Source organism: Lepus europaeus, chromosome 8 (assembly GCF_033115175.1).
Source record: "Lepus europaeus isolate LE1 chromosome 8, mLepTim1.pri, whole genome shotgun sequence".
Lineage (NCBI taxonomy): Eukaryota > Metazoa > Chordata > Mammalia > Lagomorpha > Leporidae > Lepus > Lepus europaeus.
The window spans coordinates 66,957,210-67,029,298 of NC_084834.1; positions in this window are offsets into that span (position 1 = coordinate 66,957,210).

A 72,089-nucleotide genomic window follows, 5' to 3' on the forward strand; every position below is an offset into this window, starting at 1 on the left:
ATTTTCCTCAGTCTGGTTGGCGAGGTAGGTGATGGTGCAGATCCACCAAGCATCTGTTTACATCTGCAAAGAATTACCTCTTAAAACAAAACTTCGTCATCCTACGAGAAGACAGCGAGGCCCCAGGTGTGGTCTACACCAGTACTCAGTGTCAGGAGAGCAAGACTGTTGAAGACAGCAGTGTCCCTCTCTTAGCTCAGCTGGCCCACCTTGACTTGGCCTGAGCCTGTGGCAGTGTGAGAGAGCCAGCACTCTGAACAGGTAGCATTGATATGGGCAGGCAGATGGGATTAAATTGATTAGATTCATGAGCTGGAAGCCACACCCCTGCTCTTACAGGAGCTCATCTGTGTCCACCCACCTGCCAATCTGACTGCATAACCACTCCCCTTTGGAAGTGAATAAAGGGCATGGAGTGCCCGGGCCCATCTCTTGCTCGTCCCCACGTCCCTTAGCAAGGGCAGCCTTCTAGCCGTCTCTGGTGCCTGCTTGCCCATGCAGCTGCTCTCCTGCCCACCTGCTCTTTCTCCCTTGCAGCCTCTGGTCTCCTCCCTGGAAAAGTCTGGTATGCAACTCTCAATTTAAATTTCTGGCTCCCTTCTCCCTTCTATAAAGCCCTCACTTTCACATGCATGTCTCTCACTCTCTAAATAAATGCTAAACCTTACCATGTCGCCTGTTTTATCCAAGCCACTATTTAGAATTCTGATCTAAATAGATGGCAAGAGCCCTTGAGATATGAATACTAAAATAATTAATAACTTTGAAATAAGGGAAACAATATCAGCATCAACAGAAGACTGTGCCAGGGCGAGCAGCACCGCACCCGCTGGGTGTCCGTGACTGCCTCTGAGGGGTGGCCACAGCACAGCAAGGAATACGACTGGCAGGAGTGGAGAGCCCAATAGCCGTGGCCTTCCAGAGGCCTGGCTGACTCAGGGACGAGAACCACAGGGACAGAGCAGGAAAGTGAGAGGAGGAAATAGGGGGAATTGCCATGTGCGTGGGACACACAGGGCCAATTCCAAGGTATGACTGGAAGATTTTGAAAGGGCCCGAGGGACCCCACACAGTGGGTGGTAGACAGTACACCGTTTGGGCTACAGCAGAGATGGAAGACCACCTGTGTTGAAATCATGCCTCCAGGTTTATCGGCAATGACTGCAACCTGCTCAACCCCTGAGTTCGCTCATTGGCACCCTCTACCTCGAAGGCTATTAAGAGGAGGATGCAACCAAGCCCTTAACTCTGTGTAGGAAACTGCCTTGCAATTCTGCTCCACCAGGAGTATGCTATTACCCACTGCACCTGTGAATTAGAACATGAAATGCCAGTGATAGGTATCTCTTCCTAACTACACAGGTTTTTTCGCTCAAGCTGTTTCACTTAAAACATTTTTTTGTATGTGGGCCAAGAACCTGAGATCTAGCCTCTTAACACATTCGCAAATGTAGGATTCATTACATTTTACTTAAATTTGCTTTTTTTTTAAAAAAATTACTTTATTTATTTGAAAGAATTACAGAGAGAGGTAGAGTCAGAGAGAGAGAGGTCTTCCATTCCGCTGGTTCACTCCCCAAATGACCACAATGGCCAGAGCTGAGCTGATCCGAAGCCGGGAGCCAGGAGCTTCTTCCAGGTCTCCCACGCAGGTGCAGGGGCCCAAGGGCTTGGGCCATCTTCTACTGCTTTCCCAGGCCATAGCAGAGAGCTGGATGGGAAGTAGAGCAGCTGGGACTCGAACCGGTGCCCATATGGGATGCCAGTGCTTCAGGCTGGGGCTTTAACCCACTGTGCCACAGTGCCAGCCCCTTAAATTTACTTTAACTTGACGAAGACTGATATGCTAGATCTAAAATAGCAGCTTTGTTTTCAATAAGTTCTTTTACTTCTTTCTTTCCTCTAGCGTGTTCTCCCTGGTAAGTATGTGAGAGTTATAGTTACTTAAATGTTTACCAATGTCTCGATGCATATCCACATCCACGTTCATTTCCAGATCTGTATCCACGTCCTAACACTTCATGTTGTAAAATATGTTGGCTCCACTTTGACTATGACCTTGTCTAAATAAGATCGGAGCTGGCGAACTCAAGAGGCCTCCATAGCCTTGGAAACTCATGACAAGAGCCTCTGGTGATTACTGACGCCATAAACAAGAGTGTCAATTGTTAAATCAACAGGAGTCACTGTGCACTTACTCCTCATGTAGGATCTCTGTCCTTAATGTGCTGTACTATGTGAAAGAATGGTATAACTAGTACTCAAACAGTACTTTACGCTTTGTGTTTCTGTGTGGGTGCAAACTGTTGAAATCTTTACTTAGTACATACTGAATTGATCTTCTATATATAAAGATAATTGAAAATGAATCTTGATGTGAATGGGATGGGAGAGGGAGCAGGAGATGGGAGGGTTGTGGGTGGGAGGGAGGTTATGGGGGGAAAAAACCACTGTAATCCAAAAGCTGTACTTTGGAAATTTATATTTATTAAATAAAAGTTTAAAAAAAAAAGACATTGGCAAGATGATTTCAACAATCCTCTGGTCCCCGTATGCTTGTCACTTAGCACTGGAACTTTTTGTCCCTGTTTTCATCAGGAGGTAGAGTCCAGTTCCCCATTCTTTTAATCTGGCTGGCTTCATGACTTGCTTTGACTTCTAGAATGAGGCAAAACTGATGTTGTCTGCTCTTAAAGACTATATCCTCCTTCCAAATAAATAAAACAAAGTAAATTTTAAAAAAAGAAAAAAAAAAGGCTAGTTCTTTTTTTTTTTTTTTTTTTTTTTTTGACAGGCAGAGTGGATAGTGAGAGAGACAGAGAGAAAGGTCTTCCTTTGACGTTGGTTCACCCTCCAATGGCCTCTGCGGCCGGCGCATCTCGCTGATCCGAAGCCAGGAGCCAGGTGCTTCTCCTGGTCTCCCATGCGGGTGCAGGGCACAAGGATTTGGGCCATCCTCCACTGCCTTCCCGGGCCATAGCAGAGAGCTGGCCTGGAAGAGGGGCAACTGGGACAGAATCCGGTGCCTCGACCGGGACTAGAACCCGGTGTGCCGGTGCCGCAAGGCGGAGGATTAGCCTGTTAAGCCACGGCGCCGGCCGAGGCTAGTTCTTAAAAGACTGTGCTGAGGGCAGGACTTCCAGAATGGCTGAGAAAGAAGCCTAGCACATTCTCACCCTCAGCAGCAATGATGAAACTGGACAAACATTTTCAAAGACAGTAATTTCAAGACCTTGGAAACTGACCAACTACACATTTGAGAAGCATTTATTCAAGAAAAACTACTGAGCTGCTGTGAGGACAGTGCGAATCTGTGGGGTTCTAGGCAGGAGCTGCTGCTGTCTGTTGTACATTACCCACTCCCACCAGCTGCAAAGCACGGACTTCTGAGGGCGGGGCTTACCAGGGCACAGCTGCCTGGATTTAGAAGGGACTGCTGGAAAACACATGCCCTGGGGCACTGAGGAGTAATAAATTACAGGGGCCAGAGCTGTGGCGAGTGGGCTAAGCCTCCACCTGCAGTGCCAGCAGTCCATATGGGCACCAGTTCGTGTCCAGGCTGCTCCTCTTCTGATCCAGCTCTCTGCTATGGTCTAGGAATGCAGTGGAAGATGGTCTAAGTGCTTGGGCCCCTGCACCCTCATAGGAGACCCGAAAGAAGCTACTGGCTCCTGGCCTCAGATGGGCCCAACTTGGCAGTTGCAGCCATTTGGGGAGTGAACCAGAGGATGGAGGACCTCTCTCTCTCTGTCTCTCCCTTCTCTCTGTCTGTAACTCTACCTCTCAAATAAATAAATAAATAAAATAATACATTACAAATTCCTAAACTAGGAAGGCCAACCATGTAAGGAGCCTTAGACCTCACTTGTTGAAGCAAGGAACAGATCCGCAGATCAGACACTGAATAGTGAGAGCTGGGAAATGAATGAGGCAGCCACTGAGGGCCTTCACAAGCTCCCACGTAGCCCTGGCACTCAGGAAGGATGCTTGCACACACAAGGCACACACGGCCCGTGCAGAGGTTGGAGAGGGCTCCAGCTCTCTCACTGTCATTGGCTGTCAAAGCCTTGTGTATGCAGGGTACACTCCAAGTGGACTCCTAACCTTCCCGAATTGTCAAAGCATTCCCCTGCTGCACATAGAGCCAATGGTAAGGGTACAAAACTTCATTGACGCAAGGTGTTTCACCAAATCCTAGGGCCAATCACAGACTCCTGAGTTGATCCAGGGGAACTCTGAGGAAACCAGGTTTAAAACTAAAAAACTAAGCCGAGAGATCAATGGCTACACACTGCAGAAGACACAGATTTCAACTAATTCCTACAGGAAAGTCACTGAATAGCAGACACTGCTTCCCAGAAGGGCAAATTCAGAACTGAAAGCAGCAAGATGTCCACTTTTCAACAAAATTTATGAAGGAGCAAAATAGCAACAAGAACACAAATTCAGGAAACTGTGAGCCATGCACAGGGAGGGGAAAAAAAAAAAAAACAAGAGGTACTGTTTGGCAGGACACCAGATGCTGACCTCAAAGAGATTATGATAAATATATTAAGAAAACTATGATTAAAGAATTAAAGGATGCAAAAGTAATAAGAAAAGAGGGGGGAGGGGAGAGAGGGAGAGAAAGGGAGCGAGAGGGTAGGGTGGAAGGACGTATCATTGTGTTCTTAAAATTGTATATATGAAATTTGGTCCCTTTATATTAATAAAAAAGCTAAAAATAAAAAAAAGAAGCAAAGGAAGTTAACACTGCTATAGTCTGACTGTTTGTGTTCATCTCAAATTCCTATGCTGAAATCTGATTACTGACATGATGGCAATGGGATATGGGCCTTTGAGGGGTGATAATGTACAAGGGCAGCCCATCACTAATGATATTTGTGCCATATAAAATAGGCCCAGGAGAGACAAGCCTTGTCCCTTTTGCCATATGAGAACACAGCAAACAGCCCAAAAGCTAAAGAGGGCCCTCACCAGAATCTGACTATGCTAGTGCCCTGAGCTTGGGTTTCCCAGCCTCCAGAACAGTGAAAGTAAATTTCTGTGGTTTGTAAGCTGTAATATTTTGTTCAAAACAATCCAAACAGGCTAAGACAGATGCCAAAGACATCTTGTAGAGGAAATCAATACAAGTGTAGAAATTACTTATTAAAAGAACAAAGTTTTAAAATCTAGAATTTAAATAATTGCAGTTAAAAGCAAATTTGAGTTGATAGGAAAAACAAAAACAAAACAAAACAAAAAACCTTGAAGATAGGAAAATAGAGATAATCCAGTCTGAAATAAAGAAGGAAAAAAGCATAAGGGAAATGAACACAGCCCCTGAGACCTATGGAGACATTACACATAGCTGTAATGGGAGTTCTGGAAGGGAGAAGATAATAAAATATTGGAAGAAACAATGGCCAAATATCACTCCAAACTGCTCAAAGAAACTAACTTATACACCCAAGAAGCTCAAAGAATTCTAAGTAGGAGACATAGAAAGAGGCCCACATCTAGAGATTCCACAATCAAACCATTGCAAGTCAAAGGAAGGGAGAAAATCTTGACATTAACAAGAAAAGAACAACTCTCCATGTACAAGGGAACCACACTACATTATCAGCTGATTTCTCACTGGAAACAGTGGAGAATAAAAGGTAATGATACAACACTCAAAATTCTGAAATAAAGAATCTGTCAAAAAAGAATTCTATCTAACAGTCCTGTGTCATGCCATATGAGAGCTTGAGGAAAAGGAAAAATCAGTCATACTGATCCTGACCTGACTTTACATCTTGACATGCTGTTCATGGATTTTCTTGTATCCATTTTGACTTTTTAACTATTGCATTAAATTTTACTTACCTTAATTACTGAGACTTTTGATTTCCTTTAAATTTCATCCTGACTGGCTTTATTCTAGTGCCAGTCTTAACCAAAAAACTAAATTTTAAAAATAAACACATCCTGGGGCTGGGGCTGTGGTTTAGTGGGTAAAGCCACCACTTGGTGCAGGCAACCCATTTGGGCACTGGTTCGAGTCCTGGCTGCTTCACTTCCAATCCAGCTCTCTGCTATGGCCTGGGAAAGCAGTGGAAGATGGCCCAAATCCTTGGGCCCCTGCACCCACGTGGGAGATCCAGAAGAAATTCCTGGCTCCTGGCTTCGGATTGGCACAGCTCCAGCTGTTGCGGCCATCTGGTGAGTGAATTAGCAGATGGAGGACCTCTCCCTCTCTCTCTCTCTCTCTCTCTCTATTCCTCTGCCTCTCTGTAACTGTGCCTTTCAAATAAAAGAAATAAATCTTTAAAAAAAAATCTGACTGGGTTCTCCAAATAAAATACAATAAAAACATTCTGAGATTAACGAAGACTGATCAAATTGGCTGCTGGCAGTTTGTCTTCCAAGAAATAGAAAATATGCTCTTCAGGCTGAAAGGAAATGATACTAGATAGTAGCTTAAATCCATATAAATAAAGGACACTGGTGTTTGTGGAGATTAAGAGTGCAGGGGTTGGCGCTGTAGCGTAGTAGGTAGAGCTGCCACCTGCAGTGCCAGCAACCCATATAGGCACCAGATCCAGTCCCAGCTGCTCCACTTCCGATCCAACTCTCTGTTATGGCCTGGCAGAGCAGTAGGTGGCCCAAGTCCTTGGGCCCCTGCACCTGCCTGTGAGACCCAGAAGAAGTTCCTAGTTTCATATTGGCACAGCTCCAGCCATTGTGGCCATCTGGGGAGTGAAGAAGCAGATGGAAGACCTCTCTCTCTCTCTCTCTCTCTCTCTCCATCTATGTAACTCTGCCTTTCAAATAAATAAATAAATCTGTTAAGAAAAAAAATAAGTGTGTGGACATACATATTTTTTCTGTTCTGATAACTGGTTTCAAAGATAAAAAAATTTTTTTTACAAAAAACAGTAAATATCAAAATGTTTTGCTAGAAGGGCCAGCATTCTGACATAGCAGGTAAAGCTGCTGCCTGTGATGCCAGCATCCCATGTAGGCTATAGTTCACGTCCCACTGCTCCACTTCTGATCCAGCTCACTGCTAGAACACCTGGGAAAGCAGAGGAGGATGGTCCAAGTACTTGGGCCCCTGCCACTCATGTAGGAGATCCAGATGAAACTCCTAGCTCCTGGTTTTAGCTTGGCCAGCCTTGGCCATTGCAGACATCTGGGGGAGTGAACCAGCATATGAAAGATCTCTCTCCTTCTCCCTCTGTAACTCTTTCAAATAAATAAATAAATAATAAATTAAAAAAATATATTGCTATAGTAATGGCACATAATGATAATAGGGGCCAGCACTGTGGTGTAGCAGGTAAAGCCGCCGCCTGTGGTGCTGGCGTCCCATATGGGCACCAATTCAAGACCTGGCTGCTCCACTTCCAATCCAGCTCTCTACTATGGCCTGGAAAAGCAGTGGAAGATGGCCCAAGTCCTTGGACCCCTGCACCCGCATGGGAGACCTGGAAGAATCCCCTGGCTCCTGGCTTCAGACTACCTCAGCTCTAGCCATTGCGTCCAACTAGGGAGTGAACCAGCAAATGGAAGACCTCTCTCTCTCTCTCTCTCTCCCTCCCTGTCTCTACCTCTGCCTCTCTGTAACTCTGCCTTTTAAATAAATAAATAAATCTTTAAGTAAATAATTAATAAAAGATGATAATAATAGCACAAACAGAAGGGTAGAGGTTGGGGCAAAATGGAGCTACACGGGAGCAAGTGAAATGAGACTGCAGCTCAAATCCACAAGCAGAAGTGAACATCAGACATGGAAGATAAGTGGATTAACAGACAAGGTTCTTCCTTCTCTTCATTCCTGTAAAAGACATAATTGTGCAAAGAAATAATTATGACTCTTAAGAGACAAATAGCACCGAAGACGGGCAGAGAATACAGCCGTATCAGAATGAAGTTCACATATTTCCTTTCACTTTCTCAGAACCTGTGACCCTGAAGTAGGACTGATGACATGTTATTTGGAGGGGCTTCTGAGAGACCTCTGTGGGAGAAAGCACCATCAATTTTGATTAGAGAGAGGGGGAGAACAAAATGAAAAAGGGGCCGTTGTCCAACCATTTCTTGAGAGCAGGAAGAAAATCACTCAAGGAAACCACTCAAACACAGGGTTTGTTTTTTTCCCAAAAAATCAAAGATGTCACAGAGAACATACCTGAGAGTTCAAAGGGCAGAGCCAAGAACTGACAAGAACAATGGATCAAGGAATCACTAAATAGTTAGTTTAGCTGGTTACAGGAAATAAGGCCAACATACAAACAAAAAAAGAAGTGTTTCTATGCAATAGCAATAAATATTGAAAAGGAAATAAAAATGTCATTCTCTAGCATTCACATGCATGAGATACATAGAAATAAATTCATTAAAATATGTGGAAAACCTAAACACTGAAAACTACAAAACTGGGGAGCTATACCATGACCATAGATCTGAAAACCTAATATTTTTAAGATATTAGCTTTCCCATACTGATCTTGGGATTAGACTCAATGTAAGTCAAAATTTGAATAGAGTTTTTTGATGGAAATATATAATCCAGGTCAAAATTTAAAGTAAAAAGTACAGAAACCTAGAAAAGCCAAAACAAATTTGAAACCATGCAATAAAGTTTGAGAGAAATTAAGCCTGATTTCAAATCTTACTATTAAGCCCCAGTAACATAAAAGGTGACATACTGGCACAAGTATATAGAACAATGAAACAGAATAAAGAGACTACAGATAAATCCACATTATTTACATTTTTGACAAATAGACCAAAGTATTTAACTTAGAAAGGATAATTATTTCTGTAAGAAAAAAGGGACACAGACCAGGGAAGAGACAGGATAGGAACTCACAGCCAAATGGAATTTAGTCAAAGAAAATAAATAAATTCTCAGAGGTGGGTGACCAACAGCCAGTGTGCACACAGACAGAACACGTGGCAGAGGGTCCAGATCCCAGCAAGCTGGGACTTTTTATATCTTAGGTGGGCTAGGGGTCCAGGGAGGCAGGGCAGTAGGCAGAGGGTCCCGAGAAAAAACATGGAGAAAAATGCAGGGAGTGGAGTGGGGCACAATACAAGATGTGAGACTGAATTGGGATGCAGGGATGAGAGATACACTCCAGACTTCAAACAATGTAGGGATGAGGGATAAATTCCAATTTCATCTATTTGTGGACAATGAGCTAGAATGGCTGAGACTTATGTCTTTGTTCCATCATTTTCCCCTCCCTCCCTTCTTTGCTTCCTTCCTTCCTCTCTCTTTCCAACAGTAATACTAAAATAACTAGATATAAGATACCAGTTGTATGGAAAAAATGGATCTTGAATCATAATTAACTATGCAAAAAAAGTTAACTTGAATTGATCAAAGACCAAAATGAAAAATTAAAACCAAAACTTCCGGAATAAAATATTTAGAACAGGGGCCACTGCTGTGGCACAGCGGGTTAATGCCTTGGGCTGAAGCGCCAGCATTCCATATGGGCACCGGGTTCCAGGTCCAGCTGCTCCTCTTCCAATCCAGCTCTCTGCTATGGCCTGGGATAGCAGTAGAAGATGGCCCAAGGCCTTGGGCCCCTGCACCGACGTGGGAGGCCCAGAAGAAGCTCCTGGCTCCTGGCTTTGGGTCAGTGCCGCTCCGGCTGTTGCGGCCATCTGGGGAGTGAACCATCGAATGGAAGACCTCTCTCTCTCTCTCTCTCTCCTCTTTCTGTGTAACTCTGACTTTCAAACAAATAAATAAATCTTAAAAACAAATATTTGTAACAGGCAAAGTTTCCTTATGATCTACCGAAAGTTACTAGATATAAAATAAACTTCATTAAAAATATACTCTTCAAAATATACTATGGTTAATACAATACTACAAACTATAGTTTAGGAGAAACAAAATTAAAGATAATTTGGTTTTGCTCAGTAGACTTGAGGATTTGCATGTCCTATGGCACAGCAATTCCTTTCTTAGGAGTATAGAGAGAAACACTTACATGCTCCAGGCCTATAAAGGGGTTGGGGATTTGGGATGGGTTAAAAAGTGACTTTGCCAGATGTAACCAACAGGCAAAGACAAATTCAGCTAAGCTAGCTACATTTCCTATACTTATAACTACATAAATACCACAAGGACTGATTTCAGAGCAAGGACTGAAGAGCTTTAAGAGTTTGTTTCATCCACAATTCCTTTAAATAAAATGAATAGTGTTAATTGCTCATTTATTTCATAATATTTATCAAAACAGAATCAAAAGAAGCTATCTTTAAGTTACTCTATTTGTAAAGCATATTTGAAAGGCAGAGAGACAGAGAGACAAGAGACAAAGAGATCTCCCATCACTGGTTCATCCCCCAAATGCCTGTAATAGCCACAGCTGGGTAAGGCCAAAGTTGGGATCCAGGAACTCAGTTCAGTTCTTTCAAGTGGGTAGCAAGGATCCAAATTATTGAACCATCTCCAGGGTTTGCCCTAGCAGGAAGCTAGAATTGAAACAGAGCTGAGACTCAAATCCAGACACTCTGTTTCATGATGCAGGTGTTGCAAGTGCTGTCCTGACCACTGCACCAATGCCCACCCCTGAAAGAAGTTATCTCTAAAGTTAAAGATCTAAAACAATCCATTTTTGCAACAAAAAATGGTAATTCACAGTTTAAATACAAATCCTTCTTGACTTAGGATGAGGTCACATCTCCATAAACACATCCATAGTTGAAAGTCCTTTTAATACACCTAACATCATAGATTTTTCTGTGCCTACTGTAAATATGCCAAGAACCCTTACATTAGACTACAGCTGAGCAAAGTCATCTAACAGAAATCCAGTGTTGTAATAAAGTATTTAATATCTTGTGTAATCTGTTGAAAAAATAAAATTCAAACTTTGAAGTAAGATGTTTACTAAATGCTTATTGTTTCACACCATCATAAGGTCAAAAAAATTTAAGTTGCACCATTAAGTCAGATACTCTGTATACCATTTTATCAAAATTCCCAATTCTCACAGTTGGTGTTTTCTCTTATTTTTTTTCTTTTCTTTCCTTTTTGGGTTTTGTGGTGGTTGTTTTTTTTTTTTGTTTGTTTGTTTGTTTTTTTTTTGGTGTTTTCTCACATTACAACAATTACTAAGGACACCATAATGATTTAAATACTCTCATGAAATTTTTTTTTCTGGTATGGGACTTATCCTATGTACTCAAAGTACATTTTTCACTAAGAGTGAAAAAAAGACTACACTTTATTTTTGAGCGGATAGGACAAGAGGTAGCTACTATAGCTTTAGCATACTCAGTCTCTTTGAAGCTGGACTGATTTGGTGGTTTTTATAAAATATTTTCTTTGAAGAGATGGACACTTTTTAAAGTGCACAAATAAATTATGCACATTCCCAACACTGAAAACAGGACAATGGAGCTGTTCAGGTTGAAGGGGGGCATAGCGGCCCACAGCTGCGCTTATATAACTTTGTCCACCAAAAATGCCCCTAGAAGAACTAAGAAAATCTTGAGCTGCATGGGCTATGGACTAAATTAGCTCTAAAGATCCTTGCAGCATGGAAGAACCCATGTAATTTAGGATAGCACCTGTGCTATTTTTCTTTTCAAATTCCATTCCCCACGTTATCCATGCCAAAAAACAAACAAAACAGTTAATAATAGTATCTTTGTATGATTCTTTTTCTTTTGGGTACACTGACATTCACACAATCACAACCTGTAGTCAACAGGGTCTTGAGTATGCCCTTAATACAATCTTATAGGCAAGCAATCTTATAGGCAAGCATGTGTTGTGTGTAATTTTTCTCAGCTGACTTTCAAAACGAGTTCTTTGACTGTTTTCCATTCTTGCCAACTTCCAACTCATAGTGTTCATGACGCAACCAGACTTTCAAAGGAAAAGAAGTGAAAGAAGCTAATAGCTTAAAGATGTCCCAGCTTCCAAGTGCACGTTTTTCCGCTCCCCAAGTATCTGGGAGATCCTTTTCTCCACTTAAGAGCCCTCAACAACAATGATTTTATGCCTGATAATTAATGCTTTGGGCCACACTCCAATGTGGAGATTATGACTACATTTGTGGAGTATCTTGTAATCTCTCTGCTGCTAAAACTTGCTGCCAGAAAAATACAAACAAGCCAACTTTGTTGAAGGGCAAATACTCTTCCAGTAAAAACCACAGGAACATTTTCCAATGTCAGTTTTCTGAGGGCAAAATGACCTGCGTGTTCCCATTACACAAACTTTTGTGTTTATGTCTCAAGAGCTGCTGGAAGCAGCTTCCATCAGGTGGATCATGGAGGTGGTTTGTAACGCAGTTCTCCTGATTACTAACAGGGAAAACTCCACTTAATTTAACTATGGGATGATATCTCCATGTTGTCAATTCCACTGAAGCAGTGTGGCTCACTAGGAATAAGCTTAAGAGAAGTTAACTGAGATACCCATTAACTACAGCGAGTTTTTAGAATATTTTGCAATATGATGCATTAAACGTGTTATAAGTGCATGCTTTCTTTGCCATGCATGTCTGTTCTTGTTACACACACCACACATCACACACACACACACATACCTACATAAATTAATAGGTATTATTTATTTACAGGAATAGTTTTAAGTTTACAGGAAAATTCAGGGGAAATGCATAGAGTTCCCACATAGTCCCTCACCACTCTTCCCATCTTTCATGAGTAATACCATCTTGCATTGTGTGGTACAGTTTGTACAATTGATGTGCCAGTACTAATATATGCATATTAACTAAAGTCCATACCTTGCACTAGTGGGTGACTCTTGGGGTAGCATAGTCTAAGGGTTTTAACAAAACTGTAATCACAAGTACCTACCAATACAATATCATACGGAATAGTTTGCCCTAAAAATCTCTTCTCTTCAACATTGTGTTCATTCCTCTCTCCCATTAAACTTCTGGGGCCACTGATCTTTTTACTCTGTCTATAGTTTATCCTTTCTAGAATGTCACATAGTTGAAATTTTATAGTTCAGACCTTCTTTTAAACTTTTTTAACATATTATTACATTGACCTCAAATGTAGACGTTACACACACATACACACACACACTTTTATTTTTCTTGAAATCAGAGATATTAATATCACAGAGTGAAGGATCTGTTTGGCTTCTTTCACTTATCAATATGCATTTAATGGTTCAAATTTTAGATAACATTGTGACTACAAAGCTTATTTATTGCACAATAAAGTAAATGCCACTTAGTTTCATTATGAGGCCTCCAAAAAGGCAGCTTTTTAATTTTTTTAAAAGATTTTATTGTTATTTATTTGAGAGGTAGAGTTATAGACAGAGAGAAAGATCTTCTACCCGATGGTTCACTCCCCAAATGGCTGCAACAGCTGGAGCTGGGCAGATCCAAAGCCAAGAGCCAGGAGCTTCTTTTGGGTATTCCACGTGGGTGTAGGGGCCAAAGCACTTGGACCATCTTCTACTGCTTTCCCAGGCCATAAGCAGAGAGTTGAATCGGAAGAGGAGCTGCTGGAACTCAAACTGGCACCCATGTGGGATGCCAGCATGGCAAGTGAAGACTTAACTTACTACACCAGAGCTCTGGCCCCCAAACTGGCAATTTAAAACAACAACAAGGATCTATGTTTATTTTTTTATTATTTCCCCCCCAAAGAAACATTTTGTTTAAGAAATACAAATTTCATGCATTTCATAATTACAACTTTAGGAATATAGTGATTCTTCTGACCATACTCACCCTCCCACCCACTCTCCCACCCCCACCCCCATTCCCAGTCCCATTCTCCACTGAGATCCATGTTCAATTAATGTTATACACAGAAGACCAACTCTATACTAAGTAAAGTGTTCAACAATTTGCACGGAAAATAAAACAAAACAAACTGTTCCTCAAGTTAAGACAAGGGCTGTTCAAAGTCATTGAATCTTGAAGTTAATTTCACTTCTTTTAAGAAACTTAATTAATTTAAAAAAAAACACCCAAGAATGATTTATCTATTGTGAGCACATAGACATAATTATAATACAACTCTCTGAGGACAGAGGTCCTGCATGGGAAGTTAGTGCACAGTGACTCTTATTGCTAATTTAACAAGTAACACTCTTATGTATGTTGTCAGTGATCACCCAAGGCTCTTGACGTGAGCTGCCTAGGCTATAGAAGCCTTTTGAAACCACAAACTCCGTCAACACTTAGACAAGGTAATAAGCAAAGTAGAAGTTCTCTCCTCCCTTCAGAGAAAAGTACTTCCTTTTTTTTTTTTTTTTTTTTTTTTTACAGGCAGGGTGGATAGTGAGAGAGAGAGACAGAGAGAAAGGTCTTCCTTTTTGCCGTTGGTTCACCCTCCAATGGCCACTGTGGCCGGCGCATCTCGCTGATCCGAAGCCAGGAGCCAGGTGCTTCTCCTGGTCTCCCATGCAGGTGCAGGGCCCAAGCACTTGGGCCATCCTCCACTGCCTTCCCAGGCCACAGCAGAGAGCTGGACTGGAAGAGAAGCAACCGGGACAGAATCTGGCGCCCCACCAGGACTAGAACTTGGGGTACCAGCGCCGCAGGCGGAGGATTAGCCTAGTGAGCTGTGGCGCCGGCCCAGTTATACTTCTGAAATAAAAATCTCTCAATAATGTTCTTAAAGATGCTGGTTGTTCGTTTTAAATAAGAAGTTTCTCCAGGGCTTGGAGCAACACCTGCTTTACAGGGTAAAAGTGAGGATGAAGCATAGTAACACATTTAAGCAGTTGGGATACGTCCTGGCACACAGTAAGTATTTAATAACTATTAATTGTTCAATTCTAGGCACAGCTACTGTGTTCTTTCCTCTGTAAAGTTCACTGTGCAAGGAGGAGGATGTACTCAAACAAAAATGGAGGAAGCAGCAATTTCAAGAGGCAATAGATCAGCTGTTTAGAGCTCTAGCTAATCGTCATGTTGCCTGGGTTCAAAAGCCTGGTTTGTTGTATTTCATTACTTTCAGAAATTCTTTGGTTATTATCTCCTCAAACAACTTTTCTTTCCTTTTCTCCCTCTCTCCCCTTTCTGGAAATCTTACCACACCTATACAATCCTGTTTGTTATTGTTTCACAGCTCTTGGAAGCTCTTATCTGTTTTATCACCTTTTCCCCTTGTGTTTAACTCTGGGTAATTTCCACTGATTTCTCTTCAACATTAATGATGATTTCCTCAGTTGGACTTATCAAAGGGATTCTTAAGCTCATGAGCTTTTTCAGTTTGACTTTTTTGTAGTTTTCATTTTTTTCCAGATGAAATTCCTCATATATTCATGCATGTTATTCACCTTTTCATGATACACTTTGCCACATTATTCATAGTTATGCCAAAGTCCCTGTATGATAGTTCCGACATCTTGGTCATTTCTAAGCCTGGTTTTGTTGATTGACTTATCTCTTGGTAATGTATCTTTTTATTCCTTGCTTTTTTTTGGTATCATAATTTTTTATTGACTGGTGAACATTGAACGTTGTGTGTTGAAGGATAATAAATGTTGAGATAAAGAGCATTTACGCCTAGACTTGTGCAGAGCAGCTAGCAGGTGAATACAATTTGCCCTTGTGTCTGGCATTTCTGTCATTCTAAAGGGCAGTTTTTCACTCTTTGGAATTCAGTTCCCTTGTTACCTCAGCTCTCAAGAAAAGTTATGATTATATACATCATTTTGTTTTTTCTAGTTGTGGTGGAGGAGCAATATTTTTAAAAGATTTTTTTTTAAGATTTTTATTTATTTAATTGAAAGTCAGAGTTACACAGAGAAAAGAGAGGCAGAGAGAGAGAGAGAAAGAGAGAGAGAGAGAGAGAGGTCTTCCATCCGATGCTTCACTCCCCTATTGGCCGCAACAGCTGGAACTGCGCCTATCTGAAGCCAGGAGCTTCTTCCAGGTCTCCCACATGGGTGAGGGGGCCCAAGGACTTGGGACATCTTCTACTGCTTTCCCAGGCCACAGCAAAGAGCTGGATTGGAAGTGGAGCAGCTGGGTCTCAAACCAGTGCCCATATGGGATGCTGGTGCTTCAGGCCAGGGCATTAAACTGCTGTGCCACAGCACCGGCCTGTTAGGAAACTGGCGCACTTTTAGCCAGGTAGCCACATGGCTCAACCTCTGTGGTCAAGCTCCACCCCCATCCTAATGGGATTCGCTGCCCCTGCTTCCCTGCCCACCCTCGGGCGAAGTTTTAAAAGGGCCTGTTCCTGAACACGTGCTCTCTTGGTTCTTCTCTCTTGGCTCTGCTCTCTTGGCTCATCTCTTCTTCTCCTCTCTCTTCTCTCTCCTCTCTGTCTCTCTCTCTTACAGTCTCCTCTCTTTTTCCCTCTTTGCCGCTTCCCTCCGGTCTACTGAGTTTTCCCCAATAAGCCCTTTCCCTTACTCCGGTGTTCGGTGTGTTTTGCGACGGCTAACATTAATATATAACACGACCCCTATTTATTTATTTATTTATTTAAAAAACAGGAACAGAGAAGGGAGAAAGAAAAAGAGGGGTATCTTTCATCTGTTTGTTTGTTTGTTTCCCAATGACTACAACAGCCAGGTCTAGACCAGCCTGGAGCCAGGAGCCAGGAACTCCATTCAAGTCTCCAACTTGAGTGGCTGGTGCCCAAGTACCTGGGCCATTACCTGCTGCTTTCCCAGGTGCATTAGCAAGAAGCTACATCAGAAGTGGAGCAATTATGAAGCTCAGATCTATCCATATCTCTTCACATGTGGTACATCATAAGGGAGACACCGGTTGATTTCCATTACCTAGCTGGCCTGGGAGGAGAGCTGGCTTGAAGAGAGGCAGGTGGCATTTCTAAAAGGAAAACATTTATTAGTTAATATACAGTTCTGACTGCAGTAACTGACAAGGCCTCAAGCCCACCTGATTATTTTCAAGCTCTTTCTGTCAGTTTGTATTTGCCTCTGAATGAAAAAAACTTGCTCATGGTTTAGACACTTTCCTTAGGGCCTCTAATAATGACTCTGTCCTGGATCCTGTGATTTTAGATCCTGTGAGTTTAAACTGTTTGTTAGATTCATTTTCTATGGACTTAGAAAAGTAAAATCCTAGATGGCTGTGCACTGAAACCTCTGACGGAAGCAGTTTCTGCAAGCTGGCACTGCATCCACCTGGAGAAGCCACTCCTGCTGAGAAGCCTCCTCCAGCTGGGCCCCTGTCTGGAGTCCCCTTCCCAAAGACGCCCTTTTCAGCATGAAGCAGCCAGAGTGATCATCGCCCAGTTTCCCCTAACAGGTGTTAGGGTTCCCATCTTCGGGAAGAGGGAATGTGAGGAGTCAGATGGGTTAATAGATTGTCAGGGAATCCCAATGGAATTTGGGTATAAAATATTTGCTTCCTTCCTCAAAACATTATCTTTAGCAAGAACAAACAGGCTGCCCTCCTTGCTTCAGAATCTCCAAATTTACCATGAGAATAGCAAGGGAGCTCCTCCAGAGCTCACAGCTTATTGTGAAAACAAGGTACCTCTCCCACCCTTAGCAGGCCAGACTGGAGGGAGAATTGTAAATGGGGTCTTTGGATGGTTTTTGTCCCTGCCTGGTAACCGAATGCCAATCTGATTTTTCCTTGGAAATTGTACTTAAAGCTGACTGCCACCAGTCTCCTCTCTTGGAAGCCCCCCTCCACACTGCTCTGCCTGGAGGTCCTTGATTCTAATAAATACTTCTAAATCTCAAAAAAAAAAAAAAAAAAAAAAAAAGTGGAGCAGCCAGGACTATGCTACAATGCTGATCCTAGGAGCAACATTTTGCTGTAGTGTTTTTAAAAATCAGTGTTTTCATATTTCACATATTCATCAAAAATTAAGCAAAGTTAATTTAAAGATTGGACACATCTGTGGTTGACCGACTGCAGTGCAGTTACTGGAATCTGAGGAGTAGCTTTCAGGGTGAATGTGTGGCTAAGTCATGTGGGGGCTGGTCTCCACGAGGGAGGTTTTTTCAGGTGTAAGTGGGAGCCAAGGGCATGTGAGAACCCTGTTAGGATATCTTCCTGGGAATCATATAGAGAGAACATTGCTCATCCTGCTAGGCTACTTACTTTATAAAATCAAAAATACTTTTCTAAGTATTGATAGCATTTTGAAGAATTACAGAGATGTCCTCTCTTTGCTCAGTGTGGGTCCCAGTGCAACAAAATGTCATTCAAAGCACAGTAATTAAATAAAGATTGTTACTAAAGGGAATACTGGCAATGCATGGGCTGTTTGTAGAGAAACAACCAGGAAGGTGCTCTGTCGCATCCTAGCAGCAGCAGGGCTCTGCCATCACCGCAGTTGCAGGCGAGTAAAGAGGGAAAAGCTGGAGAAAGTTTGCAAAAAAAGCTTTATGGACAGGGACACCGAACTGGCACTGTACTGTTGTTCAATGGGTATAACTTCACCCTGGTAACCCCTTCACTGTGCTTTCTGGCAGTCTCCTGTCAGTGGTGCCATGTCCCACGGACTGTCGCATCTGGAAGCCCCACCCAGGGCACAAAGCTGAAGGGAAGGGTGAGGTTGGCTCAAATCCTTGGGTCCCTGAACCCACATGAGATACCTGGAAGAGAGTCTTGGCTCCTGGCTTTGGTCTGGCCCAGCTCTGGCCATTGAGGTCATTTGGGGAGTGAACTAGCAGATTGAAGATTGTTCTCTCTCTCTCTCTCTTTCTCTCGCTCTCTCCCTCTCCCTGTAACTCTGCCTTTCAAATAAATAAAATAAAATAAATCTTTTTAAAAAAAATCACATCAATGCACCATGTTCAGAATAAGACAAGCAAATTACACGATACTAAAGATCACTGAGCTTGGATGAACTGGAAGGTCAGAGTGACCAACTGGCTGCTCTTGAATACTTACTGGACCAGTCCCTAAGCCTGCTGCAGGAGCCTCATCCTGCTTTTCATGGCTCTTGGGAAATCTTGCAAGAAAGACAGCATGGCAAGTGGCCGCCTGAATCAGGCTACAGCACAGTGAAGATCTCTCCATGGGTGACAGTCACTCTCCCCTCATTTTCTCCAACCCCAGCTCCAGAGTGGGATGGGACATAAGTTTTGGAAAGTCAAAATGATATCTTTGGCAAGAAAAGCTGGAAAGCCTCTGGACAGATAGACCAATGCCTCACTCAGCAGTCAGAGACAGGTGAGTTATTTTAAATCAGACTGCCAGATAGGCCATGGGAAAAAAGTGACAGCACGGCAAACAGTGCCAAATCCTACTAAGCAGGTGCCAAATTGTGAAGAAACCAGTGTGAGTCACACAGTGAACTCCACAGCCTTGCGAGTACACCAGCAGAATCAGCAGAGGATTTTTTAATATGGGAGGTGAGGCTTTATGGAAGGGACAAGATAGTCAAAGCTATGACATCCCCCTATGGGTAAATGAAATCTGCCTTGACAGAAGTGTCATTTTACATTTTAATCCATCTGATTCATACATCACAAGAACTAGTTTAATCAGCAGATTTCAGAATGTGTGCTGGAAATAGCAAAGCACGTGTTATAATGGAAAGGCATCTATGTTTTGCTCTGTATGTTATTTGACTCATTCAATGGAATGTATATATAATGCTTATGTAACTAAGAAGAAATGTTTCTACGCCTCTACAAATTCAGACAGCACATTTTGGTTCCTGATTCTGGCTGTGCATCAGAATCTCTCTTTTTTTTTTTTTTAAACCAAAGCTGAGGGTTTTATTAATTTTCTTTTTTTTAATTTTTTATTTCATAAATGTGAATTTACAAAGTGCAACTTTTATATTGTTGTGGCTTCCCCCCCAACCTCCCTCCCTCCCGTGGCCCTCCCCTCTCCCACTCCCTCTCCCATCCCGCCCTTTATCAAGTTTCATTTTCAATTACCTTCATATACTGAAGATCAACTTAGTGTATACTAAGCAAGGATTTCAACAGGCTGCACTCACACAACCGCACAAGGTATAGGGTACTGTTCGACTAGTAGTGTTTTTAAGTTTCATAGTAAAACACATTAAGGACAGAGATCCTACGTGGGGAGCATGTACCCAGTGACTCCCGTTGTTGATTTAACAATTGTGTGCATCAGAATCTCTTGACTCACATATTAGTTGCTTCGCTACCACCTCAGACCTAAGGAATAGAATCTACTAACTCGATCTGCTTGCGAGCAAGGTTTGGTTTTTTTTCTGCTCAGCAAGTGATTCTTACAGACAAGGAGATGCAGTTTCATGTTGCCGTCTGGAGATGAGGGTTTGCTCTTGGTTTGCGTCATTGTTGAGTGGGAGCCCACATAGATTCAGGTCCTGGCTCCCCTGTTTATCTCCTGGAGACATCAGATAAATAAGCCAGACTCTTAAAGCCTGCTTCATCTCTAACGTCAGGGTAACACAAAGATTGACCTCCATATCAGGAGAATCTGGTGAGATAATACAAGCAGAACACTGAGTGTAGACTATGATCCCTGGTAACTCCTCTAACTACTCAATAAAGGTCGATATCACTGGTTGCACAGTCACGCTCATTCTGGAATTTAAATATTTATAGCAACATAACTATAAGTGTATGGACATATTTCATTTTTTAAAGATTTATTTATTCATTTGGAAGGCAGATTTACAGAGAGGCAGAGGCAGAGAGAGAGGGAGAGAGAAGTCTTCCAACTGCTGCTTTACTTCCCTGATTTGGCCACAACAGCTGGAGCTGGGCCGATCTGAAGCCAGGAGCCAGGAGCTTCTTCCAGGTCTCCCATGCGGGTGCAGGGGCCCAAGGACTTGGGCCATCTTCTACTGCTTTCCCAGGCCACAGCAGAGAGCTGGATCGGAAGTGGAGCATCTGGGACTTGAACCAGCACCCATATGAGATGTCAGCATTGCAGGCAGTGGCTTTACCCACTATGCCACACTGCCGGCCCCCATATTTCATTTTGATGATAAACTCCACATGATAGTTTGCAGAGTTAGGGGACTGGGTCTCTCTCTCTCTCTCTCTCTCTCTCTCTCACATTTCATATCCATAACCTGAAATGTAAGGCTTGTGATGGAGAAATCAAATTAGTGAAATGGGGGGGGGGGGGAGGCGAAGATGGCAATTGTGACATAACAAGAATAACACTTTGTTTTTTTAATTTATTTTAAGTAGCAGGAAGTTCTTTGTCACAAATGAGTGATTCAATTCATTAAGCACCAATGAATAGGAAACCTCAGATTACAGAAGTTTCATTAATTTATGAGTATTGGGACGTCTGAATTGCTTGTTTTTGTGTTTTGAATTGAGTTTGTTTTCCTCAAGGACTTTAATTTCCACATGATTGAAAAGCCCGACTCTAGAGTCAGACTAGCTGACTTTGAATTCTAGTTTCCTCAAGTATCAGCTGTGTGATGTTAGGCAAGTTATTTAACCTCTCTGGGCCTCAGATTCTCACATGTAAAATAGATATTAATGATAGTTATAATGTTTGTCTCATAGGATTGCTGTATTAAATACATTATCTAGGTCAGAAGCAGAGGAGCCAGGACTCGAACCAGGCATGCTAACATGGATGTGGATTTTTTTTAAAGATTTATTTGATTTATTTGAAAGACAGAGTTACAGAGAGCGGTAGAGACAGAGAGGGAGGTCTTCCATCTGCTGGTTCACTCCCCGATTGGCCGCAACAGTCAGAGCAGAGCCTATCCGAAGCCAGGAGCCAGGAGCTTCTTCCGGGTCTCCCACGTGGGTGCAGGGCCTGAGGACTTGGGCCATCTTCTGCTGCTTTCCCAGGCCGTAGCAGAGAACCAGATTGGAATAGGGGAGCAGCCAGGACTAGAACCTGCGCCCATATGGGATGCCTGGTCTTCAGGCTAGGGCTTTAATCCTCTTTGCCACAGCACCGGCCCCAAGGGATGTAGATGTTTTAACTGCTATGCCAAACACCCATTCCAGTTGTCCACTTTTACATTAGAGCTGTTTTCCATTAAGAGAAGTCCCCAAAGTCTTCACTCCCCTCCCTTACACACGTACACACACATACACACACACACACCTTTCTTTCCCCATGGGAACCTCTCAGTCTATTAAACAACTCTTCTTAGGCTCATGCCACCATCTCATATCCACATATGAGTGCGTGGCAGTGTGATCTATGAGCCCAATATACAGAAAAGCAGTAAAAAAAAAAAAAAGCTAGAATTCTATGTACTGCTACACAGGAGCCTAGCACCTGCCAGCTTCCAGCAAAGTGAAGGGAGCAGAAATTTTCTTTTTCCCTACAGAGCACAGTGGTGTTGGTTCCATGCAGTTTTTGTCCAGACACAAAGGGATAAAATGGGGCTGGCACTGTGATGTAGTGGATAAAGCCACTACCTGCAGTACCTGCATCCCATATGGGTGCCAGTTCGAGTGCTGGTTGCTTCTCTTCCAATCCAGCTCCCTGCTAATGTGCCTGGAGAGGCAGTTCAAGATGGCCCAAGTGCTTGGGCCCCAACCACCCACAAGGGAGACCTGGAAGAAGCTCCTGGCTCCTGGCTTCAGAGGAGCCCAGTCCTGGATGTTGCAGCCATTTGGGGAGTTGTCCAGTGGATAGATCTCTCTCTGTAACTCTGCCTTTCAAACAAATTAATTAATTAAAAAAAAAAAATAACAGAGCCTAATGTGTCCTAAAGTCTTCTGAATTATTGAAAGGACTCCAGGGGCCCCTAGAATGGAAAGGAAAAAACATCCATGACATAATCCTCCAGGGCCCTGGAGAAAGGGGGAGAAAGGAGAAACATATATAATGTGATCTCCAGATGTTGTTGCATGGCTAAATGGATGTTACTGAGCATTCCTGGAACTTGTGTGCAAAACAGGCTACTCCAATGTCAGGCCCCTGATTGCTTCATGTAGAATACCTCATTAACATACACCTCAAGCAATTAGATAAAGCCTTCCTCCTTTAGAAACATGGAAAAATCCAAGCCAGGCAGGCAGTCTTGAGCAGCAGCTCAGGGCAAGCAGACCTCCGGGCAAGGCAACCCCTGCAGGGCATCCCTGTCCAGCTGCCGGGAGCCTTCTCTGCTTCTTTCAATAAATGTCCTTTGCTTTGCTCACTCCTTCCTTGTCTGAGTGCCTCATTCTTCATGGTTATGAGACAAAGATCTGGCAGGGAGAAGAAACTGTAACCCAGAAGGCAGCAGCAGTCCTCAATAGATGCAGCAAAGAAGAGAAGATGCGATCCAGGAGACTGCAGTGCTGGACGAAACCAGCAGAGAGAAACTAAGACCCAGTAGAGAGGAGAGAGCTGTCACACCAGGAGCTTCAACACAAAGAACTGCAACCCAGGAGCTGTGCTGTTCCTGCAAAATCTGGTGGAAAGAAGAATCTGCCACATCTCTCAGGGATGAAATGCAAAATGAGGCTGGAGCCGCAGACTGCTCCTGCAACAGGCACCAGGACTACCACAGCACTTTGATATGACCTTGGAAGTTTTCAATGTGTTATGCCAGAATGTATTTCCATGGGGTAAAAGACGCTTTCCATGATCCATTGAAAAGGGAAAATTAGACTTCTCACTGTCAAGAACGTGGATACTGGGTCCATTAGAGAAGGACTGCCCTAGAACCTCATTAGAAAGGACCAGCAGGTCCTCTGTACCACCCACAATGTGGTAAAGCTTCAAGGCCTCAACCCTTGGGACCATACCTTACAACTCACAAACAGCACAACTGTTGGAGACTTTAAGGCAAAATTAATGAGAGAAACTCAAACCCCAAAGCTGAAGCAGTATAAGACATGAATGGATAGCCTAAGATCTCATATCAAGACTTCTCTTCCAACATGAAGACCTTAGTTTTCCTCTTCTTTTTCTTATGCTCTACCATGTTAACCCTTTTTTTTTTTCCTCACAGGAGAACTTGTGGGGCTATAGCTTCTGGATGACCTTATCAAAGGTTTATGTGTTAGCAAGAAACAGAGTGATTGTTGAGTGTATGGACTAATGCCAAAAGATCAGAAAGACCATAGCATTAGGGCCCATTCTTCTCTGTTGTTCCCAATAAAAGATACTCTAAAACTTCAAGAAAAGAGTGGAACATTACCTTTTAAATATCAGTTTGTTTTCCTCTATTCACTAATTTTTAAAAAATATTTATTTATTTATTTATTTGAACGTCAGAGTTACACAGAGAGAGAAGGAGAGGCAGAGAGAGAGAAAGAGAGAGAGAGAGAAAGAGAGGTCTTCCATCCACTGGTTCACTCCCCAATTAGTTGCAATGGCCAGAGCTGTGCCAATCTGAAGCCAGGAGCCAGGAGTTTCTTCCAGGTCTCACACACAGGTGCAGGAGCCCAAGGACTGGGGCATCTTCTACTGATTTCCCAGGCCATAGCAGAGAGCTGGATCGGAAGTGGAGCAGCGGGGTCTCGAACCACCGCCCAAATGGGATATGCCAGCACTGCAGGCAGCGGGTTTTACTGGCTATGCCACAGTGCTGGCCCCCTCTATTCACTATTAATAATGCTGTAACCTCCCATTACTACCACCAGATACAGAAAACCTATCTCAGTGATACCCTACATGGTATATTATGCTATAAGCAATGCACATTTGAGAGCTGGGAACTATCTGCATGGGTTTAAGTGATTGCTTATATAATGTAATTAGATTAAATCAGTGCCAAGAGATGTGGTGATACACTCTTAACAACATCCATAGAAAGTCCACCTAGGAACAAATTTCCCTTTGGACCTTATGCAGGAGCCATGAGATTTCTGAGCAAGTGGAGAAAACTGACCCCTAATCAAAGGCCACAGGATGCCCCTGCTTTCTAACTACCAAGGGCCTAGACGGAATTGAGGAAGTATGTTCCTGTTTTTTCTGCCTCTCCATTGGCTCAGGTCTTGCCATTTGGCCTGGCTCATTCCTGCTTTTCAAATAGCTTCTTCTGAAAATTCCCAGACTACTTCCCTTAATCTGAGGGCAAAGTGGTCAGTTACTGAAATTAGTACCTTGAAGTTGACAAGGATGAGGTGTTTTCCACTGGGGAAAAGCTCCAGTGGGGCTCTTGGAGATTCACCATTGGAGATAGTGGGGTGCCCGTTATGTGGAACCTAAAGCTAATGGGAAAGATTCTAGATGTTGTAGCTAACCAGGCCTCTCATGGATTCAGTCAGGCAGGGACTTCCACACAACACATGGCTAGAAGCAATCATAGTCAGCCAAACATTTCTGTAGCATCATGCAGATCTTGGTGCCTTTTTGCTCACAGTGGAAGCTTGCACACAATGCTGAACAAAACTGAACAATGCCCTCATCTTTCTCCTCATTTTGATACTACAGAGAGTTTAAAGAGTGGCTGATTCTGTCATTTCTCTAGACTTTGTCAGCAAATACAGTACAGGAATTTCTTACAGGAAAGGAGCACCGAATTTGTTTGCAGGAATAGCCAACAACTGGTTTTCAGGCATCCTGGGTAGTGGATGATAAGCCCACTCTCCAAGGGGTCTCCAATCCTTGCTTTTCTCCAGTGGGTCTCCTGATCACTCTGCCTTGTGTCACAGAGGATCCCTCCAGGCCAGTCACCGTTGTCCTCAATCATCATCAGATTCCAACCAGAGGAATTCAGATGTTCTGTAAAAGCCCTAGGGCCTGAATCTTGAACGGTTTGATTTTGGTTAAATTTGGTTTCTGAAGTCTTCCACTTAAAAGTCTACTTCAATAGTTTCCTCTTGATACTCTATGGTGTGTTGTGTTGTACTCAGTTAAGGTTTAAATACCCACATGCATTTGTCCTTGCATGTGGAATGGTTTTGTTATAGCTGAAATAACAAAGGTATGAAAACAAGAATCATCTAATTTGACATTAGAAAATTGTAAGTTTTTTTTTTTTTAAAAAAAGACTTATTTAGTTAGTTGAAAGGCAGAGTTCCAGAAGGAGGGAGAGACTGAGAAAGATCTTCCATTTGCTGTTTCTTCCCTTAAATGGCCACAATGGTCTGGCCCAGGAGGAAGCCAGGAACCTGGAATTCTATCCAGGCCTCCCAAGTACTTGGGCCATTTTCTGCTGCTTACCCAGGTGCATAAGCAGGGAGCTGGATCAGCAGTGGAGCAACTAGGACATACACTAGCACATATTTGGGATACTGCCATCACAAGCAGTGGTTTAACCTACTGTGCCACAATGCTGGCCCAAGAAAATTGTTAATTCTATACTCAGATCAAGCAGATTCATTGTGATGATGGTTGCAAAGATGATATCACTGTCCATGCCCATGGTTTTAATCAATCTCTTGAGAGGATGACAAAAAGGGAAAATTATTTAACCAGAATAGATTTGCCTAAACCAATCTATTTAACTTATATGATGAGTTGGCCCAAAGGGGATTCCACATATAGTGAACCAAAGCTTGCCCTATATCTTGTACCGAAGCAACTGGGCCTCAGCTATTCACAGCAGTTAACCTACTCAGTCAATCCCAGGCTGGAGTCTGCCAAACTATGTCCACGTAAGACAGATGCCAAAAGCACCAATCAGGCAGTCCCTGTATGTTGTCCCCCATCATTCTGGCTATAAAAATAGCTCATCACATTGTAATCAGGGGACTATCTTCGGACCAAAATGCTGCTCAATTGTAGAACTTTTCTTTTCTTGCTCAAGTTAAGTTCCTTAAATTAAACTGGTCTCAGTTTTTCTTTTAACACATGGCCAGGCCTAAAAGCATGGAGGGGTATAGGTAGCCGCTAGAACCTGAGGCCATGGAAGAGGATGACCTTAATAGAGATGTGACTTGCTAAAGGGAAGCACCAACTTCTAGTAACCTCACTGGGAGAAAGCAGAAAAACAGACATCCCAAATTCACTGTCTTCCCTCCCCCTCTTTCCATTGGCCAAACATAGCTTGTCAATCAGCTTCCCAGGGCACAGAACTGGTGAAGAAGGGTGAGGAGTAGATCTGGAAGAGCAAACACATGCTACCAAGCACAATAATTATTTACTGATTGCTTGCGACTTTAAAACATTCTGCTAACAAAGGTGAAAGCATGCATTTCACATTCAAAGATAAATTCACCACAGCTCCTGCCCTCCTGGACCTGTGAACCAATGAGTAAGATAAATCTGTATAAATTAATAATTAAAAGTTAATAGACACCTCGAGGAGAGATTTAGATAAAGTGCTGTGGGATTGTCCAAGGACAGAGGGTTGAATATGATGATGGGGGTGGGAAGGCAAATGATACATAAAGATTTCACTGGGGAAATAGAATTTATACTGGATTTAGAGGAAGGGTGGAATTTGAGTCTATGGACATGAGCAGTTTACATAGAGAAATCAATGTTGAAATAAGAAAACTTGGAGTATAGAGCCAAAGCAGCCAAGGTATGAGAAAGAAAATACTGACACAGGAGAGCAGAAATGTAGGCTGGGTATGTTTTAGGTCACAGTTTCAATTTGAAAACTTCTGAAGCACAAGAGTTAAGTTCATCTTAAACATGGTGATTGCACTGCAATGTTGACATAAGATGGAATGGCTTATAAAGTTCTTTAAATAATCTACCAAGAAGAATAGGCAACCTTAAACCAGAGCCATTTTCACACCTGAAGGACACGGATTGAGAACATTTGCCAGAGAATGTTACCAGAGCATTTACTGACTAAGCGTTTTCACAGGACTTTCAAAATCTCTCTTACTATGTAAAATCACAGAGTAGTTACACTGTAAGTGTAGATTAGAAAAAAGAAATCCTGGATTGTAAATTTTATTCTCAGATGGAGCAAATTTTATACTCTCAGATTATTTTTCAGGATTTCAGAGTAAAATATATACAAAAACAGCTGAAGGGGTATTTTTGATTTGTTGGGGCTGTGGAAAGTAGGGATATGAAATAGCAAGTAGTAGGGAAAACAATTTTACCTTTAGAATCAAATGTCACAAGCCTCAAATTCCAGTTCCACCAACTCCGGTCCTGGGTAGCCCCCACAATCTTTCTGAACCCCAGTTTCTTCTACTACATTACGGGGAATTAACAGGGTTCTCACCTAGGGTTGTGACAACGAGCCCTGCACACCTGAATGGCATTGCAAGGTCCATCCTGGTTTCATGGCAATCCTGCTGGTACTCACCTCCATAATAGGGTGGCAAGCACTCATTCTCCTGGAGCCACTGAATCACAACACTCTCACAGCCTTCAATTTGTCCCCATGCCCTAGGAAAGAGATTCCCAACTCCCATTGGACCATAGTATCCTATGATTAAACAAAAACTACGTTCTGGAATTTCCCCTCCATTTTGCACCTTTTCAAGAACACTTTTCTTCAGAAGGAAGCAAGGAAGGAAGAGAGGGAGGGAGGGAGGGAGGGAGAAGAGAGAGAGAGAGAGAGAGAGAGAGAGAGAGACTGCTTCACTCCCCAAATGGCCACAATAGCTGAGGCTGGGCCAAATCAAAGCCAGGAGCCAGGAACTCCATCTGGGTCTCTCATGTGGGTGCAGGAACCCAAGTACTCAGGCACATCAGCAGGGAGCTGGATGGGAAGTGGAGCAGCAGGGACTGGAATCAGAACCTATATGGGATGCCAGCATCAAAGGTGATGGTGGTTTAACTTGCCACTCCCTAGTTTAGTCTTTTTGCCTTGAACTACAGTAGTCCCTACGTATCCACAGTTTTGCTTCTCACAATTTTAGTTTTACTAACTAAATCAACCACAGTCAAAAAATGTGAAATGGAAAATTCCAGAAACAATTCATACATTTCAAATTGTGCACTATTCTGAGTGGTGTGATGACATCTCATGCCAGCCTGCTTTGCCCTGCGTGGGACATAAATCATCCCTCTGTCCAATGCACCCACACAGTACATGTGGCTACTTAGTAGTCATCTCGGTTATCAGATTGACTGTCACAATACCACAGTGCCTGTGTTCAAGTAATGCTTATTTTACTAAATAATTGCCCCAAAGTGCAGGAGTAATTTTGCTGACAATGTGGACATGCTAAAGAGAAGCCATAAAGTGTTTGCTTTCTATGAAAAAAGTGAAAGTATAGTAAGATATCTTAAGAGACAGAGACCACATTCACATAACTTGCATTAGTGTGATCATAATTGTTCTTTTTTATTGTGAGCTAGTATTTGTTATCTCATAGGTGTATATGTATAGGAAAAAACATAGTATATATACAGAGTTCTTGTACTGTCTTTCATTTCAAGCATCTGCAGAATAGGTAAGGAGGAACAACTACACCAGTTTTATTTATGTGTCTTATTTTCTCTGTTCACCGGGAGGAAAGGGGGGAAACGAGATCCACACATGAGCCGCTGTTGTGTTCCCATATGTTCAGCACAAGGCCATGCACTTAGTACGTGTGCTGAGTTATCTATGGTCAATTTGGCAGCCCTGCCACCCACCTCTAAGGCTTCTATTGCAGGAGAAGTGAGGAACTATGTTTCCTGGAAACTTTTTGCAATGGGAGACGCTTGCACAAGGTTTCAAGGGAAGGGGGAATCTTTATCTTCTAGGAGCAATTGCAGGCAGATGACCAAGCAGATGAGAGGTTTGAAGCAGCTTCCAGGTGATCTTCCTGAAGAACCACCTGTGCAGTTCTAAGGGTCAGAAGGAATCTCACAGAGGCTCTTGGTATTTAAGATTTCTTCGTGCAAGCTCTTGAGAGCGAACTCCACAGTGCAATAGGCTGAGATTGTGGCTGACAGCCTCCTTCACCTGGATTTCTCAGCCTTTCAATCAGTGTGTGAGGCTCGAACTGTAGTCAAAGGCCTCTGTACTTAGAATACAATGAGTGGCTTCTGTTTTCATGGCCAAATTCTGAATGACTGGTTCAATAAATTGTTCCAGAATGGAAGAAAAATAATTATAAGGCATGGAAAAGTCAGTAGATGTTCTACTTAACTCATCATTCAAGGGAACAGAGACTAACATTTCTTGTGAGCTGACTCTGCAGCAGGCAGTTTCGTCCTACTCATCGTGAGAGATTGCTCTTGTTGTGCTCAGGAGGACATGGCAAAATGAGAGGCAGCCTGGTGTGTCGACTCACAACGTAGTCTTCCCACTCTGCAGCCTTCCCACTCTACAGCGCTGTCTTTGTTCGCGGCAGTTCAGAGTAAGCCTGTAGATATCAGAAGCAATTTGAAGACCTACGGGAACTCCCAGTATCAGTCAAGTTTTTTCGGGGACATTTTCCTTATCTAGAGCAGTAAGTTCTGAGTTTTCTCTCAGTTGTATTAGAGAAGGTGCTACCTACAGCCAATGGAGCTGATTAAAATATTCAGGTTGGTTTTCCTCCAATTACTAGATGCCATGTAATTCCATACTCTTAAGAATGAGCACTTTTTATGGCAACACTGGAAAGAATTTTTAAAATATTTAAAATTTGCAGTGAGGTGGGTATATAAACGCACAATAGGAAGGACATTGTACAATAAAAGACCAAGCAATATACTTTATCAGTTACAGTGCAATTACTCCCCAGTATCTGCTGAGTTCCTTTGGAGCATGTCTAATAACTACTTCTTCTTGACCTTATGTAAATGCTAAAGTCTTTATCCTGAAACACCTGAAGTACTTTTCAAAGATTTATTATTCATTGCAAATGAGTCAGACTTATATGAGTGCTTATAAACATTGAAGTCATCCCATAAATGGTTTTTATGTTTAACAATAAATTTGATACATATGTCTGAGGAACAGACAAAATTATTAAAATTATAATGGTAGGAAAATATATCGGGGCCAGCACTGCCAGCATCCCATGTAAACACCAGTTCTAGTCTCAGCTGCTCCATTTCTGACCCAGCTCTCTGCTATGGCCTGGGAAAGCAGTGGAAGATGGCCTAAGCCCTTGGACTCCTGAACCCACCTGGGAGAAGTTCCTGTCCCCTGGCTTCAGATAGGCCCAGCTCCAGATGTTGCGGCCATTTGGAGGGTGAACCAGTGGATGGAAGACCTCTCTCTGTCTCTCCCTCTCTCTTTCTGTAACTCCACCTCTCAAATAAATAAACAAATCTTGTTTAAAAAAAAATACATTGAATATATATTAATAAGATGTATTTCAAAACTCATTCAAAAAAGAAAAGTAATGCTCATGAGTTAATATTTAACATTTTTTAGCACATTAGCAATCCCTCAAGAGATTACCTTTTTGCCTTTATTCTCTTTATGCTACTTTTGGATGAGTAAGGTATACTTCTTAAATGAGAAAACGAAGATAGTTTTATTTCAAGTAGCAAAGTTCTTATATGTGCAGATATTTGCAAGTATGGATTAGATTGGGGATGTAACTTTTTGGTAAAATTTATTTCTGTTTATTTATTTGAAAGGTAGAGAGGCAGAGAAAGATAAACAGAGACAGATATCTTCCATCTGCTGGTTCACTACCCAAATGGCTACAACAGCTGGGGCTAGACCAGGCTGAAGTCAAAAGCCCAGACTTGAATACAAGTCTTGGGCCTGTGGTTTTATAAGTCCTGATTCTGATAGATGTGAGTATTTCTGAAAATAAGATATAAAAAAATCGATTGAAATTTTCTGAGAAACCGCAAGTTATTATTCAAAAGTGTCTTCTTTCATTATAAAATACCTCAAATCCATTTTGAATATTCATTTACTTGCTTTTTAATGGCAATACATTTTAAGTGGATAAAATATTTATTTATTTATTTATTTATTTATTGGAGAGGCAGAGAGAGAGAGCTCCCACCTGCTGGTTCACTCCTCAAATGCCTGCAATAGCCCAGAATGGACTGGTCCAGCCTTCAGCCAAGAGCTGGAAACTCAATCCATGTATCCCTGTGGGTGGCAGGAATCCAATTATTTGAGCCATCACCAGTGCCTCCAAGGGTCTGCAATAAGCAAGTAGCTGAAGTCAGAAACAGGAGATAGGCATTGAACCCAGGTGCTCTGATATGGGATATAGGTGTTTGGGTTATTTTTATTTTATTTCTATTTTTTACTGGGGGGGGGGGAGTACAGAGAGAGAGAGAGAGAGAGAGAGAGAGAGAGAGAATGCCCCTATGTGCTGGCTCACCTCCTTAATATCCACAATGGCTAGGTTGAAACTGGGAACTCAAACCAAGTCTCCCACATGGATGTTAGGATCCCAACAACTTGAGCCATTTACCTGCTGCCTCCCAGAGTGGATGCAGGTGTCTTAACAAACAGGCTAAACACCCACCCTTAGTCTCACATTTAAAAGCAACATGGTCAACTAAAATAACTTATCAGCAAAATACATAAAAATCCAGAATTAGACGCTTCAAAAAACAAGCAAATCATTTTGCACTATCAGATTCATCTGTAGAATAGCAGCATTTATACCATGAAGAAAATGTCAATTATCCCTGCCTAGACCAAAGTAAAATGAATAGAAGAAATGCTCCACTTTACAATATTCAGTTAAGCCAACATTAACTTTGGTGTGACAGCCATCCATCTGGGGGCCCTTCAGACAGTTCTAGATCAAGCTGATCTCTCTAACGGACCCAACATAACTTAGGCTGATAAGTGAGGCAAAGAGCATTACTTCAAAAGAGAAATTTTATCCCTTTTTGATGGAGAAAAATTAAGATTGAATGGAAAATAAAATTGCTAACTAAGAAAAAAGCCATCTATACTAACTCATTCCTAACAAAGAAGCCTAATGAGAAGACCGGCAGGCTAGACATGCAGTGACCTGGTGTGGAGGAAGGAGAATGTGTACGTGCCCTCCTCTCTGTAACCTCTTCTTTAAGGGTCACTCTTACAAACAACACAAACTTCACTCGTATCTCTGTGCTAGACACCTTCACATGTTCCTGTTGGCTTTTTTCTTTTTACAGGAACAAAATATGTTCATGGCTTTTAAAAAAAAAAAAAATCACAGACAAGCAAGAAGAACAAAGGAAAACATCCCTAATTGTACTTGCTCACAGATCAGTCTTCAGTTCAGTGTTCCTGCTGGTCCATTATAAGTAGCCCTAGATAATGGTATATAGCTTTCATCACATTCTCCTGAAAGGTCTTTAATGTCACTTTTCTACTAAAATAATCAATTTTGCAATAGGTAGCTGTTTTTGTTTTACATATGTCTTTGAAAATTTGTCCAATTCTTTCTTCAGATAAATTACTAGAGTGGAATGAATTGCTGTGTCAAAGGATATGAGCACTTTAAGATTCTGATAAAAAAGATTGCATGTCCTTTATGGCTTGCTAATTTCAAGTTGCTCTGAGCAGGGCTGAAGGCAAGTGTGCTTGTGTATTCTGAAATTCAGATCTCAAGCTGTCAGTTTCATAAGAATCACCTGAGAGCTTATTAAAGCAGCAACTTCTCAACACCCTCTCCAAGAGTAGGTTCAGAGTGAGAACTTACAGCTTGCATTTGTGAAAATGAGCACCATAGGTGATTGTGAAGCAGGTGGCCAGTGGGTTGAGAAATACTAGAGCTTACCTTTGGCCTCTCTTCTGGCTCTGAAAACCACAGCCCCTCTCCGCTCGCTCTCCAGCCCCAACAACAGCCTTGTTCAACAAAGATCAGGTCACCCGGAGCTGGCAGGAAAACATCCTGTTTCCCAAGCCAATACAGGGGGGCTTTTGTTGCTTGTTTGTGTGGCACAAGAAATTTAATCCTCTTTAAAGCTGCCCTCAAAATTTCAATGACTAAAGTGGATTTTGCTGTTTTGTCAATTTGAACATTTCTATTAATGACAAACAGTTGGGTGGTAGCTCCAAATATGCTCAGATCCCAGAGTAGATATCATTTCAAATATAGTTTGTATTCCCTAAATTTTTTTGAACTTCTATGTAATACAGGACAAACCAAAATGATCCCAATTTTCCAAGTGTGAGATAAGAGCCCAAGACCAGCAGTCTCAGACAGCTGGGCAGGCCCAAAGGCTCGGTTTTCGCATCTGGCAGCTTTTCTGGCCTGGGAGTGGACAGCGACTGATATTTTCCAAAACTGCCAGAGTCTGACGAGTTCCCTAGCTCCCCTTCTCGTGAAGACTGGCCGCCGAAGGTTGGCAGTCACTGTGTGCCAGCAGCAGGGGCAGTTGTTGCAAACAAACCTTCCTGGGGATTGTCAGCATTAGTTGAGCACAAATTAAGAATCAAAGGGAATAAAAGCTGTCCATTTGGATTAATGAAATAATCTCACACCTTTGAATACTAACACATCTGTCAATTACAGTCTACCTTTATTTATGAATTCTAGAAACAGAGAAGATATTTTTAGTAGCCTCTTAATTCATCAATCTTCCAAATAAGTAAATATTTACAGAATAGTTGCTACTCCAGCCTCACATTTCAAAACTTCGCTCCGCTGGATGACATGTGACAGCACGCTGTGATGTCACCTCAACCATTCCCTCCCCCTCCTCTCTGTCTTCAATGTTCTATGTTTCTCTTCCCTCACCCTCCTGATCCCTCTGGGCTACCACGCCAAGACTGCCTTCTTTTCATTCCTGACCTCATAGGATTTCTATCTACTTCCTCATAATTTGCTTCCCTGTTGATCCCCAACAAGATGGCTTGTACTCTGAGACCAGCTCTGTCAAGGGTCACAAAAAAATGTATTACGTATTAAATTAATGGATTGTCATTCTCAAGCCTCATGCTTTGAATTTTCTGCTGTAACGATATTTCTGGATTTTTCTTGCCTCTCTCTTCCCCTGATGCCAGGAGTTAGAAGCTATTGGCCTACTCAGTGCCTGATTTGGCCCAAAGAGATTTTTCTTTTTCTTCTTCAGCATGCAATTTTAGCAAAAGCTGTATTTATTTATTTCAGGGACTTAGCCATTCCCACAGTCCTTGCCCTTGCCTGCCACTTCACCCATGACTGCCTGGCCACCAGGACAAGCGTGGACACTGCTGTGATTCTCCCCTCAGTTCTTTCTCTAAAGTCTCACTCTTCTCCCCAAAGATAATTTGTTATTCATCTAATTCATTTCATATCTATATCTATATCCATCTGTCTATTTATCTTTCACTCTACTATGTCAAATGTTCTATCCAAGTGAAGGCTTTAACACTGTCATCTTCTACCTCAACTTTGCTGCTGTAATTTAGTCATGGATTCCCCAGCTACCTTCTAGAAATTTCTATTGATACGCTGCTTTCTCACCATCCTCAAATGCAGCATGTCTTTAAAAGCAGGTTCATTTTTTTTTTTTACATAAAAACATTTTGTCCTCCTGATTTTTGATTGCCGGAATTATCATTCCCGCAATTGTCCTAGTAGAGATTCTTTTTTGAGTCCCTTTTGCTAGCTCAGTCAGATCTCATTAGTTACTAAGATTGATGCATAAGGAAACCAAGGGGTAAGGGACTTGTGTGAAGACATCTAGTTGGCTGAGGACAAGGTTGCTATATAAAATGTAGGTTACTTAACGGTCAGATTTAGTATTGTTTTCACTGTGCCTGCCTTTGTGTCAACAGAATTTACTGTACTCTTGGCAAAACTTTCTCAGCCACAAAAATTTAGTGAGCAATATATTCCTGGATATCAACATAATTTTAGGATGCTGAGTTAGTTGACTATAAAATATTGAACATTCAACAAAGAAAAAGTTTATCTTCACTAACAATTTACAAAAGAAAGATAGATTTTAGATTACAAAAACTACTTCTGTTAATATCCTGGGGGGGTGGGAGGGGCAGTGCTGTGGCACAGTGGGTTAAAGCCCTGGCCTGCAGTGCCAGCATCCCATTTGGGTGCCAGTTCTAGTCCCACCTGCTCCTCTTCCGATCCAGCTCTCGGCTATCGCCTGGGAAAGAAATAGAAGTTGGCCCAAGTGCTTGGGACCCTGTACCCATGTGGGAGACCCAGAGGAAGCTCCTGGCTCCTGGCTTCCAATTGGCACAGCTCTGGCCATTGTGGCCATCTGGGGAGTGAACCAGAGGGTGGAAGACCTCTCTCTCTCTTTCCGCCTCTCCTCCTCTCTCTGTGTAGTTCTGACTTTCAAATAAATAAATACAATCTTTAAAAGAAAAAGCAAATATCCCATTTGGGTCTGAAAAGAATTTGATTATGGCCGGCGCCGTGGCTTAAAAGGCTAATCCTCCGCCTTGCGGCGCCGGCACACCGGGTTCTAGTCCTGGTTGGGGTGCAGGATTCTATCCCGGTTGCCCCTCTTCCAGGCCAGCTATCTGCTATGGCCCAGGAAGGCAGTGGAGGATGGCCCAGGTCCTTGGGCTCTGCACCCGCATGAGAGACCAGGAGAAGCGCCTGGCTCCTAGCTTCGGATCAGCGAGATGCGCTGGCCGCAGCGGCCATTGGAGGGTGAACCAACGGCAAAAAGGAAGACCTTTCTCTCTGTCTCTCTCTCACTATCCGCTCTACCTGTCAAAAAAATAAAAATAAAAATAAAAAGAATTTGATTATGAGATGATGATTCTGGCTAACATTTCTTGATGATGGATTTTTATTTGACTTTCATAGCATTGCACAAAGTAGGAATGTGTTACTATTATTATCACTATTATCTATTTTATTGTTAGGGAAAGGGAAGTTAGTGAACATTAAGTAATTTGTACAAGGTTACGTAGTTAAAAGAATTGGAGCCAGAGTTATAACCCAGGTCACCTGGCATGATTCCAAGCTCTATGGTCTCTGCTGAGAGGTTACGTCTGAGCCAAATCTATTCCAGAAAATTCTGCGTCTCTCAGAAATTCTACATTTGGCGTCACTGTTTCCTAAATCTTTCAGTGCCAGCACATGGTTTCAACAGACTCTTCCTAGACTGTCATGCATGTGTTTCTGAGAGTTAGAAAAAAGCAAGTTCCCATATCGTGCTCTTCTCCTGGACGCCCTGAAAACTACAGGAAAGTGCAGACTCCTCCCAGGCACAAGGCGGAGGAATGCAAGCAGCTGTAGAGAAAGTCTTGTTTGCTATTCCCAGCGGGGAGAACATTTCTCTGCTGAGAACGATTAGTGTAAGACATTTGTTGGGGGGAGGGGGTGGGGAACCCTGCGGTGAGAAGGCAGCTGGGGATACTCATAGCTCTTTTTACCTAGTATTGCTGTAAGCAGTTCATAGTCCACCTGTCAGCACATGAGACTTCCTGTTTGTGAGCGGCAGTGCCAGCTCACCTTCTTGTTTTCAGCAACTCATCTGACTCTTCCCCAAGGGATTCCCTTCTCCACCTCATAGTCACTAAGCTATTGATGAAGAGGCTGTGCTGCAAAGCAGATGTGGTCTTCCAGTTCATCAAAGCATTGTGGGATCAGAAGTTTTCCCAGATTCTAAATTACTATTACAGTCCTTCACGCAGAAGACTAAAAGACATTTAGGCAGACTATAAGGCAACACACTATAAAGGATGGAAGTAATGGGTTGTGTCACCTGGGCTCTACCCTGGACTCTTTGGCTTCTGTTCCCTCATCTAAAAACAGGAAGGTTGACTATACATTTACAGTTCCTTCCATCTGAGGACAACTCTAATATTATTTTTGGTAATAATAAAGAATACCTAACATTTATTGAGCATTCACTCTTTTCCAAACCTATGCCAAGTGAATTTTTTTCCATTGTCTCATTTAATTCTCAGAAGAACTTTTTGATAATTAATATTAGCACCTTCTCGCTTTTGTTCCTAATTATGGAAAATGAGGGCCTAGGAAGTCCAAATAACTTGCTTCAATAATGTCACTCACTAATAAGTGGTCTCCATTGATATTAAGGGTTTAACAAATAGTTAAAACATATAGTTAAAACATATAGTTTAAACATGCCCCCCCACCACCAAAGTTCATGTTTCAGGAACTTAATCCTCAAGACAAGAGCATAGAGAGGTAGGACCTTTAAAAAGTGAAGAGATCTGGGGCCAGGATTGTGGCATAGCAGGTTAAACTGCTGCCTGCAATGCCAGCATCCCATATGGGTGTCAGTTCCAGTCCCAGTTGCTCCACTTATCCAGCTCCCTGCTAATGCACTTGGGAAAGCAGTGGAAGATGGCCCAAGTCCTTGGGCCCCTGCACCCATGTGGGAGACCTGAATGACACTCTATGAAGCCATTTGGGGACTGAAGCAGTGAATGGAAGAAATCGCTGTGTCTCTCCCTGTCTCTCTGTAACTCTGCCTTTCAAATAAATATATAAATCTTTTTTCTAAAAAAAAAAGGTGATGATATTATAAGGTCTTTACCTTCATGTCTACATTAATGCTTTTATCTCAAGAATGGATTTAGTAATTGCAGGAGTGGGTTCCTGCAAAAAGGATAAGCTAGCCCCACCCCACCCCCCAAATCTTGCTTGCTTTCTCCTCTCTCTCTCACACACACATACACACACATCTGCCATGTTATGACATAGCAAGAAGGCCCTCACGAGATATGACCCCTCGATACTGGACTTCCCAGCCTCCTGAACCATGAGTCAAATAAACTATTGTTTATAAATCACTCAATCTGTGGGATTCTATGACAGTAGCATAAAACAGATTAAGAAACTAGTCAGACTACTTTCCCAGTCCTCTCACCTAACAAAGTTAGGTATGGCTGTGTTAACTACCATGGTCAAGGAAATGCAAACCTAAGTGATCTGCCATTTTGAATAGAAGCTGGACGAGCCAGTGTGAAACATGCCACAGTTCTTTTTTCACCTGCTGTTAATGTTTCAAATATTGGTGTCAACACTCCTAAGTTGGGTTTTGGAGTGGGGAAAAGGTAGAGCAAAGGACTTAAACAGACATTTACCAAAAAGGAAATCCAAATAGCCAACAGACACATGAAAAATGTTCAGGATCACTAGCCTTCAGGGAAATGCAAATCAAAACCACAATGAGGTTTCACATCACCCCAATTAGAATGGCTTTCATTCAGAAATCAGCAAACAACAGATGCTGTTGAGGACATGGAGAAAAAGGTACTCCACTCCATTGTTAGTGGGAATGTAAACTGTTAAAGCCAATATGGAGGACAGCATAGAGATACCTCAGATATCTGAATATAGACCTACCATATGATCCAGCAATCCCACTCCTGGGAATTATCCAAGGGCAACGAAATCAGCATGTGAAAGGGTTATCCGTACCCCCGTGTTTATTGCAGCTCAATTCATAATATCTTAGACATGGAATCAACCCAAAGGCCTGTCAATTGAAGACTGGATAAAGAAATTATGGGATATGTACACTATGGAATACTACACAGAAGTAGAAAAATGAAATCTGGTCATTTGCAACAAATTAGATGAATATTGAAAACATCATGCAGTGTGAAATAAGCCAGTCCTAAAGGGACAAACACCATATGTTCTCCTTGACCTGTGTTAACTAACATAGCACCTAAAAGGCAATCTGTAGACAAGAAACTTAGATTTTGAGAATGAGTGACTTCAACAACCCTTGTCTTGACTGTTGAGGACCAGGTTTCTTTTAAATACTATTTGTTGTACTCTTTATTTAACATAATCATATGTGTTTAAAGTCAATTGATAATAGACTTAGTAAAAAAAAAAAGTGGGAATAAGAGAGGGAGGAGGAAGGGAGTGGAGTGTGGTGGGAGGGCAGGCACAGTGGGAAGAATCACCATTTTCCTAAAGTTGTAATTATGAAGTGAATGAAGTTTGTAACTGTAAAGCTGTATAGTTCTGCATACATTCCTACAGACTTTCTTCTAAGAGTACAGTTTAAAAACTTGCCATAGGGAAACCCCTTAAGCTCAGTGGTAAAAATACAATCTTAAGTGTTAAAATGATCATATGGATAGGATTAAGGGTCTGGTAATAATAATAGATAGAATTAAAAAGGAGGGAATGGTCCAACATGGGAAGCAGTCCACACAGCAGACTCATAGAATGACAATCACTTTAAGTAACACTCTGACCTCAGAATCAGCCCTTAAGGCATTCAGATGTGGCTGAAAAGCCCACAAGAGCATTTCAGGCATGGGAAGTCAAGACACTGGGGCAAAAAATATCCTAAACGAATGATCTCTGTGAGTGAGACCCCAGTAGAAAGAAGGGTATACTTTTCTCTGAAGGAAGAAGAGAAATTCCAGTTTGCTTATGACCTTGTCCAAATACTGAAGGAGTTTGTGGTCAAAAAAGGCTGCCATAGCCTTGGCAGCTCATGGTAAGAGCCTCGGGTGATCACTGGCATCATAAATGAGAGTGTTAATTGTTAAATTAACAACATAAGTCACTGTGCACTAACTTCCCATGCAGAACCTCTATCCTCAAATAGTTGTATTATAATTATGTTTATGTACAAAAGATGTATCATTCTTGGGTACTTCTTTAAAGTCAATTAAATTTCATAAAAATAAAAAGGAAACTAATTTCAAGATGCAATGACTTTGAACAGCCTTTGTCTCAACTGTTGGGGAACAGTTTTTTTTTTTCCCATGCAAATTGTTGAACTCTTTACTTAGTAAAGAATTGGTCTTCTGTATATAAAGATAATTAAAAATGAATCCTAATGAAGAACAGGATGGGAGAGGGAGTAGGAGATGGGATGGTTTACGGATGGGAGGATGGTTTTGTGGGGAAGAACCACTATAATCCAAAGCTGTATTTTGAAATTTATATTTATTAAATAAAAGTCTTCTATTAAAAACAGTTAATGAAAGATAGATCTTAGTAGAGAATGGGACTGGGGATGGAAGAGGGAGGAGGTGGAAGGGTGGGAGTGTAGGTGGGAGGGTGGGTATGGTGTGAAGAATCATTTATTCCTAAAGTTGTACTTATGAAATGCATGAAGTTTGTATTCCTTAAATAAAAGGTTTCTTTGGGAGGTGAAAATGCAGATTGATCATTTCAAAAAGTTACTCTCCTTTTAAGCAGGGACAGGGAGATAAAACACAACAGAAAAACAACTGGTTAACTTCATTCTCTATAGGTTACTTTTTGTGTAGGAGTAAGGCAAAGAGAACTTCATCAGGCCAATTGAAGCTGATATGTTTGAGAAATCAGCTGTTATATCTCTCTTCTGATCTCTTAGAAGGTCAGGTAACAGCTTAGTTTTGGGTTGGTCACATGGGATTTAATTTGGGTGACTGTTTTGATTTTTGGTCTAGTTCAGCTTAGTCTAAATGAATGGCCTTCTATAAGACTCACTTCCCAGCATTCTTATTAACTAAACTGAGAGATTTTACTACAATGATAAGGGCCAAAAACTCGGAATATCTTGTCTGACCCTCTATTTTTTCAATTATTTATCTATTTCTCAAAATAAAGCAACACTTCTAAGGTAGTTATAATATTTTCACATCAGTAATTAAAGAGAAATAGAAAATGAGTTAGTAGTTTCAATATTTGGTACTATGTCTTTAAAATATGGTAATTTCCTTTCAGACCTTTATGGTTAGAACAAGATCCTATCTAGGATTCAGGTTCCAGAAGATATGACTTTTTGCCCTAAAGAATGTAGGCTGAAACCTCTCATAGGTAAGTACTACAAGACATAGAAATAACCATTTTGAAATGGCCACCATATGCTTTGCTTTGGTGGTACTCTAGCAATTATGTTCTAGTGTATAGCCAAAAGGGATTTTTGCAGATGTAGTTAAGTCTACAAATAGTTACATATTGAAAGAAGGAAAAAAAGAAAGGAGGAAGGAAGGAAGGAAGGAAGGAAGGAGGGAGGGAGGGAAGGAGGGAGGGAGGGAGGGAGGGAGGAAGTTAAATTCCTAACCCCCATTCCCTGTGAAAATGACCATATCTAGAAATGGAGCCTGGTATCAACTCACCATGGGCACCAAGGGACCATTGTTGTTTTGAGAAATTGTTCAGGGTAATTTGTTATGCAGCCATGCAAAACACAGTGTCCTGTAGCTAGTAAGTATTGAGTGCCTCTTTCAGCAGTCACTGTGCTAAGTGTTTTACAAAACAGAAAACAATGAAGCCACAGTATTACCACTGTTGCCATCCCAAGACAATAAAGATAAATTCACAGTGGGAAGCTATAGGCAGCAGCTGAGGAAGGAGAGCCCTGTAACACAGATAATAAACAGAGCACCCTCTTCCAGAGAACAGCAGAACCAAGGGGAATTTACAAGAAATGCAATAAATACCTTTATAACAATAAAAAGAATGTGGGAGCATGACACAGGCGCAAGAGGTTATGAAGAAGAACCACAAAGCAGTGTGGAAAAGATATGTTTGTTAAAATCCAAGTGTACCAAATCAGAAGCCTGAGACACCAATCCGCAGCCTTGGTGTGAACGGATTTCCAAGTGCATGGAAATCACTGTCAGAAGCTTTTGAAAGGCTGAAAGGGATCTGAAAAACACCCTTGGGAGAATGCAATCTGAACTTTCTTCTAACATAATCTTTTAAGAAAAGGAATTCTTAAAACAGGAATTAGCAGTTCTATCTAGGTTATTCTTCCTCCTCGAACATTCCACTGTAATATTGAGCTAAAGAAGGCTGTCAGGTATGTGGGAAAACTTTTTTCTTAATCCTCTCCCAAACATAACTGATGTGCACCTCAATTTCTGTGTAGACTTACTGTTGCCACTCCCCTGGGAAGATATAATGAAGCCACTACAGGCAGAAGAGGCCAAATAAAATCATCAATCAGGCTGAAGGATTGACAACAAATGGGGCTATTTGTTCGCAAGTGTCAGGCCTTGGCTGGTTTCTGGCCTCTGCCTTCCTCCTCCGGGACTAGTTTGAGGGTTAGCAGGAGAGATCCAGTGTCTTCACTGCTGGTCATGCTCTTCCTTGTCCAATTTCGCTCCGGTGGAAGGAGGTCCAGCCAGGCTCCAGGGCCAAGCGTTCTTAATGATCTGTTTAATGCCATAGTGAGCAGGGACCAGAGGTAGCAAGCAGACATGAACAAGATAAAAGACCAGGAGCTGCTTACAAAGCAAGCAAGAGAAGGAGGCTACGGGACAAGATCCCAGTGCAGGAAATCGATGTACTAAGAAGGCCACAATGGCAGTTACCTGCTGGACCAAGTAGGAGGCAGAATGGAGGACTTCCAACCGAAGAGCACTGGGTCTGTAGCACCCTGTTCTATAGACTGATGAGAATTTTAGAAGACAAGTGAGTGACAGAGTTTTGCCTCTTGCACCTCAACTCCCTGGCTTGAACCATATTGCCTCTGACGAAAACTTCTGATATTGACCCCCCAATCTACCTAGAAATGAGAGAGTGTCTCCTGTTCTTGGGCTTGTCGTCATTGGTGCTGCACGGGTTTTACTTGGAAGTTCGAGATCATTGATCACAAGCTTTTGGGCATCACATTCTGAGTGTTGCCACCTGGGTGGTTAGGGCTTTATTGCTCTGGCTGCGACTAGACTGCCTCATCCTGTTACGGTTGAGTGGGCCACGCTGAAAAGCAGAGAGCTGACAGAACATTCAAGAGCAGGAGAGGACATATCCTCTCCTACACATCCCAATGCGTGGGAATAAACGGCATCGTTCATTGTGTGAATACAGACATTACTGAGATCCTAAAAGAGGACATTTAGCTCAAATCAAAGCACTACTGTTGGCATAAAGTAGTTACATATGAGCTATTGATCAGAGTCCATGGTCTTTGTAAGGAAAAGAGTGCAGATTGGCGCCTCCTCACCCAGGGCACCAAATGTAAGGAGAAGGGGTGCAGATCAGAGAGGAGACAGAACACGAACTCGCAGCCAGACCAAATGTATTTAGAGAAAACAAACTTGCAGAGGCCAACTAACTGCAGCATACACACAGACTGAAAGAACACGTGGCAGAGGGTCCAGACCCCAGCAGCTGGCTGGGCTTTCATTATATCTCAGGAGGGCTAGGGGGTGGGGTAGGGAGTAGAGACAAGAGATAAATTCTGATTTTTATCTATCATTTGGGCAATGGGCAAGAACGGCTGAGGCTTATGTCTGTTCCATCAGTCATGGCCCTATATAAGAAGAAACTCATGCAGGATCTGAACAAACCCATGTAAGAAGAACCCCATAATAGACTATTAAGTGAAATTAAGGACTGTTTTTAGTGTTTGGTGAAGTTGATGACATGAAGGACAACTGTTTATGGATTTTTGTTGACTTTTGGCAGGCTGCATCTCAGCACCCCTTTTTCCTAAGAGCACCCTTATTTCCTATAGGAGAACTATTTCTTCCAGTTACAAGCAGTTTTGATGGCACTGTATGTATTCAGGACCTCCACCTTCCCTTAGTCAAGAAGTGTTTCATTTCATTAGAGCCATTAGAAATCTCTGTCCTGGAGCTTTGAAATATCAGCAAACTGTATTAAGGTGATGGAAATAACTTTTGGAAATCATTCTAAAGTCAAGCCCAGCATGTACCCCACTTCTAGGTATCTGGGGATTGTTCTAAGGTGGTTTTGGATCTTCGTTGGTCCCACCTAGCTCTCTAACTTTCCATTAGAGACATTTGAGAATGTCTTTGGGTCTTGCTAAGTGCAACAAAAGAATCTCCCCTGATATGCTCTCTGCAAAGTGCCGTATAGTAACTACCAGTAAAGCATGACCTCACAGATCCCTGAGTTTGGAATTAAAGCAACTTGAGGAATGATGTCTTCTTTCTCCACTGTAATCCTGATAAATTACCCCACTGGGCCTTACCATCCTCACCTGTAGAACACAAAACAAAATCCTCGTTCCAGTTTGTGGTCAGAGCCTTTATGTGAGTTCTCCTGTGAATTCCCAAGTCGGAGTGGTGGACTAACAATAAAAAGTTGATGGTTTGGCCACTGATAGCAAGATTTAACACCAGCAATTCTGAAAAACAAGATATGGGCCGGCGCCGTAGCTCACTTGGTCAATCCTCCACCTGCGGTGCCGGCATCCCATATGGGCACCGGGTTCTAGTCCCGGCTGCTCCTCTTCCAGTCCAGCTCTCTGCTATGGCCCAGGATGACAGTGGAGGATGGCCCAAGTGCTTGGGCCCCTGCACCTGCATGGGAGACCAGGAGGAAGCTCCTGGCTCCTGGCTTTGGATCAGTGCAGCACCAGCTGTAGCAGCCATTTGGGGGATGAACAAACGGAAGGAAGACCTTTCTCATTGTCTAACTCTATTTGTCAAATAAATTAAAAAAAAAAAGTTATATTTAGCAATAAAAAAAATACATGTTATCCCTTATTGTTCTCAAGGGACAAAATTACAGCACTTTAAAGATCCTATTTGGCTTTATGTTATGGTTCTAGAATCAGGTGAAATTTCATTCCATACAGTAGAGTAGGGATTTCCATGAGCTGAGCAGAAGAGGTTGGTTTTATAGATGAAAAGAAGGAGAAAGAATGAACAAAAAGCAGATCGGTCATTTCAAACTGACTTTCTTTATAAAGCAAGAACACAGCAATAGACAATTAATTGGTTAACATCTGGTGCCTGTTTTTTTTTTAAAGCTTTACTTATTGTATTTTACTTTATTTGAAAGGCAGAGAAATAGACACATAAACATAGACAAAGGCAGAGACAGACATAGATAGATCTCCCATCTGCTGGTCCACTCCCCCGAGTGCCCACAAGGGCTGGGGCTGGACAGGCCTAACCTGGAAGCCAGGAACTCAGCCCAGGTCTCCCTCATGGGAGGTAAGGACTCAAATACTTGAGCTCTCCCTGCTGCTCCCCAGGTGCACGTTAGCAGGAAATTGGATCAGAGTGGAACTGGGACTAGAAGCAGACCCTCCAACATGGGATTCGGGTATCCCAAGCACATACCAACCGCCTTCCCCCCAAGGTACTGCTTTATTTTGTTTTAAATATATGTATTAAAGATGTAGGAACTTCATTATCATGCCAATGAAAACTAGCCTATTTGGGAAATTTAGCTGGTATGTCTTTCTTCTGGTTTCTTGGAATGCTAGATAACCATTTAGTCTCCCTTCCATGGTGAAGAACTGGAACATGGGTGATTCCATTCTTAGATTGACTTGTGCAGGAACCCACTCCAAAACAGAGGCTGCCTGGCCGGCGCCGTAGCTTAACAGGCTAATCCTCCGCCTTGCGGCGCCGGCACACCAGGTTCTAGTCCCGGTTGGAGCGCCAGATTCTATCCCGGTTGCTCCTCTTCCAGGCCAGCTCTCTGCTATGGCCCGGGAAGGCAGTGGAGGATGGCCCAAGTCCTTGGGCCCTGCACCCGCATGGGAGACCAGGAGAAGCACCTGGCTCCTGGCTTCGGATCAGCACGATGCGCCAGCCGCAGCGGCCATTGGAGGGTGAACCAACGGCAAAGGAAGACCTTTCTCTCTGTCTCTCTCTCTCACTATCCACTCTGCCTGTCCAAAAAAAAAAAGAAAAAAAAAAAAAAAAAAGAGGCTGCCTGTGATTTTTTTTGGACACTGTGCTAGAGAGTGGTCAGAATTAGTTGTACACGGGCTCTTGGATTCCAGCAATAGTCCTTTGTTGGCAATAAAGATTACAAGAGTTCCTTAATGAAAATATAAGAAAGTAACTTGCCCCAGAGTTATGCCATGTTTGCATACTTATTGCAATTCTTGGCAGATTTAAACTGCATCTTTGTTTATAATGAAACGAAAATCATTTGCTGCTTTGTATAAATGTTACTTTTCTGTCTGAAATAAGCAATAGATGACAGCAACTTACTAAAAAAGGAAATTTTGTCTAGGGGGATAATATCAGACAGACTGGCTTTTTCCTAGAACAATCAGAAGCAAGACTAAGAGTTATGTGTGTTTATTTATTTTTAAGGTTTATTTTATTTATTTGAAAGGCAGAGTCAGAGAGAAAGGAAGAGAGAGAGGGAGAGAGAGGGAGAGAGAGAGAGAGAGAGAGAGAGAAATGCCTTCCAAATGCTGGTTCACTCCCCAAATGGCCGTAATAGCTGGGGCTGGGCCAGGCTAAAGCCAGGAGCCAGGAGCTTCATCCAGGTCTCCCACAAGTGTGCAGGTGATGGAATAAGGACATAAGCCTCAACCATTTTAAGTTCTTTTTATCTCTGCCTTCTTTCAAGAGATCATTTCCATCTCACACCTTGTATGGTTCCCGTATTCTTCCCCAGGTTCAGAGATACCACACAACCACTTGAAATACCGGTTCCAGGAATTCACCTCTGCCTGCTGCCCCCTACCCCCTTCACTAGCACTAGCCCTCCTAAGACATAAAAAGGCCCGGCCCCTGGGATCAGGGCCTCCTGCCTCATGTTCCATCAAAGTGAGTGTCGGCAGTTGGTCACCCACCTCTATGAATTAACTTTCTCTGAATACATTTGGTCTGGATGTAAATTTGTATACTGCATCCTTTCTATTCTGTGCCACTTTTCTTGTATTTTTTTAAAGATTTAATTTATTTATTTGAGAGATAGAGTTACAGAGAGAGACAGAGAGAAAGAGACAAAGACAAGATCATCCATCTGCTGGTTCACTCCCCAGATGGCTGCAATAGCCAGAGCTGAGCCAATCCAAAGCAGGAGTCCAAGTACCTGGACCATCTTCTGCTGCTTTCCCAGGCATATTAATAGGGAGCCGGATCAGAAGTGGAGTGGCTAGGAGTCGAACCAGCACCCTTATGGGAGGCCAGCGCTGCAGGCCGTGGCTTTAACATGCTGCACTATAGTGCCGGCCCTCTGCGCCTCTTAGATGCTAACAGCAGGGACACAAGGACTTGGGGCTATCTTCCATTGCTTTTCAGGTGCATCAGCAGGGAGCTGGATTGGAAGTGAAGCAGCCAGGACTTGAACTGGCTCCTATATGGGATGTCAGCATTGCAGCCACTGGTTTAACCCACTGCACCACAGCACTGGTCCACGGGTTGTGTTTTCTTTAGCTTACCAATGCCCTGCGAATGAAAATACTACAGAGGCTTCCAATTGCACATGAATCCTTAGCAGAAGCAAGGATAGCAAGAAAGCAAGTTGACTTGATCACCCTCCTATAACTGAAGATTTAAAAATCTTGAACTGACAAAACAGTGACTTTTTTTTTTTAAATAAAAGAACAATAAAGAAAAAAACCCTATGATGGGCTGAGCTCTGAGCAAGATTATTGGAGGAATGGCTCTGACAAACCCAGTTACACGGGCTCTAGTGTTCTACATTTTATGAAGCAACATAGTATTATTCCTTTCAATGTTGGAAGCACCTTGTAAAAAATACAGCTTTTTGTTGTATAGACCAGGGCTATGCTATATGGCAGTGAACTGACTTGTGTGATGTCAAATAGCTACTAAGCAGCAAAGCTAAAGTTTGAACACAGTTCTTTTGATCTAAATATATTGTTTGCTTCATTACAGAACCACCACCTTCCATGATTCCCCTTCCAAGATAATTTCAGGAATATATGCATAAAAAAGCCAGAAGGAAAGGCGTAGCACAGATCACACTAACCAGCAGGCGAGATCTCATGTCCCAGCCACTCGGATCAGTTCCCCCAGTAAAGGAAACAAATGCAAGGACATCGGCCTTAAACAACTCTCCTGCTCAGGTTTTAGAAGGAATGCTTTTCTTTTTTCTTGTTCTGGACAATTACCTGAGGAATCTACTAGAGACCATGAGTAGTCATGGTCAGGTTCACTGAAGATGTCAACAGGGAAGATTTGATTCATATGGCACAATACAGCTTAAACATACCCTAACATTAACCCAGCTCTCTTATTAAAAGAAGATGCAGAGACCAGAAAAACGACATCACTTCTAAGGCTGACATGGAAACCCCAATCTCCTAGACACTAAGAGTAGACATTTCTTAGTATATTTATCTTTTTAAATTTATTTATTTATTTGGAAGGCAGAGTTACATACACAACAGAGAGAGAGAGAGAGAGAGAGAGAATCTTCTATCTACTGGGTCACTTCCTAAATGGCCACTAAGACCAGGACTAGACCAGGCCAAAACTGGGAGCCAGGAGCTTCCTCCAGGTCTCCCACATGGGTGTAGGGGCCGAAGGACCTGAGCCACCTTCTGTTGGTTTCCCATGTGCATTAACAGGGAGCTGGATCAGAAGTGGAACAGCTGGTACTCGAACTGGTGCTCATATGGGATTCTGGTGCCACAGGCCATGGCTTTAACCCACTGCACCACAGTGCTGGCCCCATTATTAAATTTTCTTTCTAAGAGTTTATCTTTTTTGTTCATATTATCACTGTGGTCTTTTCCCCTTTCATATTTTCTGTTTGGAAGTAATTTATTCTATAGCTGGTCTGTTAGAGTTTATTTCTTTTCTGATATCCATCCTCGTAAAAGAGTAATATTGCTAAGCAATAAATACTCACAGAGCCATTATGCTAACTCTGAGGCTTTGACCGTGATCTGTGACTTGTAAGCGTTCAATCCTCTCCATTCAGCCTCTCTGTCACCTCGCCTCTGGTTGCTGTCCTGCTGTTTCTCATCTTCAGCCTTCCCTTCTTGCTTCCCTTTGTATGTGGGTTATTGTGTCTCCATGGATCCTGACAAGCATTTGTCTACAAACAAACCACTGGGGTTAAAACTATTCAATTTTCAATTTTTCTTCTTTTTCACTTGTTTATTTTCCTCGCATATCCTAACAAGAAGTAATTGACTGCAAGTAGTAATTGACTTTCTGTCTTTTTCTCTAAGGGTTTTTTTCTTTATGGACTTGAATCTCAGCAACTTCAGAACTTTCTTGCCTGGATTCTGAGAATACCACATGCAGATTTATAATCTCTACCCACCTCCAATTACGTAACTTTAATTACTGATGTAGTTGGACATTGTTCTTCAAAGTCACAAGTTGTTTCTTTTGTTTAAAGATTTATCCGAGAGGTAGAGTTACAGGGTGGGAGAGAGGGCGGAGAGAGAGAGAGAGAGAAAGCTTCCATCTGCTGGTTCACTCCCCAAATGGCCGCAACAGTCAGAGCAGAGCCAATCCAGAGCCAGGATTCAGGAGCTTCTTCTGGGTCTCCCATGTGGGTGCAGGGGCCCAAACACTTGGGCCATCTTCTACTGCTTTCCCAGGCCATCAGCAGGGAACTGGATGGGAAGCGGAGCAGCTGAGAATTGAACCAGTGTCCAGATGGGATGCTGGGGCCACAGGCAAAGGCTTAACTTATGAATAAAGTCATAAGTTTTAAAGTTATTATATTATGGGCTGGCACCGCGGCTCATTTGGCTAATCCTCTGCCTGCGGCGCCGGCATCCCATATGGGTACCAGGTTCTAGTCCCGGTTGCTCCTCTTCCAGTCCAGCTCTCTGCTGTGGCCCGGGTAGGCAGTGGAGTATGGCCCAAGTGCTTGGGCCCTGCACCTGCATGGGAGACCAGGAGGAAGCACCTGTGCCGGCTATAGCAGCCATTTGAGTGGTGAACCAACGGAAGGAAGACCTTTCTCTCTGTCTCTCTCTCTCTCTCTCACTGTCTAACTCTGCCTGTCAAAAAAAAAAAAAAAAGTTACTATATTATGAAGAAATCAAAGTTTTGCTAGGTAAAGATAAATAGTAGAAATAATATTTAAATTGATAGGCCGGCGCCGAGGCTTAACAGGCTAATCCTCTGCCTTGTGGTGCCTGCACACTGGGTTCTAGTCCCGGTCGGGGCGCCGGATTCTATCCCAGTTGCCTCTCTTCCAGGCCAGCTCTCTGCTATGGCCCGGGAAGGCAGTGGAGGATGGCCCAAGCCCTTGGGCCCTGCACCCGCATGGGAGACCAGGAGAAGCACCTCTCGGATCAGCACGATGCGCTGGCCGCAGCGGCCATTGGAGGGTGAACCAACCACTATCCACTCTGCCTGTCAAAAAAAAAAAAAAAAAATTAAATTGAATGCCAACTCTCATGGGGAAAAGCACAAATAACAGGAACCTGGACTTCTACAGAATTGTATTTTATCTTGCCTAAGCTACTGCTATTTGACTTCTTTCTGTTATTTAAATATGAACTTTCTTATAGGTAAAATATTCAGTTCCATGGGCCATGAAAATAACAATTGCCAACATTAACTGTTTACTATGTCCCAAGATCAGTGCTAAATATTGGACATTGGTAAACTTACTTAATCATCACAGACTCTCTGAATTGGTTTCCAGTATCATTCTTGCTTTTTAGATGAAACTTTTTCTAAGAACTTGGCTCAAGGTCCCACAATTAGTGAATGTATTAGCCCATCCTATGTTGCTGTAACAAAATGCCTGAGCTGAGGAATGTATAAATAAAAGGAGTTTGTTTTGCTCACAGCCTTGGAGTTTTGGTGTCTTCCAAGGGGAGGCAGCCCCCTTGATCTGGCCTCTAGCAAAGCTTCCACAGCAGGTGGCATTCCAAAGGCAGGCACTCGTGGAAGAGATGATAGGACAAGACAGGAAGCCAGAGAGCCAGGAGGAGCCATCTGACTCTTGGAAACAATTCATTCTTGTGAGAACTCACTCACCCCAGGAAGCCAGCATTATTCTCTTCTGAAGGTGATGCCTCCAATGATACAATCGGCTCCCACTAGTCCCAACCTCTTTTTTTTTTTTTTTAAGATTTTATTTATTGATTTGAGAGGCAGAGTTACAGACAGTGAGAAGTAGAAACAGAGAGAGAGTTCTTCCAACCACTGGTTCACTCCCTAAATGGCTGCAATGGCTGGAGCTGAGCCAATCTGAAGCCAGGAGCCAGGAGCTTCCTCTAGGTCTCCCACTTGGGTACAGGGGTCCAAGCGCTTGGACCACCTTCTACTGTTTTCTAAGGCTATAGCAGAGAGCTGGATTGGAAGAGGAGTAGCTGAGTGTAGAACTGGCACCCATGTGACATTGGTTCCACAGACAGTGGATTAACCTACTGCACCACAGCACCAGTCCCAACCTCTTAAAGTATCCACAACCTTTTGGTACCACCACATTGGGGACCAGACTTCCAACACATGAACCCTTTTGGGAAAATCACATCCAAACTATAGTAGGAAGTGATTGAACCAGAATTCCAGTCTTAACCATTTCTTAGCCATTTCTCCATCCTGCCTTTTTTTCCATCCTGCCTTTCATAGCACATGTGGATTGCAGTCATTAAAAACCACTATCCTGGGTCCGTTCTGTGGCACAGTAGACTAAGCCTCTGCCTATGGCACCAGCATTCCATATAGGCGCCAGTTTATGTCCCAGCTGCTCCACTTCTGATCCAGCTCTCTGCTATGGCCTGGGAAAGCAGTAGAAAATGGCCCAAATGCTTGGGCCCCTGCACCCATGTGGGGGACCCAGAGGATGCTCCTGGCTCCTGGCTCCAAACTGGCACAGCCCTAGCCATTGTGGCCATTAGGGGAGTAAACCAGTGGATGGAAGACCTTTTTCTGTCTCTCCTTCTCTCTGTCTATAACTCTACCTCTCAAATAAATAAAAACCTTTTTTTTTTTTTTTAAAAAAAGCCACTATATTTTAGGTAAACTGGCTTTATGAAGTTATTTTATTATTTTGTTTTGGTTACTACGATATCCGGTGGGGGGGAAAGCTGGCATCACAGGACCCAGTCCCTGCCTCAGCAGGTTCTTCACCCACTGTACTTAAAGTTTAGGGATGGATGCTGTGGCATAATAGGTTAAACATCCGCCTGCAGCGCTGACATCCCAGTGGGCGCCAATTCAAGTCCCAGCCGCTCCACTTCTGATCCAGCTCCCTGCTGATGGCCTGGGAGAGCAGTGGATGATGGCTTGGGCCCCTGCATCTGCGTGCAAGACCCGGAAGAAGATCCTGGCTCCTGGCTTTGGATCAACCCAGCTCCAGCCGTTGTGGCCATCTGGGGAGTGAACCAGTGGATGGAAGACCTCTCTGTAACTCTTTCTCTCAAATAAATAAATAACTCTTTAAAAAAAAAAGTGTAGGCTAGGGCTGGTGCTGTGGCATAGCAAGTTAGGCCTCTGCCCGCAGCACTGGCATCCCATATGGGCCCCAGTTCAAGCCCTGGTTGCTCCATTACCAATCCAGCAGAGGATGGCCCAAGTGCTTGGGTCCCTGAACCCACACAGGAGACCTGGGGGAAGATCCTGGCTCCTGGCTCCTGGCTCCTGCCTTCAAATCAGCCCAGCTCTGGCCGTTGTGGCTGTTTGGGGAGTGAACCAGTGGATGGAAGACCTCTCTCACTGCCTTTCCCTCTGTCTGTAACTCTGCCTTTCAAATAAATAAGTCTTTTTTTTAAAAAAATGGGGGAACAAAAAAGCATAGGTGGGTCTTTCCTTACTGGTCAAATGAGAAAAGCAGCTTTTACATATTGCAGTACATAAACAGGCTTGCAGGCTTTTGGAGTTCACATAAGAATTGCAGCATGATTTATATTACAAAATCCCACTCCTTTCAACACTTAAGATAATTTTTAGGGTTAGGAATTGATTCAGGCTGTTTGCAATGTGGCTAAAACAGAGTGGCTTAAAAATTAGAGCTCTTTATTATGTGGGGGCTAAAAGAAGCTCCCACTGGCCGAAACAGGGACCTCCATGGAGCTTCTTGGGAAGCCCTAGCCAGTGGCTTTCCTCACACATCTTCCTGATAGCCTGCCCATAATGCAGGGGAAGTTTGGAAATACAATCATTCAGCTTGATACACAGCTATCCCAGATACAACCTTTGGCTAAGGAAGAGCAAGTGAACAAGGTCATAATTAATCGAAGTTGCTTCTGTCAATCAGAACAAATAATAATTATCATTATCATAATAAATAAAGCTAGGAGGCTGTATTGGTTTCAATAAGGATTTTATTACGCCGTGGGGAAGTCACACAACACACTGGGCAAACCAACCACCCAAGGTTCCCAAAGTACCTCCAGTGCTGCTCCTGACATGTCTTAGCACCAGAAGGAGGATTTTTACAGCATCCACAAGGGTGGTGCTTTTGAGACAAAGAACACAGGTCGCAAAGGGCAGATAGAGTATCTGCTTTGAGCAAACAGCACTTCAACGTCAGGTGGGCGCAGAGCCTCAGCGCTGGGCAAGCGCAGGGCTGGCTGGGAGAACTCTAGCGGGAAAGTCTGAGTGCGGTGGGTCAACCCAGTGCTTGCACCCTGCCTGTCTCGGAGGAGTCTGTTCAGAGAGCTTCAATGGGCCTCTTCAGTCTGCAGTTGATATACACTTTTGGTGGTCAGTGTAGGGCCATGAGGTCCCGAGGAGTGTGTGTATGGGCCATGGGGTGGTTCTTATCAAGTCTATGCAGATCTGCAGTCAGCTTAGCTCTTGCTTATTTCTTGTTAATATTATGGTGAAGCTGATATAGACAGGCAGATAGAATAAAACCTATTAGGTCTGTAAGCTGGAGACCACACCCTCCACCACGCACCCTGTGTAATCTCACGCCCCTACCTGATCTCACCTGAATGCCCACCTGCCCATCAGACAATGTAACCACTGCCTGTCGGAAAGCATATAAAAGGCAAGGAGCGCCCCAGAATCGCTCTCTCTGCCTTCGCTTTGCTACCCATGATAAGCTGCTTGTGGCTGCTCATAACCAAACTGCTTGCTGCACGTGGCTCCAGGCCTGCTCTCTGCTTGGTATGGATGCCAACTTAATTTCTAGACTTTTCTTTCTCCCTTAAATAGAGCCTTCACTCTCCTATGCATTTCTCTCACTGAATAAAATCTTTAAAACTTACCATGTTTTAAGGATAAACTTACTGATTTATTTGCCTTTTTGAATATTCTCATAGTTAAATATGCACACACATTCCCACTGCTATCCTATTTTTTTAAAGATTTATTTATTTATTTATCTATTTGCTTGGTCTATTTGAGCCAGTATTCAGAATTCTCTGAATACATGGCCAGAGCCCACACAGCTTATTAATTTCAGAAATATTAATAAGTAAAATGATTTTGAAGCTGTTTAATTTTTGCTCCTTTTTGTTCTCATGCTAGATTGTCCGATTGTCAGTATCACAAAAGACTGCCAGAACCACAACATTGCACAAAGGCCACTGCAGTCTTGCATACACACATAAATAAAGTCTATAAAGACATCTGCCCAACAACTGTCTGCTCAACTTTGGACTGGCACCACCCTTCTTATCAATCATTGTAGACAAGGATTATTGCTTCAAAATGTCTATGTTATCTTCCTCATTTCACCTTTAAAAACTTCCCTTTAGTGTGAGCATTGGGTCCACTGGTCAAGATGCCACTTCGGATGCACAAATCCCATACCAGAGTGCCTGGGTTCAAGTTCCAGCTCTGCTCCCAATTATAGCTTCTTACTAATGTGCACCCTAGGAGGCAGTAGGTAGTGGCTCAAGTACTTGGATCCATTTCATCCATGTAGGAGACCAGGATTAACTCTTGGCTCCCAGGCATTTCGGGAGTGAACAAGTGAACAGGAACATTTTCATTCTCTCTCTCTCTCTTTGAGGTGTCTCTCACCCCTCTTTGAAATAAAATTATTTTTTGAACTTCCTCTTGCCTTTTCGAATATTCTCATAGTTAATTATGCACACACATTCCCACTGCTATCCTGTTTTTTTAAAGATTTATTTATTTATTTATTTATTTGAAAGAGTTACACAGAGATAGGAGAGGCAGAGAGAGAGAGAGAGGTCTTCCATCCGATGGTTCACTCACCAATTGGCCGCAACGGCTGGAGCTGTGCTGATCTAAAGCCAGGAGCCAGGAGCTTCTTCCAGGTCTCCCACGAAGGTGCAGGGGCCCAAGCACTTGGGCCATCTTCCACTGCCTTCCTAGGCCATAACAGAGAACTGAATTGGAAGCGAAGCAGCCGGGTCTCGAACTGGCGCCCATATGGGATGCTGGCGCTTCAGGCCAGGGTGTTATAACCCGCTGCACCACAGCACTGGGTTATTGTATTGTATTGTATTGTATTTTCAAATAAATATTATTGTTCTTTGGAGAATCTGATTGCGATTTGTTTAATTTAAAGATTTATTGTTTATCTACTATTTATTTATTTAAAAGGCAGAGTGATAGATATAGAGAGACAGAAATAAAGAAAGAGGGATCTTCTTTCTGCTGGTTCACTCCTCAAATGCCAGGGCTAGGCCAGGCTGAAGCCAGGAGTCTGGAACTCCACCAGGGTCTCCCACATGGGTGGCAGGGGCCCAAACACTTGGACCATCTTCTACTTGCCTTAGCAAGAAACAGGATCAGAAGCAAAATAACCAGGACTCAAACCAGCATGCTGATATGGAGTGTGGGCGTTGTAAGGAAAAGAGGCACAGAACAGAGTGGAGGCAAAGCACAAATTTATAGCCAGACCGAAATTATTCAGAGAAAATAAATCTGCAGAAGGGGTGACCAACCGCTGGCATGCACATCGACAGAACACTTGGCAGAAGGCCCAGACCCAGGAGCTGGGCCTTTTTATATTTTAGAAGGGCTAGGGGAGGGGCTGGGAGTGGGGAACGGCAGGCAGAGGTGAATTCCTCCATACAGGTGTTTCAAGTGGTCCCATGGCTTCCGAACCTAGGGAGGAATGCTGGGGGGGGGGGGGGTATAAAAACAATAGGGTGTGAGGCCAAATTGAGATTCAGGGACAAGGGATAAATTCTGTTATTTTGGGCAATGATCAAGAATGGCTGAGGCTTATGTCTTTGTTCCATCTGGTGTTACAATCAAAGGCTTAACTCACGTAATCAGAATATCACCACCCTCTGTTGTTATTTAGGTCCATAAGAAAGAGGATAGAGACTGGGGAGGCAACCAGTAGGCTCATGCCAAAGGAGGAATCCTAATGGGTAGAGCCACTGTTGACAGTGCTCATCCACAGGCCTAGAACTTCCAGGGTATGTGGGGGATGTTACTCACGCCTTCTGAAGGTCAGCATGCCAGGCAAAAAGGAACAAGAGAGGGAAGATGAAGAATGGTTGCTTCCAGCCAAAGAGAGAATTGGTTCCACCAGCTGGAGTTATTTAGAGTATAAATTGAGATGATAGCTCTGTTGCTGGGATAGGGAGCTTTATCATACAGGTAGGTTCTGAGGCTATGCGGAGAATCTGAAAGATTTATCCTCTTTCCGATGGCCATTTTGAAAGCAACACAAGTCAGATGCTTAGCATATACATTCTTGGCTTTTTAAGCTGAAAATCACATCTTTTGTGTTGTCTGAAAAAAGTAATCTCTTAGTGTTAATCAGTATTCACTTGCCTTTGAATATTCAGTACCCATCAATACAGAATCCGAAATTTCAATATTTTTAGTTAATGATTGCCAGGACTACTAAATGACCTTCTGTGAACTGGTATTTAGGGAAACAGAAATAAGGGAGACTAGCATCTTCAAATGGGGTTTTTCTAATAATCACCAATTACTGAAATGATTTAATGTATGTGAAGGATTTTGAATATTTAACCACCTATTTGTATGACAATATGCCAATGTAGATTATTAAAATAACACTACTGCACCAATTGTACAGACTTATCACCAACCTCTGTAGGTCTTAGTCACATTAGCCTAGATTAGTTAATAAGCCCTCTACAAGGTCCAGCACTGTGGCGTAGCTGGTTAAGCTGCCACCTGTGGCACCAGCATCCCACATGGGCACTGGTTCAAGACCAGGTTGGTCCACTTCTGAACCAGCTCTCTGCTAACACACCTGGGAAGGCAGCAGCAGATGGTCCAAAAGCTTGAGCCCCTGTACCCACTTGGGAACCCAGAAGAAGCTCCTGGCTCCTGACTTCAAACTGGCCTAGCCTCAACTGTTGCGGCCAGTTGAGGAGTAAACCAGTGAATGGAAGACCTCTCTCTCTGCCTCTCTCTCTCTCTCTCTCTCTCTGCCTTTCAAATAAATAAATCTTTAAAAAATAAATAAGTAAATAAAGCTCTCTGCAGATCAGGCCTTCTGTATACTTGGTCACCAGCGAGGCCCTCCTTCCAGTGTTCTCCATTCTGGGAGCAGACAGCAGCATTGCCCCAGTTGTTCAAGCCAACAAAGTGTGAGAATCAACCCAGGCCTTTCCTGTTCCCTTGTGGCCACCCCATCTGGTTATGCACTTTGTCCCGAGGAGCTCCCCTTCCTGGTATCGAATAGAACTGCTCTGTACTTGTCTTTTCCTGCCACTGCTCCAGAGAAGGCCTTATCACTTTTCATCTGGCAAGGTTCAAGCAAGAGTCTCCAAAATCATCTCCCTGCTCACAACCTCAACCTCTTTAATCCCTTCCATTCCTCTGCAGTTCCAGAGAGATTTCTAAATTATGTTAGAACGTGCCACTGTTCTCTTGTTGAAAATCCACAGCTCTACAGACTTTCCAGGTTAAAGGTCAAATTCTACGGTTTAGCATATCAAGTCATTTTTGAATTTGCTCTGTCTCTCTAGTCTTATCTCTGTCACACCTTTATTTTATAATTTTATTCACTTCTTTATTCATTTTTAATTTAAAGGCAGAGAGACAAAGTCAAAGCGAGATGACCCATCCTCTGATTCATGCCCCAAATGCCTAGGACAGCTGAGGCTGGGTCAACCTGAAGCCAGGAGCTTGAAACCCAATCTGAGTCTCCCACATGGGTGGGCAGGGTCCCAAGTATGTGGGTCACTACACTGCCTCCCAGGGTGTGCATCAAAAAGAAGCTAGAATTGGAAGCAGAGACAGGACTTGCACCCAGGTACTCCAATATGGGATTAGCTGCTGCGCCAAATACCCACACTGCTGTCACAAATTATATCCCTGTCCCTCTAACCTTACCAAACTTGCTACTCCCTATCTGTGGGATACGGTTCACCACTCCGCCCACATCCAAATGTGTTCCTCCCAGGGTTCCCCATGGAATGCCTTGATTCTCCTCCGTTCCTTTTGCATCCTCATCTTGTTCTTCCAAACGGCTCAGCTGTCATCCTTCGGACAAGGCCCCCTTACTGCCTGATTTAGCTGCCCAGCCCTGGGTCCCTGAGTTCTAGAACAGTCACTCTGACTTTCTGAGTGTCAGTCTTTCCAAGGACCTACAGGAGCATCTTCCAAGACAGCCCACACCACCCTCAGCCCAGCCAGCATTTCCTGCTCCCAGCAATTCTACTGCGGGAAAAATGATGCAGCCTCGCCCCACCCCCCACCGCCCGCCTGGCAAGAATCAGTCAAAGGCTGTCACTAGTAGTCTGTCATTGCCCTTTGAAACTAATTTTTTTTTTTAGTATTAATTTGAAGGACAGGGTTACAGAGAAAGGGAGAGAAAGAGAGCCTTCCTCTGTTGGTTCTCTCCCCAAACAGCCACAACAGCCAGAGCTAGGCCAGGCCAAAGCCAGGAGCCAGATGCTTCACCTGGGTCTCCCACATGGGTGCAGGGGCTCAATCCACTTGGGCTGTCCTCCTCTGCTTTCCAGGCCATTAGCAGGGAGCCAGATCAGAAGTGAAGGAGCCAGGACTCAAACCAGCACCCGTATGGGATGCCGGTGACAGAGGCATGGCTTTATGTGCTTCGCCACAGCGCCAGCCCCTAATACAGCATTTTAAACCTTCTGATTGCATTTAAAACAAGGGAGATCCTGAACAGGATCAGAGCTCACCAGAGCCAAGTGCTCCCTCTTCCCTTCTCACCTTTATGGAAGACAAAACTAACTGATAGATCACTCTCAGCCTTGACTACTCAAGTCAGCATCACATTAACAGATGTGACAGAGAAAAAGAACTCTTGGGGAGGGTACCGGGAGCAGGTGAGCATAGGAGTCTGCCCAGGCTGGGACCGTGGCGAGGGCCCCTCGCACCTTCTGCTGTACAATTCCTCTCCTGCTTCTGGGAGAGGCTCTGCTCCCTTGCACTGGAACAGACACTGCCACGTTCTCACAGCCAGGTGGTGCGCAGCCGTCCAACACGGATGGGAACTGCAGTCTCTCTGTGCTGCTGTACAACATGAGAGAGGAGGCCCCTCTCTAGCAGAGAAACCCAAGGCGAGTGAAGCTCAGCTGCTGTTGGTCACCAGTTTTAACTACCAGCTCGAGAGACTGAACTGCAGCAGGAGAGGATGCTGGGGAAGAGACATGGAGGGAAAGAACAGTGCCAGTGACCAGTGACCAAGACCCCACGCCCCAGTCTCAGTGCATGCCAGCTCTTCCCACAGCTGGTGACCAGATCTTTCCAATAATACCTCCACTGACCTTAAACTGGTTCAAAATGCTTCTCTGTTGCTTGTTATCCAGACAATTCTGCATTCTTAGAATTCAGAAAACTTAGCAAGAATTGGCCGGAATTTGTGGGTTTGCATTTTGTTTTTTACAGATTTATTTTAAAGGCTGAGTGATTGGAGAAAGGGAGAGAAAGAGAGAGAGAGAGACATAGAATCTTTCATCAGCGTCCAGGAACTCCATCCGGGTCTCCCACATGGGTGGCAGGGCTCCAGACACTTTGGCCAATCTCTGCTGTTTTCCCAGACACATTAGAAGGGAGCAGGATCAGAAGTGGAGCAGCTGGGACACGGGCACACAAGCTGGTGCTCAGATATCAGGTGCTGTTGTCAAAAACAGCAGCTTAACCCACTGCTCCACACAGTGGGTTTAAGGACCCTCCAGAGAAGTGTTTGAAAATACAGGCAAACAACCTAATGTGACCCTTGTGTCCCCCTTTGCAGTCAACACCAGCTCGTCCCACCAGGGAGCAGGGGAGTCTGTCAGCCAGATGTGGGTCAGGCCCCCGGCCCACCTTCCTTCCCTATTCTATCGACACTACAGCCTGCAACATCACTGGACAAAATAACCACTGTGCTGCTTTGGCCACAGTCAAGTCCCTGAGGGCACGGAATAGGCACAGTGACAGATGGCTACAGCATTTCACAAGGCCAGCAGCCCCCCGAGGATGCGCCTCCCACCGGGAGAGAGGCCACCCTTCCCCTGTGGTCCCATTGTTGGGTCCTCGTTCCAGGAACTGGGAACTGTGGAGCTCTCACCGCGTGCAGGGAGCTCGCTTCTCATTTCACCCATCCCCGCGACACGGATGGACAGAGCTGAGATCCCATTTCCCAGCTGAAGGAGCTGAGGCTCAAGGGACCACCTCATGGAGCTCAGTCGTCCTGTCTGACCTCAGCCTGTGTCCCTAGCTGTTAGGGGGCACGGCTCCAGCTACAGGCAGTGCGCCCAGGTTTCCCGCATTCCTCATTACTCTAGCAGCCACCGCTCCCCATCCAAACAGGGGCTGCTGCCTCATGGCCCCAGCACAGCTGGGAGTGCCCTCCCCAGAGACCCAAGTTCTTGGCATGCGTCTCCAATCTGCCCTAGGCAGCAACAGTGGGCGCACCGTTGGCAAGAGGACTGAGTGTCATTGACTTGCACTCCTCCAAACGAGAGTGAGGTTACATCTTATTAATGAGTGCATAGAACACTGAAAATGAACAAACTAGGAGGCAACACTGACTAAGAGTCCCAGGAGAAGGGAAGGGCAGCTGTGATGGAGGAGAGAGTCCTGGGAGGACTTCAGGAGCTGAAGCTAAGGAGCTGCCAGAGTCAAGTCCACGGTCCCGGTAGTTACATGCCCTGCTGCTGCAGGTGAACATGGCCCCAGTCTGGCTGCTGAGGACAGGGGAGGCCCCGTTGCAAGCACAGCAGAGCTCAGCTGCTGCACATGAGGCTGGCCCCAGTGCGAATATATCTGGATGATCTTCTGCTGGGGCTGGAATTGACCCCTGCTGAGACAGTTGGCGGCAGGAGACAGATCTAGTTCTGGCATGTCTTCTGCAGGCATAGCTGGGCTTGGTGCCACTGCGCCTGGAGGATCCGTTGCCAGGGATGGACCTGGTCCTGGGATGATTGATGAAGAGACAGCAGGCCCTAGTGCCACCACATCTGGGTGACCTGATGCCAGGGAAGGAACTGGCACTGCCTCAGCCGCTGCAGACACAGCTGGCATCAGTACCAGCACTCTGGATGGCCCCCTTCTGGGGAATGACCTGGTCCCAGTGTGGCTGGTGCAGAGCTAACTGGCCTCGGTGCCACCCAAGCAGGATGATTGTCACCAGAGATAGAACTGTCCCCGACTGTGCTGCTGCTGTCACGGCTGTCCCAGGGCCACCAACAATGGATGACCTGTTGTCAGGCAGGGCTTTGGCTGTGATTCAACTTCTGAAGATGTGGGTAACCCCAGTGACACAGCTGGGTGATCTGATGCTGGGGGTGAAATCGGCCTTGGCATAGCTGCAGAGTGCAAGACTGGCCCCAGCACCACCTGAGATTATCCGTGGTGGGGGATAGAAACAATGATTCTGGCTGGACTGCTGCAGATACAACAGACCCCAGGGCCATGCCTGCATGATCTTCTAACTATGGCAGAACAGACCCTGGCAAGGCTGCTGGAGACAGGGCTGGCTCCACTGCCACCACACCTGGGTGATCTGCTACCCAGGAAGGAGCTGACTCCAGCTCGGTTGCTGCAGACATGGCTGGTGCTGGTGCCAGCCCAGTCTGTTGCTGGGTCGGTGGGGCTGCAGCTGGTGTTGGCTGTGCTGACACAGAGCAGGAGGGCCCATGTGCCACCGTCTCTGGATGATCCAGGAGCAGAACTGACCCAGAATGGCAGCTGTAGGCAGCTGGATAACTTGCTGTCAGGAGTGGATGGCACCCACTTTCTGATTCCACAGGGACTGCTGCTGCCCATGGGAGCTCAGCTGTAGGATGATCCTGGTCTTGCCTGGGCTGTAGCAGATGCTGAGTGGCCCCTGTGCCATTGCAGATGCAGTCATAGGGTAACACAGCCCCAGTTCAGCTTCTCCAGACGAGGTTGGCACCAGTGAGACCACAGCAGAATGATCTATTTCTGGAAGCAAAACCATGCCCAACTCAGCTGCTATCAATAGGCCTGGCCCCATTGCCACAGCTGGATGATCTGCTACTGGGGATGGAATTGACCCCAGCATGCATGGCTCAGAGACAGCTGACCTCAGTGCTAGTCCTTCTGAGTGGTCTACGGCTGGGGACAGAAATGGCACTGACTGGTATGGATACAGCGGACCCCAGAGTCCCTGTAGCAGGAGGATCTGCAGTCACGAATGGACTTGGTCCCTATTTGGCTGTTGCAGAGACTGCTGGCACCAATGTGAGTGCGGTTTGACCACTGCTGCCAACATGGACCTGGCCCTGCCGGGGCTGCTGCAAACTCGGCTGGTCCCAGCGCCAGTGGAGCTCGGTGGTCTGCACTTGTGATGAACATGGTCTGGGTTTGGCTTTTTCAGACACAACGAGGAATAAGGCCATCTGTGGGTGATTTGCGGCCTGGGTAGAATCTGGCACCAGCTCCGCTGCTGGTGCCACTCTAGCTGGCTGATCTGCAGGGACAGCCCTGACCCTCCTTAGCTAACGCAGAGACACTGGACGCTAATGTGAGTTCAGCTGAAACACCTGCAGCTGGTGATGACCCTGGTCCTACCAGGCCTGCTCCAGACACGCAGATTTATGATATGCTCTCGGTGATGAAACCGGCCACAGTCCGGCCTCTGCAGATACTGCCGCGTCCACTGAGACTACAACTGGATGATACACTGTCAGGAACAAAATGATGACTGGCTTTGCCGCTGTGGACGCGGCTGGCCCCACTGAGACAGCATGATCTGCTGCCGAGATCAAAATGGCTCCCGAGATTCTGGTCCCTGCACACCGCCATCTGGATGATCTGCTACTGTGAATGAACTGGCCCCAGCATGGCTGCTCCGGGTGCATCTGGCCCCAGTGCCACTGCAGGGCACTGCAGTGGCTGATCTGCTGTCAGGGGCCGATGTAGCTGCAGGACCTCGCCACAGGAGGTACCCCCACCTGGAGGATGGGGCAGGATGAGTCGAGCAGGGACATGTCCAACATAGCACAGAGGGTCCTGCCCCGGCACTCCTTCCCCTCTCAGCAGTCAGAGTCGTCAACATCCCACCAGGCTCTTCACCCCCCAACCCACACCCCTTTTCCTGGGCTGACCTGGCCCCTCGGGTTCCCCCAACACACCCAGGGAGGCCCAGAGGCTACTCCTGTGGGGTCTGAGTGGTGGCCTGGCCTGTGTTGACCTGCCCTGGCAGCCCCCTGTCACCCCACTGTCCCTCCAGATAGACCACCAGAGGCATCAGGATTAAGGGCTCACCCAGGGTCTCGGGCACTGGAAAACATCCCTCACCCCAGGATTTCCTGAGGCCTGGGCCTTGGGACAGCAGATAAAACAGGAGAACATATTTTTCTCAGGGACTCCAGCCAAGGAGCTGGCTTGGGCACAACTCGGGAAAGTATGTGCCTGGTTACCAGGATTGGGAGTTCTGGTGGGTCCAACGCCAAGGTGAGGTCCCCTTAGCTGAGCCTCTTGCTCAGGCCCCAGTCCCAGGCCATGTGCACCACTGTCCACAGTTATACCAACACAGGCCATTAGGTCCCAAAGTGCCACCTGACCTTGGAGGTGCTTCCAGTTGCTCAGAGGCTCTGCCGCCCCCTTGTGGCCTATGCCAGCCTTGCAGCCCCAGCCAGGAATCCCAGAAATCAATCTTATTTAGTGTTGGGGTGTTCCCCAGGCAGGGAGACTCCCAGAGCCAGGGAGACAAATTGCTGAGACCTTATGGGACCTCAGAAAAGTACCTCTTCAACCCTTCATCCTCTTCCGGTCCTGGGTTTTTCAGTTCATTCGTGTGTCCTCCTCATCCCAGCTAGGGCCATACTTCCAAGGAAGGACCCAGAAGCTGCAAGAAGGGGAGCTTCATGCCTGGACCCCAGCCGAATGGTCCCACTCTACATCAGCCAGGCTCCTCATCCCCCAAACTCCAGGATGCGGCCTTCTCAGGGCGGGGTGGAGGAAGTGTTTTCCGAGACTTGGGTGTACAGTGGGAATCAATGGGGAACTGAGACCCGCAGAAGGCACCTTTAGGGTCTCCTGAGCCAGTCATCCCAATCTGTAGAGCAGGAATCTGAGGCTTCCTCCCATATCACACCTCCACAGTCAGGGGCTCCATCCTACTGCCAGCTAACCACCTCTGTAGACACAGGACTCCACAATCTTTGGTCTCAGGCTGCCCTAGGGATTGCCACCACCCAGGAAGACTCTGGGGAGTCTGAGGACCCCTATGCCCACAGCCTGGCACGTTTCCCATCCTCATGCTGTGGACTCCTGGTGCTGCACCGAGCAGCAGCTGCTCCAACCTCTTCCTTCTCTCCCCCTTAGCACCTCCCCACCACTCTGTCCTGCCCTGCCCCTCCCTGGAAAGCAGACAGGGAAGGGACTCACACAGGAGGGGTGACCCAGGGTCCCCATCATCTAAGGGCCTCCAATCCTTCAGAAACCCCACAGCACGACTGACTGGCCTGGGAAACCTCCCTGTTCTGGGCTCCGCCCATCTTCTGGGCCGCATCGGCTCCTGTCTCTCAGCTGCCTCAGTTTTCTGACTGTCCCGGGAGAGCTTGGAGGTGAATCTCGGCGTGAGCGAGGGCAAGGCAAACTTCAGTGTCCATGGCCGCGCAGCACAAGCACTTGACCGGCCTGCCTGGCTCAAGCGCTCTGAACCAACGGTTCAACGCAGGTCCGGTTACTTCTCCTTGCGCATGCGCAAGGCCACACAGCGTTGTTACTCCTGGCTCCCAGCCTCGCTTTCCCTGCTGACGGTCACAGGCCTTGTCTTGCTCTGGGACCTCCCTGGCAGCACCTGCCTGAGTCCCGCACTTGGGGTGCTTTCATCTCCCTGCTTTGCTCCCCAACACGCGCTGTGGGGGTGGAGTCACTGACCCACTTCCTGTCAGAAGAGTGAAGCCAATGGGCCTGCCCATCACAGGGCTGTGACCAGGCACAGCCGGCGGTTTGAATCCAGCTCAACTGACCTCAAAGGCTGTTCCCCTCACAGGAGCCCTGGGGCTGTGGCTCTGAGCCCAGACCCAGTCACGTGAGTGCACCTTGGATGGGGTCTGGGGAGGGGGCAGTGTAGGCAGGGGCTCCGGGGGGCCGAGGGATTGCTGGGGTCCCTGGGGGAGAGAGGGTGCAAGAGGTTGGAGCTGGGGTGTGGGGTGCCCCTGGGGAGGGCTCTGAACGTCAGGTAAGTGTTGGGCTCACTGCAGGTGGGGATGGGGAGCCCATCCAGGCGGTCACATGAGAGCCACAGCAGCCTGGAGTGGGAGGGAGCTCACTGGGCACATTGTGCACCCCACCCAAGCAAGGGCCCCAGATCTAGCCGGGAAGGAGGCCTGACTCGGACCTGTCGTGTACCATGAGGGCTTTGCTGGCTGCCTTCCTCCTCCCAGGCAGGCTGCCTGGACCACAGAGGGTTACTTGCAAAGTGCCCTTCAGGAGAGGTCTAGACCCACAGAGGTAAGTACATCGAGAGGACGGCCTGTGGCCCTGCTCACCAGGAGCTCTGCACCTGCTCCCTCGTCCTCCTGCAGCCAGACATGGGTGATGCAGCCTCACCCACCTGCAGATCCCTGAGGCAGAGGATGGGGATGTGTGCCATGGTCATTGCCAGGTGGTGGGAGCTGAGGAAAGGTTGAGGGATCCTTTAAGAAAATCATCACCACAGAAGCATCTTCAATTAAAATAAAAAAAATAAAAAAATAAAAAAAACCATCCTGAACATTTACCTCCCTGGTTCTCAGTTCCTTGTTTCTTCCACACCTTCCCCCAGGAAGCCACCACTCTGAGCCAGCCAGACCCATTAATCCAGCAGGGTTTCCCTGCAGGACCTGTTTTCTCATCTGTAAAAGGGGATTCGCACCCAATGCCTGGCCAGCTGCCTTGTGCATGAGATAAAGAAATGAGTTGTCACTGTCGCTTGCAGCAGTATTGTCTTTGTTTCCTACCTTGCTGGCAGGGCCAGGCCCTCCTACCTGGATACGGGGCCGTCTGTCTGACAGATGTGGGTCACGGCCCCCGGCCCACCTTCTTTCCCTATTCTATCGACACTACAGCCTGCAGCATGTCCGGGCAAATCACCGCTGTGCTTTTTTCACTAGGGTCACATTCCTGAGGCACAGGAATAGGCACAGTGACGGTGCTTGTCACTGCAGCGTTTCACAAGGCCAGCAGCCCCCCGAGGATGTGCCTCCTACTGGGAGAGAGGCCACCCTTCCCCTGTGGTCCCATTGTTGGGTCCTCGTTCCAGGAATTGGGAACTGTGGAGCTCTCACCGCGTGCAGGGAGCTCGCTTCTCATTTCACCCGACCCCATGACACAGATGGGCAGAGCTGAGATCCCATTTCCCAGCTGAAGGAGCTGAGGCTCAAGGGACCACCTCATGGAGCTCAGTCGTCCTGTCTGACCTCAGCCTGTGTCCCTAGCCGTTAGGGGGCACGGCTCCAGCTACGGGCAGTGCGCCCAGGTTTCCCGCATTCCTCATTACTCTAGCAGCCACCGCTCCCCATCCAAACAGGGGCTGCTGCCTCATGGCCCCAGCACAGCTGGGAGTGCCCTCCCCAGAGACCCAAGTTCTTGGCATGCGTCTCCAATCTGCCCTAGGCAGCAACAGTGGGCGCACCGTTGGCAAGAGGACTGAGTGTCATTGACTTGCACTCCTCCAAACGAGAGTGAGGTTACATCTTATTAATGAGTGCATAGAACACTGAAAATGAACAAACTAGGAGGCAACACTGACTAAGAGTCCCAGGAGAAGGGAAGGGCAGCTGTGATGGAGGAGAGAGTCCTGGGAGGACTTCAGGAGCTGAAGCTAAGGAGCTGCCAGAGTCAAGTCCACGGTCCCGGTAGTTACATGCCCTGCTGCTGCAGGTGAACATGGCCCCAGTCTGGCTGCTGAGGACAGGGGAGGCCCCGTTGCAAGCACAGCAGAGCTCAGCTGCTGCACATGAGGCTGGCCCCAGTGCGAATGTATCTGGATGATCTTCTGCTGAGGACAAGCACAGCAGAGTTCAGCTGCTGTGGACTTTGCTGGTCCCAATGTCATCACAACAGGATGATCTGCCTCTGGGAATGGAACTAGGCCCAGCTTGGCTGCTATAAGCATAACTGGCCCCATTCTCACAACAGATGAGTGATCTGTTGACCAAGATGGTCCTGACTGTGTTTCAGCAGGTGCAAAGACCGCTGGACCCAGTGCCGTACCTGGATGGCCTGCCACTGAGAACTGAACAGGCCCCAGAATGGCTGCTGTGGACGCGGCTGGCTTCGGTGACCTGAGATCTGGATGATCTGCCCTGGGGATGCAATGTCCTGGTTGCCACACACAAGGCTGGTCCCAGTGCAAACATATCTGGATGATCTGTTGCTGGGCATGGAACTGGTACCTGCTCAGATGATGCTGAGCTAGCTGGTCCCAGTGCTCCTCTAGCTGGATGATCTGCCACCAGGAAAAGAATGGGCTCTGACTAGACTGCTGCTGACACAGCTGGCTCAGTACCACCAACAATGGATGATGTTGTTGGGCAGGGCTTTGGCTGTGATTAAGCTTCTAAAGGCATAGTGGCCCCAGTGCCATAGCTGATCTCCTACTGGTTTCAGAACTGGCTTCAGGATGGATGCAGAACACAAGCCTGGCCCAAGTGCCACCTAGGATTATCTGCTGCTGGAGACAGAAATGATTCTTACTGGATTTCTACAGACTTGACTCACCCCAGGGACACACCTGGATGAGTTTCTGGTTGTGGTAGAACTAGCCCTGGGAAGACTGCTACAGACAGAGCTAACTCCAATGCAACCACATCTGGATGACCTGCTACTTGGGACAGAACTGGCCCCAGCTGAATGTTCCACTATCAAGGACAGATCTGACTGTCTCATGGATGATGCAGAGAGAGCTGGCACCAATACTAGCTCAGCAGGTCATCTAAGCAGTGATGGACCTGACCTGACCCTGCCTGTACTGCTGCTGCCATAGCTGGCCCTGGTGCAATTGTATGTGCATAGTCTGCTGCCAGTTGCAAACATGGCCCTGGTTCAGCTTCTTCAGAAACTGTTGACCCCAGTGAGCCCAATGCTGGGTGATCCATTGCTGGGAACAGAACTGTGCCCAACTGGGTTGTGCTGGAAACAGTTATCCCCAGTGCAATCATAGATAGAGTCTGCACTTGGGAACTGAACAGACTTCACCTTGTCTGCTGCAGACGTGACTGGCCCCTGTGCCTTGGCCGCATGATCTTCTACAAGGACATTAATGTCTCACAGCTGCAACTGGCACAGCTGGCTGCAATACCACCACATCTGGATGGACATCTAAAGGCAACAGAAATGACCCCAGCTCAGCACGGCTTCATCTCAGTGACACTGCTGTGATAATTAGCTGCCAGGGAAAGCCTGGCTAGGTGGATGCATCCACAGCTGGCCCCCGTGTAACCACATCTGGAATACCTGTTGCTTCAAACAGAACTGACTGTGGCCCCACTGCTATGGACACCACAGAGACACCAGAATGACCAGCTATCAGCACTGGATCTGGCCCCCCTCTTGGTGGATGTAGCGACAGCTGGCATCAATTCAAACTCAGCTGTTTCATTGGCTGCCAACAATGGATCTGACCTTTGCCTGAGCTGTTGCACACTTGGCTGGCCTCAGTGCCATTGTAGATGAAGGAACTGCTACTGGACTGCTGCTGGCGATTGCAAACTGGCCCAGACATAGCTGCTGTGACCACAGCTTAGCCTAAAGCCACCACAGCTGGATGATCCACTACTAAGGCCAAATTCGGCTCCAGCATGGCAAGTGCAGACATATCAACACTACATGCTACCCTATGTGGACAATCTTCTGCCTAGATGTAACTGGCACTGACCTAGTTGCTTTGGATACTGGTGTCCACAGAGCCACTGCAGCTGGATGGTTTGTTGTGAGGGATGAGCATGGCCATGTCTCAGCTGATGCAGAGGCATTGTCAGCACAGTAGCTAGAGACATATCTGGCCCTAGTGCCACCACAACTGGATGATCTGCCTCCTGGGACAGATTCGCCTCTGACCCTTCCTGAATGCAGAACCACTGCAGCCAGGTGAATTGTTAGAGGCCAGGATGGATCTGGCCCCTCTCGGCTGATGCAGAGACAGATGGCGCTGATGCTAGTTCAGCTGGGTCATTGGCCACAGGCATGGTTCAGCCTTTGTGGGAAAACTGTTGGCCCTGGAGAGTCCACTGAATGATGAGGCTACTGCCAGTAGGAAAACAATGCCCAGCCTGGTTACTGCTGCCATGGCTGGCTCCATAACCATCACATCCAGATGTTCAACTAACAGGGACACAAATGGCTCCAACTCGGCAGCTTGCAGACACAGATAGCCTTGGTATCATCACAGCTGAATAACTGGCTAATTGTGACAGACCTAGCCTGGTTAGTCGGATGTAGAGACCACTGGCCCCTGTGCCATCCCATCAGGATGATAAGCAGCTGCAGACAGAATTGGCTTTGGCTCCGCAGTCACTGACATAGCTGTCCCCAGCCCTGCAGCTGGATGATCTGTCCACAACTCAGCTCCTGTAGCTAGAGCTGGCTGGTGACCTGCACCTTTATAATCTGCTGAGGGAACTGATATGGCCCTGGTTGGAGTGGTCCAAAGACAGATGGCCCCAGTGCCACCACATTTGAATGATCTGTGCCAGGCTTGAAATTGGCACCTACGTGATTGATATATGGAGAGTTGGCCCCAGGGCCTCCAAATCTAGATGATCTGCTGCCAGGAATGGAAACGGCAAGGACTCAACTGCTTCAACACAATGAACATGATGCCACTGCATGGTCCGCCACCAGGGACAAACATGGCTGTGGCTCAGCTGGTTCAGAGATATTTGGCCTCACTGTCATGGCATCTGGCCCATTGCCAGGGAGAGAGCTGTTCCTGGGTCAACAGAGGTGGACATGGTGGTACCCAGAGTCGCAGCAGCTGGACAATGTGCTGTACGGACTGGATCAGGCCCATGTCTTACAGATCCAGAAACAGCTGGTGACAATTTGAGCTGACCTAGGATGTCTGCTACCTGTGATGGACCTGGACCTACCTTGCCTGCAGCAGACATGCCGGCCCCTGGTCTTTTGGAAGTAGATAGTGTGCTGCCAGTGTTGAATGTGGTCCTATTTTGGTTTCTGCAGATATTAGTAGTCCCAGTGAAACAACAACTAGCCAATCTGCTTCCCAGAACAAATATGACCCTTGCACAGCTGGTGAAGTCAGGACTGGACCCAGTGCCACTGCATCTTGGATGATCTATGGCCACCAACAGAAATGACTCCAGCTCAACTGCCAGGAAAGAGCTGAGCCTGGTGCCATCACAGCTAGATGATCAGCTGCTGGGGACAGACCCAGCCTGGTTTGGCTGATGCAGAGGCTTCTATACCCAGTCCTACTGCATCTGGGTGTTCTACTGCCAGGGACAGAACTGGCTTCAGCTCACCTTGAAGACACCACTGAGTGCAGAGCTACTGCAACCAAATTGTCTACTGTCAAGGATGGACTTGGCCCCCTTCTGGCTGATGCAGAAACAGCTGGTACCAATTGGAGCTCACCTGGATCACTTGCTGCCAATGATGACTGGCTCTGCCTCTTCTGCTACAGGCATGGCAGCTCGCTGAACCTGGTCTTGCTTTACCTTCTGTGAACATTTTTGCCCCAGGAAGATCACAGCTGGATGATCTGCCACCCAAAACAAAACTGGCATCACCTGTGCTGCCCCGAAAGCCATTGCTGCTGGATTACCTACCAATAAGGTTGGTTTTGGCTCTGACTCAACTGCTGCAGACACAGCTGGATGCCAAGTGCCAAGTCCCAAGCTGGATGATCGTCTATCTTGGACATAACTGGCCTCAGCACAGCTGCTGCTCCAATGACACCACATCTTGATGATCTACTGCCAGGCACAGAATTGGCCCCAGCTCAGCTACCGATGGGGACAGACCTTTCCTGGTTGGCAGGGATAGCTAGCCCAAGTGCTACTACATTTGGATAATTCACTTCAAGGAATGGGCCTGGCCCCAGCTGGGCTGATGCAAAGAACTCTATCTGCAGTACCACCACATCTTCATGATCTACCTCCAGGTTATGAAACAGGCTTCTCCCAACAATTGCTGTCTTGTTTGGCCCTAGTGCTACCACCCAGATGATCTATCAGGTATGCACATTGTCCCTTTAACTGCTGCAGTAACCGCTGACCCCAGTGCCACTGGAGCTGTTTGATCTGCTGCCAGGGGCAAAGCTGACCTCAGAGATGTTGACGCAGAAGTCCGTAACTGCACTACCACCTGTGAATTACTTCCTACTAGAGAAACATTTGGCAACAGCACAGCTTCTGCAGACGAAGCTGGTCTTGGTGCCATGGTAGCTGGATGACCCAATGCCCTTATCAGCTGATGAAGACAGCATGCCCTAATACCACTGCATCTGGCTGATTTGATGCCAGAGACAGAACTGGACCTTAATTGGCTGCTGAGGACACAGCTGGCACCAGCATCAGCACTCTGAATGGTTGGCTACCAGGGACTGAGCTGACACTGGCTCAACTGATGCAGAGACAGCTAGCTCCAATGGCTTCCTATCAGGATGATCTGCTACCAAGGATGAAACCAGCTCTGATTGGGCTACTGCTGACACAGCTGGCCTCTGTGCC